The 66,936-nt window shown below is 35.4% G+C and overlaps 2 protein-coding genes, 3 long non-coding RNA genes and 1 pseudogene across 5 annotated transcripts; 2 read left to right on the top strand and 4 right to left on the bottom strand.

Moving 5' to 3' along the window:
* Nucleotides 1–24,060: 24,060 nt before the first annotated feature.
* LOC130465619 (uncharacterized) lies at nt 24,061–25,044 on the bottom strand. The gene has a single exon (XM_056834453.1). The coding sequence runs from the start codon at nt 25,042–25,044 to the stop codon at nt 24,061–24,063; it is 984 nt and encodes a 327-aa protein (XP_056690431.1).
* A 1,267-nt stretch (nt 25,045–26,311) lies between these two features.
* LOC110794854 (xyloglucan endotransglucosylase protein 1-like) lies at nt 26,312–29,347 on the top strand (annotated as a pseudogene).
* A 10,546-nt stretch (nt 29,348–39,893) lies between these two features.
* On the top strand, nt 39,894–42,515 carry LOC110794831 (uncharacterized). The gene is made up of 2 exons (XR_002535138.2): nt 39,894–40,395; nt 40,755–42,515. It is a non-coding gene; the product is annotated as an uncharacterized lncRNA (long non-coding RNA).
* A 3,656-nt stretch (nt 42,516–46,171) lies between these two features.
* Nucleotides 46,172–49,771, bottom strand: LOC110794830 (uncharacterized). Its single transcript, XM_021999798.2, has 3 exons — nt 49,087–49,771; nt 47,771–47,987; nt 46,172–47,177 (listed from the first exon to the last, which is right to left on the bottom strand). Exons 1-3 carry the CDS (start codon nt 49,420–49,422, stop codon nt 46,678–46,680), a joined length of 1,053 nt encoding a protein of 350 aa, XP_021855490.1. The 5' UTR covers nt 49,423–49,771; the 3' UTR covers nt 46,172–46,677.
* Nucleotides 49,772–54,089: 4,318 nt separating this feature from the next.
* On the bottom strand, nt 54,090–54,679 carry LOC110791956 (uncharacterized). The gene is made up of 3 exons (XR_002534246.2): nt 54,439–54,679; nt 54,284–54,355; nt 54,090–54,188 (listed from the first exon to the last, which is right to left on the bottom strand). It is a non-coding gene; the product is annotated as an uncharacterized lncRNA (long non-coding RNA).
* A 6,519-nt stretch (nt 54,680–61,198) lies between these two features.
* Nucleotides 61,199–61,788, bottom strand: LOC130466136 (uncharacterized). The gene is made up of 3 exons (XR_008926157.1): nt 61,548–61,788; nt 61,393–61,464; nt 61,199–61,297 (listed from the first exon to the last, which is right to left on the bottom strand). It is a non-coding gene; the product is annotated as an uncharacterized lncRNA (long non-coding RNA).
* Nucleotides 61,789–66,936: the final 5,148 nt, after the last annotated feature.

Below are 66,936 nucleotides of genomic sequence, written 5' to 3'. Positions count from 1 at the left end.
AAAGAAGAAAAAAAAGAATTGGAACACGTGGCACGATGCCAACAAATGCCCAAATTGATGTTTTGATAATGAGCATGACCAATATATTGCTTTATTCTTGACATTTTCTTCTATGTCCATATTTTTTAAAATTAAATGTATATGTAAATATAATGATACGGTTTATCCCAATACGGGTCTGAAACTCATATATATAACTAGGTTAAGTCCCGTGCAAACGCACGGATTTTAATAAATATTTTGTTTATTTTTCCTTCCTACTAATATATTAAAAAGTATTTTTTTTCATTAAGTGAAATAAAAATAGATTTTGTCAATTGTTAATTGCATAATAAGAGAAAATTACCAGTTATTAATTAGAATTACAAAGTGACGAGTAAGGAGTACTATTTTATAAGTATAAGTTCGATTTCGATAAAAATATTTAAGATGGAAATAAAGAAGAAAAAAGATTATCAAGATCAACATCAACGTCAAATCTAATCCGATACATGATATTAGACCGCATATATGATTATGTTTCGGATTTTTAGATAATTTGTTGAACCCACTTTTTATCCTTTGTTTAAATGCATATAATGTAATAAAACACAATACAAAGTCTCTCAAAATTTCCAATACTATAAAAACAACTTTAGAAAGACAAAAAAAACTCTTGTTTGGGTATGGACATATAGTAACACATAACTTTTTTTATACTATTATAGCGATTTTTTAAAATTCAATAAGTAGGCTAAGTGTATTAAAAAAAATTGAAAATAAATTGTACATAGACATAATTCTAATTAATTGATTATTTTTTCCTATTGTAAAAGGAGTAAGTTAGTCAAATTATTAGTTTTCTAAGACGCAATATTTAGGGTCTGAAACTCATATATAATAATATCATACAGTGGTACAATTACGAGTATACCCTTAGTATCCTTTATTACACCCCCTCAGTCTGTGTAGGGCGAACCATAGATTGAACCTTCAAAACTCAAAACAATGAGCTGGCAAACCTTTCGTAAAAATATCAAACGATTTGTAACGTAGTAGGGACATAACGCACACGAAAGAAATGATAATTTATTTTGATATGTTTTTGACGATCATATTGCACCGGATTGACCGCTAGATGGATGCAGAAACATTATCACAAAAGAGCTTCACGGGTGTATGAGACTCATACACGAATTATGTAATAATATCATACAGTAGTACAATTACCAGTATATTATCAGTATCCTCTATTAGTAATTTAGTATTCAATCTCTCTCTTATTGCTTTAACCAATTGCCCACCATTAGGCGTACTCTTAGCCTTTGTTCTATTCGACTTATTTTGTCTGAACTCGGCTCTGTTCTGTTCGACTTATTTTGACTTATTTCAGATAAAATAAGTTCAGATAACAATTCATATAATATAAGTTCAGCAAAAATAAGTTTTTTCCAGACATTTTAACACACAAATAAGTTTATTTCAGACAAAACAAGTTTTTTCATATAAAATAAGTTAAGATAAGTTTAGTTAAGTTCAGATAAGTTCAGATAATATAAGTTCAGTCAAAATAAGTCATATAGAACGGAACCTTATATTATCTGAACTTATATTAACTTATTTTAGCTGGAAAAAAACTTATTTTGAATGAAATAAACTTAATCATTTGAGAAAAAGTTTGATTTTTTTTTTTTTAACTTAAATTATATGAAATTATCTGAACCCATATTTTATGAAATAAATTAAAATAAGTCAAACAAAACCTATCGTTAGAGAGGAAGGAAACGCCATTTAGTACGTCTCGTTACTAATGCAACAATCTCCCTTTTTTTCTGCTAACCTTTTTCTTTTTTTTTTCTTTTTTTTTTTAAATAGTACTATTATGATCCTGATGGTTGCCAGTACAAAGCCAAGTATGAACTATTGGATCGATGGGAGAAGATCGGAGTTGTTATTGTAGATCTCTAAAGGTTTAAGGTAACGTTTCGTATACATATGACTTTTTGTCAATAAATTAATTTTATAATTAAAATAAGTAATATTCGATCTGTATATAATATTTTTTTCCCAGGTGTTTTGGTATATCAGGACCCGAGCCAGGCAACTATATTTGTCGAAGTCAATCCCGACAAATATATTATCAGTTTACTATAAAAAAAATCCCGAAAAATCTTTCTTTAGTTAATGTTCTTCAACATTTTTAAGTTCTCAGAATGTTGTTTTCTTTAGGCAATGGATTCCTTAGACTATTATGAATTTATGTTACCATAGTTTGATGCTACTATATGGTATTGAAAATTTAAGGTCTTACATAGTATTACCTCCGTTTTATAAAAAAAATTACCTTTATTATTTGCACAAATATTAAAATATAATTAGAAATAATAAATTATGGATTAAGTAAATATCATTTTGAAACGGATGTGGTGTATATTTGATAAATTGAAAAATTAATTTAACTAGTACTTCGTCGCAAATATGATGGTGCAGGGGTGTGCACAGTGCTCTTGGTGCACTGGTGCCCAAACGACATGCAATAAATATAAAACGCGGATATCTTGTTGAATCCGGAGAAGAAAAGAACAAACGTTGTTTTTTTGATAAAAAAAGAACAAACGTTGTTCTTTTGTTAAAAAAAAAAACAAACGTTGTTCTTTTGTTAAAAAAAAGAACAATGACTGCTCTGTCCCTTTTTTTTTCGTTCTTTTGTTTTTCACTCTATTTTTCTGGTATATATACCTTCTTTTTTATAATTTTCAAATCAGAATTTGTGAAGAGGGGAGAGAAAAACTATGGAAATGAGAGAGAAACTGTGAAGAGGAGAGAGAAAGTAATGGAAAATTCTCAGATATTGGTTGATTTTTCTACTTCAATATCAAATTCTATTGATTCTTCTTCTTCAAATTTGAATTCCTCTGCTGATAATCCGATTTGTGAAGGTAATTTTTCAATTTTTTAAAACGAATTACTTATTTATGATGATTTTGATTTCCATGTTCATTATTTTCATCATTTCAATTTATTTTGATTTTTTTGATCATTTCGATTTCTGCATTTCTCAATAAACTTGATTAATGTATTTTGATTCTATATTTTGATAATTTTGATGATTAATGTATCTTGATTATATATTTCTGATGATTTTGATTTCTGTTCTTTTTTCGATTTTATATGTTCTTTTAGTCTTATCTTTTGTTCTTTTATATATTGGTTCTCATATATGTATTAAGAGATTGTAATAATACAGAAAGTAATTATTGAACATGTTGTTCTTTTTTGCTTTAGGTTGTTGTTCTTTGTTCTTTTTTGCTTTAACTTGTTGTTCTTTTGATATTACACACTTCAGATCAAATTGTTCTTTTACCATTTTTGTTGTTTTTTTTTTTTTTTTTGTTCTTTTTTCACATGGTTAAAATAAGTGTTCTACATGATATGTTCTTTTCTGCTATTTTTAATGTTCTTTTTCTTTACTTTATTATGTTCTTTTATGCTATGTTGTTGTTCGTTTTTTTATTGGTAATGTTGTTTTACATGGTTAAACTAAGTGTTCTACATGATATGTTCTTTTCTGTATTTATAATGTTCTTTTTCTTTATTTATAATGTTCTTTTAGGTTCATCCTCCTTTTGTTCTTTTGAGGAATTGCTCTGTTTATTCAGCCTTTCTTCTTGTTCTTTCAGCTGTTTTTGAAGATTTAACATCATTTGTTGCGGGTCAAGTAAAAGCTTCCTTTGCTCTTCAATATTGTACTTTTGAAAAAAGAACAAACATAAAAGAACATTAAGATTTATATCTAATAAACATAAAAGAACAGAACAACAAAACCCAAAAAAAAAAAAAAACAAGTGCACCGTTCTTATCATGAACATGGCTTGTATTTCTTCTCCTTCCCCCTCTTTTTTTTTATTTTTTTTTATATTTCATTTTCTATATATATAATATTTCTCCTATTGGATTCATAACTTCTCATTTTAGAAATACATTCTTGAGAGAGAAAGAGGAGTGCTTTTAGTTTCTCCCAACAAAAGAGAGATTTTATGAGAGAGAAAGTTCAAAACAAATTTTCTCCTCCTTCTTTCTCTGAAATGTGATTTTAATTGAATTACGTGTACAAAAACTAGTTTATTAAGCGAAATACTATTTCAATTTCGCTATTTTTTGAATTTTTTTATTCATTCAAAGAGGTTTATGCTGTTGATGAAGGTGCATCGGGTGATTAAGGTAAATTTTCTCGTTCTTAATTCTATGTTCTTTTTAAATTTTAATGTTCTTTTCTTATAACTTTCTATTTCTGTGGCATCAAAATAGTGTGTTCTTTTTTAGAATCAGCAATTGTTCTTTTTACATATTTATAGTGTTGTTTTCAGATATCTTTTGATAAATAAAATAACGGAATTAGAACATAAATTGGTTGAAAAAGAACATTTCCAGAACTTAAAAGAACAAGAAAAAATATAGATCTGGTTTTAAAGTTCATCAAAGGTTTGTCGTTTTATTTTTTAATTAGAACATAAATTGGTTGGAAAAGAACATTTCCAGAACTTAAAAGAACAAGAAAAATTATAAATCTGGTTTTAAAGTTCAGCAAAGGTTCGTCGTTTTATTTTTTAATTAGAACATACTGTAAATTGGTTGGAAAAGAACATTTCCAGAACTTAAAAGAACAAGAAAAAATATAACTGCTTTTTATATTTGTACCTTTTGTCTGATTTGTCAATATTAGTGTTCTTTTTGTTAGTGTTCTTTTTGTTAATGTTCTTTTTGTTAATGTTCTTTTGTTAATGTTCTTTTTTTTTTGCGGTTTTTATTTTTGTTGCGTTTTATTGTTATTTATGTGCGTTTTGGGACAGGTGCACCAAGAGCACCATGCACACCCCTGCACAATCTGAGCGTTGGTACTTCGTACGTACTCCAATATTTAGGCGTCTGAAGGTTTACAGAAGTACAAGCTCGCATGAAATTCAATTTTACGGATATAGTAAACCATAATCAAATTAATGGATTTTTAGTTTTCTACTGTACTTACATAGAGGGCTAAGTAAGCATATTCTTACATTTTATGGAAAATGAGCGTTCTTAGTAAGTTTTACCGAAAATTTGTTAAAAACAAGGACAAATTATTTTTTTACCACCTATAAAAATCGAAAATTTATTTTTTACCATCTAAAAAATTAAAACTTGTATTTTACCACCTAAAAAATAATTAAAACTTGTTTTTTACCACCTAAAAAACGAAAAAATAGATGAAACTTTATGTATGGCTACCTAATTCATTTTTCCTCAAATTTTATACATTCCTTGTGTGATTTTTCTTTAACTCTTTCACCCTTTGCTCTTTACGTCCATTAAATTTTGTCAATTTTGTAAATTAATGGTGGTGAAAAATTATGTAAATTAATGGAAAATAAGGAAGCGGGGGAAGAAAATAGAGTTAAATACATGAAATCGTGGAAGAATAGAACATATTAGAAGTATTACTTTAATTGTGACCCCCTACATAACATTTTCATCTATTTTTTCATTTTTCAGGTGGTAAAAAACAAATTTTAAACTTTTTTTAGGTGGTAAAATACAAGTTTTAGTTTTTTAGGTGGTAAAAAACAATTTTTCGATTTTTTTAGGTGGTAAAAAACAATTTATCCTAAAAACAACTCACCTCACCTCAGGTTTTCTTAGGTCAATATGTCATCCAAACAACATTTTATAATATTACGCTAACTAAGATTGTGTTCTATTCGACTTATTTTGACTTATTTCAGATAAAATAAGTTCAGATAAAATAAAGTTCAGATAATATAACTTCAGAAAAAATAAGTTTTTTCAGACGATTTCACACACAAATGATTTTTTTTCAGATAAAATAAGTTAAGATAAGTTCAATAAGTTCATATAATGGCCCTTAGCAAATAGCACGCAGTTTGACTAGCTGATTGTATTAACAGTTTCGACTAGCTGTTGGTATTAACAGCTTGACTAGTTGTTGGTATTAGCTGGTTATGTAAAAGTGTTTGGTAAATAGTTGTTTGATTGTGTAAAATTACCAATAAGGACATTAACTTATTTAATTATAGAGAATTAGTAATTGCTAAATATATGGGTATATATTGTTAGATTTTTATCGGAATAAAATGTACTAACATAAAAATAATTAAACAACATTTATATAAAATTGAAAATTTTTTAATCTCACTAACAACTTTTACGAAAATAAATTATTAAATATCTAATTAGCAAAATAGGAATAATTAAGAGAAAAAAAAAAGAGTTACATTACATTCTTATAAGAAACTCATTTTTTTCATTATTATATTATACATCATCTATTTAAGAAATAAATGTCTTAAATAATATAAAAATAAAGGGTATGCAAAGTAGTAAAGTTAAGTATTAAAGTGAATAAGGAAAAGGTAAGCACCGTGTTATAATTTTTTGCATAATTTTCTTTTCTTTCTAAAATCACTTATTTAATTTCTCTAAAGGCACTATAAAAGCATTATGTCTAATATATATAAACTTAATTATTTGAATTTATCTTAACATTAATTATATGGTTGTAATAAGTCATAATAACTTGAGTATTACAATCATTCATAATTCATCTAACAAGGTTGTTAAACTCAGATAAGATAAGTTTAAAAAAATATAAGGACTTATTAAGTGATAATAGAAGGTTTATTGGATGATCGAGATATTTAAAAGTTTAAGCCAGTCTCAAATATTTTTGACATTTTCTATTATTCTATCATTGTTTAGTTTCAACTTTAACTACTTCATCTTTTTAACAAAAGGCATGCCATGAGAAGGTGACGTAGGATTTCCTTTTTCAAAGTACGAAGAACTCTCTAATGACTACAGTACATCTTTATATAGGGTCAAGTAAAACCCCGGCCGAAAAAAGTCTAACTACATACAAGCCTCGTATAGTTTTCGGTCATGAAACCAATTAGTAATAAGTGGTTCACTAGATTCATAAGTTCGTAATCCTCCCAACTACTCGATCATATTATTCAATACTCCCGTGTATAACAATAGTTTTCAACTCACATGTATATATACTACGTAAGTTATCTATACTACTATATTAAAGGTACTTTTAAGCTTTTTGAATTCACTTTTATTTCGACGTACAGATATTTATTATACAAATAAGAATTTGTAAAATCAATACTCCAAAGTCGTGTCTGTAAGAATTGAGAAAATATATGGTTGTTAAATTAAATTCTGAATATAAAAAGTACGTGCAAGTTTGGATGACGCGTGCACTCGTTGATTTGCTTTCCATATGGGTTGAATCTGACCAAAACAATACACTAATTCTCCGTGCGTAACTACATACGAATCTAAAAGCAACATATGTACAGAAAACGGATTTCTTTGTTTTAAAGGTAACAGAGTCCGTTCAAAGAACGGACGATTGTGTAGTGGCTTTTATGCATTTAATTTATCTTTTTAAGTTTAAATTTTATTGAGCTTGTGATTTTAGAGAGAATATATAATTTAAATAGAGGTAAATTTTAAAAGTTGAAAGAATACATAAATTAAATAGTGTATTAATATTGAGTGTTACTCGGGAAGATGGAGTGAAAAATGTTGAATGAATAGATTGGTGAATTGATGTTGTATGAGGAATATGGAGTGAAATAGGCGATTGGAGTTGTATAATATATCAAACAAAAAAAAGAAGTAAAATAAGAGCCAAATTGATGGAGGAAAGTATGGATGACACATGTCATCTAATAAAATGTGGTTTTCCTTTTTATAGACTAGGTATAGATAGGAAAAGCCCAACTGAATCGAACCCCTCTCAGATTAAATAACCGGGATGAATTTAGTGGAATGGACACTTTTCAAACAGGGGGAAGGATAAGGAAAAATCCTCTAAAGTGCATCTTATGTGGATTAAAATACCAATATTTAAGTTGAAAAGTAAAATCATTTTCACTACACCAAATTTATTTGTATATTACAAATGAATTAATCCGTTTGTTTCAACGAAAAACATTTTCAAAATGGAAATAATTTTCCTTTGTTTCTTTCCTAACAAGAAAAATTATAAAGAAAAAAAGACATAGAAGTGAGAATGAGAGGAGAGAAAGAGAAATGTAAATGATTATAGTGGAAAATGTGACATTCATTCTTTTCGAGTAGAAAATTGGTTTTCTCCTGCAAAAAGTTATTTTTCACATTTGGAAATTTTGTTTTCCACCCTTAATAAAAACAAATAAAGGAAAATGCAAAAAAAATTCACGAAAGTGTTTTTCCGTCAAAATAAATGGAGCCTACAAGTATACATATTTTCTCTGTTTTAAAAAAATTGCATCACTTTTAGTTTTTGTCACTATTCTTACACCAACTTTGGCTATATATTTTTACTTATTTATTAAAAAAAAAATTATCAAGTAAAATGTCAATGAATTGATTTCATTATAAACTTTCATAATATTAAATTTTGAGATTATTTAAAAAGATAGTTAAAATTGCATCTTAACAAACGGAGATTGATATATCAACCCACTGGGTTGTCTACCCATTTGAGGTGGACAATCCATGTGGACATAAGAAGAAGAGGTGGACATGACCCACACGGATAGATGGTCAATCTGGGATGGGAATGCATTTATGGATTAGTCAACTTCATTAATAAGGGATAAATTTTCAATAAACACTAAAAATGGAGATAATTAATTATGTTCATTTTTCTTTTTTGTTCTTCTATAAAATAAAATGACTATTTACATTCCATAGTTCGCATGTTCGGGACAAAACCGTTTGTACTGAAGGGAAAAAAACGCATGTTATGACTTGTAAGTAGTCTTCTTCGATGGCGATTTTTTCTGATAAAAATTTACTCCGTAGTAGTTAAGCTATTTTTGGAGGTAATTAAAAACTTCCCAAACAAAATTTATTTTCTGTTTCTTTTTTTGTAAAATAAAACATATCTCATTTGAGCCATTATTTTAGGAAAAATTATAAACACATAGTACTATTTTGTTACTTTTGTGAATGACTACCTTTTAAGTTTTATTAAAAAACACCTATCTTTATTTAAAAAATATTCGAGTACCACTACCTATTAACCGTGTACTAAAAGGATTAAGGCTTTGTTCTTACGCACTTTTTCTCATAATTTCAGTTCAGTTCAGGTCTGATCCGGTCCGATCCAACAAGTTTAGTTTGGTTCAGTTCAGTTTATGTCCAATAATCCAGTTCAGTTCAGGTCCAATAATTCCAGTTCAGTTTAATTCACCTCCAAAAAATCCAGTCCGGTTCAAAAGAACAAGTTATAGTTTAACTATTTTTATGTTATTAATATTTTCATATTAATGTAATTTATTATTTTCTTTGTTATTATAATTTTTTCAATTAATATAAATATAGTTACTTTTATTCTTGATATTGTCGTTGTTGTTGTTGTTATTATTATTATTATTATTATTATTATTATTATTATTAGGAAAAATTGATATTGACAGTTCCAACTATGGCCGTTTAACTTTTAAAGGTCCCAACTTTTGATTATTCTAGAGTGGTCCCAACTTTAAGGTGTGTTTTCCAAGAATGGTCCTTTGGTTTATTAAACTATTAATTAAGTTGATTTAAGCATATCATACTGTTCCATTTACTTCATTTAATTAAAAAATATGATTATTGCACGAGAGATATGAGTGTTAATTAAGTTATTTAGCACTTAATTTTAACTAAGGGACCATTTTTAGAAAACACTCTCTATAGTTGGGACCACCCTGACATAATCAAAAGTTGGGACCTTTTAAAGTAAATCGGCCATAGTTGGGACCGATAATATCAATTTTTCCTTATTATTATTATTATTATTATTATCACGTTACAAGTTTAACAAGCTATAAAGATCAAGTGAACTGCAAGAAGTTGGAGGGGAGCCGAGATACAATCTGGGCCCCCACCCCTCTAGCTATGGCGAACCCGATCCTGCTGAAAATGTGGGCAGCTGCCCGCGCCCCAATGTCCTGAGCCCTGGAGTACGTCTGAACCCGCTTCAGCAAAGAAACAGCCCCTTTCTCTAATTCCCCAAAAGAAGAGAAGGAAAAAGGAAAGAAACTGTAACCCAAAGCCCTACAACGTGCCGCATACTTATCCTGCTTCCGCTGTGCTGCAACCGCCACAACCCGACCCGGAATGAAGCCTGACAACCCAGATTGCGTCATAGAGGAAGACCCAGTCAAGTCAACACACACATCTAGACCGCCATCCCATGAGTAAAGCAATATATCTGCAGGACGAAGAGCTCCATCGCTCTCACTAGTCAGCCCAACATCAACCTCCTTGCGAGCATAAATCCCCGGCCGATAGCAAATATCCAAAAGGGTATCACGAACAACATTATGTCGATGTTTGATACCCACAATCCCAGCACAAGACACGGCATGATCCCCATAAATGTCCCCGTCGAAAACCCGAGAGCAAGCAGAACACGGCGTCGAATCAGAGAACAACGGAATACCCAACCGATAGCAAAGAACCGAACGATAAGTCTTACCGTTCATAGTCTGGCCTAACCCCGAGATTGGGACTGCCCGCAACCAAGCTGAGGAGTGATCCCCCTGCTGAGATTTCCATAGGGCAACAAGACGTGAAGATAAGGAGTAGGCGGATTCCGCATCAGCAATAACCTTCGTGAAATATATGTCTGCCAATTTCTTCATGAGTCTGGGGGCAGCGATCTCACTAGGGCTACGCATAAGGTCGGTCTCCACGGTCCTGTTGAAAAGACCAAGAGCATCATCAAAGGCCGGTCCCGGACCTTCAACACCTGAAAGCCGAAGAAGCGAATCCTGCAAACCAGAAGACTGCAAACGGGATGCAAGAAAAGCATAATGCCGAACATCACCAGCTGAATAAACACCCAATCCTCCGTAAGAATAAGGCAAGGTGGCAAGGCGCCATTGCCAGTCACCGAACCCAGGTCCCGAAGCAACCACGATGCGCTCTAAAGAAGCCCGCAGAGCCACATCAAAAGATAATTGGGCCGCTTCGAAAAGATGAGGCGGACAAGTGCGCATAGCAAAGTAGAGTTTAGAAACTCCAGTACACGCACGAAGAAGCAACAACTCACACTGGGGATCATTAAGCTTGGCTACAGCATCCATCAACACAACAGTCTTCGACACACGCTGCGAAACAACCTCCTTACAAAAAGATTATTATTATTTTTATTTTTATTTTTATTTTTATTGTTATTATTATTATTATTATTATTATTATTATTATTATTATTATTATTATTATTAGTGTAACAATATTTGTATTATTATTTAATATTGTTATCATTATTTAATATTATTACTAGTTTTTGGGCTCTGGCGATGCCCCGGGTCACTACATTAAAAACATTTACATTTACTTATATATGCAATGAAAACATGAAACATGTAATACCTTAGTGGTAAAACCTCTATTGTTTAAACTCAAGGTCAAGGGTTGTTCAAACCTTAAGCAAACCGTGTTTAACATTTTCTTTATGTATATGAAGATTACATTGAGCAAACGACCCATAAGCAGAGCGCCATGTGGCCCATGTGTCACGTATACTTTCTTTTAGACGTTTTTAATATATAGTATAGATATTATTTTTTTACCACCTGAAAATGGAAAAATAGATGAAACAGTTATATAGGGGCCACTATAACGGGGTAATATCTCTGATATTTTCTATTCTTCCACGATTTCATTTATTTAACTCCCTTCACTTTCCCTGCTTCATTCTCTTCCATAAATTTACATTATTTTTTTCCTTTTATTTAACTCTCTTCACTTCTCCTGCTTCATTCTCTTCCATAAATTCACATGATTTTTTCTCCCATTAATTCACAAAATTGAAAAAATTCAATGTTAGTAAAAAGAGGAGGGTGAAAGAGTTAAAGAAAACCGCATAGGAGGTTTAAAAAATTGGAGAAAAACTGAATTAGTGCGCCCCACATACTATTTCATCTATTTTTTTCCCCTTTTTAGGTCAGCGGTAAAAAACAAGTTTTTTTTTTTAAGGTGGTAAAATACATGTTTTAGTTTGTAAAAGCAATTTTCTATTTTCTTTTCTTTAACTCAAACATCATTTCAACGTTAATTCTCAATGATGAATGTCGTTAATTAAAGTGGTCTGAAATTCCTTTATTGTGTATCCATATATCACGGTAAATAATATTTCGTATCTAACTCATTAATTACTATTCGATGACAAATATCCGATCATATCCAGTTATCCGAATCTTCCACTTAGTATTTTTAATACTTGTTTTAAGCCACTTTAATTAGTTTTCACTTTAATTAGTCTTCAGCCGCTCTATTGGCTTCTCTGTAACAATCTCTGGTAGTAATTTCTCACTCACGCTTAGTGATAAAGGACTTACACTTTCGGATGATATGAATATACCGGGAGTAGTAGGTGTAGGATCTACTAACATACGAACCACGGTCGGCCTACGAGTCCACCTACACTTAAACCGGCCTATGACCCACGTTCTAGCAATTGTATGATCTTCCTTTAATATTGAAACTAGCTTAGTTACCGAGCAACGTATGATCTTTAATAAATTTTACCCCTAAGGGCATACTTGGATTGAGGGTAATGTATTAAAGGGGTAATAAAAGTCAAAGTAAGGTAATTGAAGGTGATGATGAGGGGATGAAGTGGTGGCAAAGGGAACAAGCTAGTGTTGGCAAAAAGAAAATAAAAGGGAAGGTGGAACAAATACCCTCATCATGGGGGGAATAGTTACCCACCATCCCACTAGGGTGATTATTACCCTCATTTGGGGGTAATTACTTCCCCCCTTCCTCCCTTCTCCTCACAACACCACCACACCACCCTCCATGCAACCACCACAATTCTCCTTCATTGTCCTTTTATTATGGTGGTTTGACTTTTATTACCCCCATAATCCATTACACCCAATCCAAGCGTGCCCTAAAAAGAATTCGTACAACGGTGTATTAGTAAAACCAATATTTATTAACATTGATCAAGACATTGGAGAAAAGTTGTCCCACATTGATTCACAATGATGGGAACAAGTATAATGGAAGTTATAAAACTCTGAACATAAAAGTTGTTTCTTTTGTAGTTATCCCACTTATCCACAATGAGAAAAAACTACGGATTAAATGGAAATATTTAAGCAAACAATGACAATTGACAAATATAGGAGTAATTAGGTATAGTATGTTTGTCAAGCTCCATCAGCTGTAAAAACGTTCGAGAGTGGCTCAAGTGAAGACCTGCGTAGCTAAACTGGTTAACCTGTGCTAGGTGTTGGTTCAGTAGGGTCCCTTTTCTTACCTTTAATAAAAAAAAAAATTGTTCACCTTATTTACTTCTTTTTTTAATAACCAATATTCAGTTTAAATAATTTTACATAAAAGAAATTCTTAGAAAATAAGTACATATAACTTATAAAAAAATACTTATAAAAAAATTGGTTCAGGTAAGTAAAAATCAAATGAATCAAGCGCACCCTTAAACCTCAAATACTTATAAAAAAATGAACCCAATTAAAATTGTGTACACCATATTTAATTTAAAGACTAATATTATAGCAAATAGTGTACACCATATTTAATTTAAAGACTAATATTGTAGCAAATAATAACGAGTGCGAGGTATATCATAAGATAATACTGAAAATTAGAGAGTTCTATTTTTAGGCCATATGTGGGAGTGGGGCAACATTAAGCTTGGTTTTACTTTTACCCTTTTGGTCATTATTTATAGCTCTTAATATAGAGAAAATAAATATTTATTTTTGGTTTCTTATCAATGTGGGACATTTTACAACTTGTTTTGTTTCTCTCATATTTCGAACACTAACAAAATCTTAAGGTGCATAGGTTCTTGCCATGGAGTTAACTAATGGAGATAGGATTGAGAGTGTAAAATTCCAGTTTATCACCTTGCATCGAGATCGAGATCCTTTCACCTTAGTTCTTTTATTCATTAGAGTTTCTTGATACTAAATCAAACCCCTCTTTGTTATCAATTGCAGTCCTCTCTCAGAACGCTTTGGACGAACCTATTTCTAAAAGTTACTCCTTATGGCTCGACCTTTCCCTGGATTACGTTAGTGTATGTCATATGTTTGAGCCAGGGGAAAAATAAATTATCAGTTGCGCGTCCTTTGTTTAGCGATAGTTTTTGGTGTGTCAACTGCATGTTTACGATTAATCTGAAACCAAACCGTTGGAGACTTAGAGTGTTTCTCTTGATTAACAAGTTGTCATGAAGATTATTACTATCATGATGATGGCGTGCCCATGGCTTGTAGAGTTGTAGCTATCACTACCTATGTAAAAAGAACTGGCTTGATCCATCCAAAAAAAAAACACAGAAGATAGATATAACACATTTAGCTATATCATATAGGATTATCCTATGATATTACACAGGAGATATGATTCTCCTAAAAAAAACAAAGGAGATAGAATATTACGCATTTAGCTACATACGGAGTAGAATTGTTTAAAAGGACCAGCCTCGCCGTATTATTGACCATGTAACTTGATCTAATAGACCAAACATTTTGATATTAGTATACGTACCTAAATTATATGGAGTTTTTCTTAAATATATTTAATATTGTATGTCGAAAGATAACCTCTACAAAAAAATAAAATAAAAAAATCATTAAAAAATTCAAAACATATTCATTACTGTATTTCCATCGGAGAAATCTGATATACTTCGTACTCCGTATGTCAAATGTATTCACGGCTTTCACCAGGAAATAAAAAATGTATTCGATTTAAAAGTTACATATCGTATAGCTTCCTCTCTTTAGCAAGGACTGATAGGCCTGCAATAATATATCACTTCATTCAAATATCCGTTGGAGATTACTTTGCAAAAAATATTAAATACTAGAGTAGATCATTGGTTCTTTAATTTTAATAATTAAGAACACTCCGTAGTAAATATTTCTTTGTTTCATATACGTATTACTCCCTCCGTCCCTTAATACTCGCACCGGTCAAATCGGTGCGGAGTTTAATACATTTGAATTGACTTATTAATTTAATGGGTGTTTGTTGATAGTGTGGTATTTTTTTAATATAGTTAGTGGGAAATGTGTAAGGGGTGGGGAGTGGTGATTGAGGGGTGTTGATTTTTAAATGATTTTTTGTAGGGAATAGGGGTGTAGGTGGGGTAGTAGGTAAGTGTGAGAAATAATATAATATTGGTAAAGATTTCCATTTATAGAAGCGGTGCAAGTATTAAGGGACGGCCCGAAAAGGAAAGCGGTGCAAGTATTAAGGGACGGAGGGAGTATGCTAATTTGTTGAAGTTGATTTTACAAGGTTTAATTTGATTAGGACTTACAAGGTCAAAAAATATATGTATACACCATTGTTGAGGACTAGAAGTTTCAGAAAAGCAAGAGACCATGATTCATGACATAAAAAGATGAGAAGGGGGTTTATTATTTCTAAAGTTTGACCGTAGATAGAGTAGTAATACCAATAAAGGTTCCCAACAAACTATTTAATAGCTCTCTTTCCTAGGCTAACCTTAAATGCATAAAAAATCAGTTATTTACAACAAGATATGCCACATAAGCGGCCACCTAAGGTGGGTAACTAACCCAGTGGGTCAACAAAGTTTTCTCCTTAACAAACATATGGAGATTCAATTTTATGTATAAAAGCTACAAAACGTACATATATCATTATACTCTGTGTATTCAACGTTGTTTTAAAAGTTTGAAACACTCATCTCTTTCTCATAAAGTCATGATGGCAAAGAAGAGGACACAAATGCAAACTAGGACATCTAATACGGAATAGCACACTAGCACATAGCTAAAGACCAAGAAGCCCACGGTTATAGCAGCGTTTGGTCTAGATACGTCTACACCTATCTCTTTCCTTTTTAACTTTATTGTACTACGGAATACGGAGTATTAACTTTATTCTTTGCATTATTCACATAATTCACTTTGATCCTATTTTATTTATAATATATGAAAATAAGTGTTAACATATAATATATTGTTGGCTTCATCTTAATATATATTTTCAAAATATTAATATTTTTTAAGTTTTTATAATATATAATTAAAGATATTTGTTTCTGCCTGAGAAACTGTGAATATAATAACTTGGGAATTAACTTAACCGATGACGTATTTGACCGTGATTTCCTTATATCCAACCACCTGTGTTACCGTTTTTAGATAGTCCCTGAATGTATCCGAGGAACCTTCGTATTAAAATGAGATAAGTTGTTGTTAAGTGAGAAGAGCTAGAGAGAGAGTGACTGATTTGCTTTTTTAGGTAATGATTAGATAGCCTTTTTCAATGATTACAACAGAGTATTTATATGATTACACGGGGGTAATAACGTAATTACGTCTACTTCTAATGGATAGCTGTCCTTCTTGGTCCATAAGTAAGAAGGGCATTTTTGTCTTTTTACACCGAGTTGGGCTGACCATGTATATGGGCCCAAACAATTAGCCCCACGCTTAACGTAGGAGATGGTATCCTCGGTATGTCGTATGTTGAGCGGAGTTTGGTACCAGACTTTATTTATTATCCTATGGTGTCGAGGAACCTCTTCCTTTTTGGGCTCCTGAATCCTATAGTGTCGAGGAACATCCCCCATGTTGCTCGGTTGGGATCTTTTTGGGTGTAGTTCACCTTGTGCCGTCGAGGAGCGTCATGGGGTCCCTACCATGACATTTGGTCGAGGACCTCGTGTTGTCAGCGAGCATGCTGTAGCCCAAAATATGGCGGAACTCTATGGCCTCGACCAAGAAGCGTTGATGATGCCGCTCTATATGGCGATGGAAGGGATTCCTAGGTTAGGAGTTTCGGATCTTCGGTCGAGGAGCAGCCCCATGTGATAAACTGGGCTCCGTCGAGGACCGCTTCTTCCAAAGGCTTGCTCTTGGTCCTTGTTTTTGTCGAGGAACTCATCTTATGCACGCGTGAAACAATTGGCCGAGGAACTATCCTCCATGCTCTTGGGTCGCGCTTTGTAGATGGACGGATTGGTCGAGGAGCGTGCCTTCTAGGCTTGTGGGGTGTCGTTCGGCCGAGGGACCCTCCGTTGCTAAAGATCTGGTCGAGGGACTTAATGGTGTTGCCAGAGTATTTATATGATTACATGGGGGTACACGGTCAAGCGTCCCTCGGCTTGCACGTAGATAAATTAAGAGTGACAACATACAACGACCGATACTGGTAGTCTTTGTTGATGCATTGTCGAAGAAGGCCTCAGCTCTACGCGGCAGCCCCCGGTCGAGGACCCTCTCTCCTCGTGTGTTGCTTGGTTTAGGGAATCAAATGGGCCCTGGTCGGGGAACCTCTCTTCTGAGATGGGCCTCACGCGTCGTCGAGGACCCTCCTTCCCCCCTCATGTATTTGCTTCTGTCGAGGAACCTTAGCGTCGTCGAGGAAGGCTTTCGGTCCACGCGCTATTTTTCGGTCGAGGGCCTTCTCCTTGTGAGTGTCTGCTTGGTCGAGGAAGGGAGGTCGGTTGGTTAGATAAGCCAGGGGTCGAGGAGCTTTCCCTTGTTAGAGAGGGTTCCTCGGTTGATAAGCCTCTTCTTGCTTTCGAGTGTTAAGTTTCTTGGTGTTACAATAGGGGCCCAACGCGACACAAGGTCGAGGAACAACCCTATGTTTTTAATTGAGCTTGGTCGAGGAGCATGCCGAGGAAGGGCATGATGTTGGGCTGCACTTTGTCGAGGAACGCACCCTTTGACATGATCATTGCCTTGCGTCGAGGAGCGTCACCTTTTTGTTTCTCATTTAGCTCGGCTGGGGACTTTTCCTCGAGCGGACCTCGTGTTGCGTTGTCCAGGAGCATCCTGGGTTTGGGCAATGATGCTCGGTTGAAGATCTCACGTTGCGAGCGTTTTACTTGGCCGAGGAACCTCCTGGACCCGGTCGAGGAACTTACTTACTTCCGAGCCTCCGCTGGACTTAAGCCCCAAAGATCTTGGCGCCGAAGATGCGATGCTATTATGTCACTTGTTTTGCGATGGATTTATAATTGATGGTCGATCCATGAGTATTATTTCATACGATCGGGCATCATCATCTGGTCAAGGAGGTAATTATTTCAGTGGATGTAACTACCCACCCCGAGCAACGTTTCTCTTTGTGATCTAGGTAAGGCATCTTGAATTAGTCGAGGGAGTAATAAGCCCCAAGAGTTACATCCGACGCGTGTAGTGTAGTCCGACCTCGATAGGAGGAGGGTGCCTTTGGATGAAGGTCTTTTAAATACTGTGAGCGATATGCTCAAGTACGCCTTGATAGAAGGTCTTTAAGCACTTAATTTAGCTTTTAAGTGTTCTCTTTGAGCTTAGGGCTCCGAAGAGGGCTAATGAGCCCTGCGTATCTCGAAAGATAGGCCCAAAGGCAAGAGATAGCTGCCGATGGATTAGCAGAGTTGACATGTGTGGCACATGGTCAGACATTGATGTACGACATGCGAGTTTCGAGTGGGGAGAGTATTGGGCTTCATATTGGGCCGTTAGGGTTTCTTCGCTTTTCCCTTCAAGCCAACTGCCGCTTCCCCCTTTCTTCTTTTACCTAGCCGTCGGTTCCTTATAAAAAGGGGGGATGATGTTCCATCTTTTTTCTAACTCTTCAGCACTTTACAAGAAATTATCCTTCTCTCTCTTCATTTTTTTTTTTAAAGTTTTTGATAACGTCGAAGCAGTCGGAGTAGAGTATCGTCGACGGCTCGACCTTTTTGGTAGGTGGTGATTGTCGGTCCGCCGCTAGTTTTCCTTCGGCCGTAATCGACCACAATCGGCGCACCACTCAACCACAGCTATTCAATTTTGTTGACTCAAGTTTGACGTCTCGCTCAACGTGCGTTCGATTCCGTTGATCCACCCGTATTATTGTCGGCCAACTGCTCGTGTATGACCATTGTTACTCTGCCTTGGTCGACATAGTGCGGAGATAATTGAGTGTTCGTTGTTGGTCACTTGGTCGAGGGAGGTCCTTTCGGCTCATGGGGGTCCTTGGCCGAGGAAGCGTGTGTTTGCGGGTTTGATTGGCCGCCGACATTCTCATCCTCATTTTCCAATTCTTGGCGAGGAAAGGGGTTAGTCTTGAGGTCTTGGTTTTCCTTCCTTTTTACGATCCGAGGCACGCTTCAAGAGGTATGCCGTTGTATTTCTATATTCCCATAGTTTTAGCTTCTTGTAAATAAGGGTTCTTCCTCGGGCCGAGTACCATTGTAACATGAATAAGCGGGGTATTCGGTCCGAGTCGATCACCCCACCTACCTCCCCCGAGAAATTTGACTTGTCTCGGGAAATAAAAGTGGAGGGGGTCGTAGTAGTCAATGTTGTATCATCGTGTTTAGATCCCTCGGCGATACCCGATGCCATACCCCTTCCCACTTCATCAGATGAGTCGATTTCAGCGGGGGAGGAGGAACATTGTCCTTATCCGTGGGAGGTTTCAATTGCCTTTCCACCTGTACATAATAGTTACTTAGATATTTATTTGAACAGTGGTTCCGTCCGAATAATGTCCGAGGGAGAGGACCAGACATCTTCTAGCTTTGATGATTATCCTGCGCCTGATCCCGCCGGGGGTCCAACTAATTTTTATCTCAAGCCTTCGTGGAGGAAAACCTTGAAAGGACATGTCGATCACCTGAATAAGAAATATTCGCTCAAGGGTGAGTATATTTTGTATAGGCCGGGGGTGTTACACACTATCTTGACTCCGTCTCCGGGTTGTACGGCCGTATACAAGTCGGGTCTTCAGCTGGGTCTTCGATTCCCCTTACATCCCTTTATTGTTGAATTGCTTAGTGCCTATAACTTGTCTATCTGCCAGTTGATGCCCAACTCATGGGCTTCTATAAATTCGGTGTTGGCCATTTGTGATCTTTTGAGGGTTCGATGTACTTTGACGTTGTGGCGGTCGGTGATGAAGTTGGTGGAAGTATCGGCTTATGAGCATGGTCCCGGTTGGTGGTCATTCCAATGCCGAGGTGGTTTTAAGTTCGTTGACACCGTTCCTTCAAATCATAGGGGTTTCCGCCACGAGTTTGTTTTTGTGTATTATGGTGGAGAGTGGGGCATCCCGTTGGTTCCGGGGTCCGAGGGTCCGAACTTTTCCCTCAATAGGAAAGTGCCGATGATGTCGATAGATGAGGCAATAGTTGCTATATATCTCCAGAAAGTGGAGAAGTGGGTAAAGGGTCAGCGGTTCCTGGTTGCCCCATTCTGGTTGCCGAGTTCACGGGAGTTGAGTGACGAGCACTTCTTGTCATCATTTGGTTTGAGTCCGGCTTATCCTAAGGGTAGGCGCCGAGGGATCTTTACTTCGCTTTCCTAACTTTTCCTTCTCCCTTGTGAATTTTGTTGATTGCTTGTTGGTTTGCAGATATTGCCCGGTTGAAGTTGGACGAGGAAATGGCGGGGAGGATTAGTGCTAGTGCTCTTCTTGCCGCACAGATAAGGAAGGACCTGGCTGCTGGATCGATGAAGGTTCCTGAACCTCCGAAGGTATGTTGGGTTTTATTTTCCGATGAATAAGCATCATTCTTCGCTTTCATGCTAATTTTTCCCTGGACAGGATCCCAAAAAGCTGAAGAGGAAAAGGGCGCCTACTGATCTGGTTCCGACGGTCGCTCTGACCGAACATGCGCCGAAGAAGGTTTCTCGCGCTGTGTCGACGACTGCTGCTTCGGGGTCCAAAGGAACAAAAGCTGCCAAGAGAGTGGTTCCTACCCCTCTTAGGGTTTGTTCTGACGAGGAGGAGGGACATCATGCCCCCGTATCCGAGGATGGTCGTGAACAGTCTACTGAGTATCTCGCCGAGGAGGCTCCTCTGGCTCGGGGGTCATTGATGTGTCTTTCGACCGATGATGGGAGTTCGAAGCCTTTTGCAGAGCTTCCAGCCAATCTGAAGAATCGGCGTATGAGCAAGGCGATGGGTGAGTTGTTTACTCCTGCCGACGATGCTCACTTGTCCTCCCTTGGGAAGTTTGAGATCGATGCCCTCCATGAGAGTTGGGCCGAGGTGAGTCCTTCGATATAGTTCCTTCTTTCTCTTGCTTGAATTTTATGATTTTCTTCCCTTCTAACTAGACTTTGTTTTTCAGTTTTCCATCAGGATGACGGCTTACACCCGCCGATGCTACAGTGGGGATTCAGATGAGGTAGAGAGGTTGAGGGATGAGATCGGGAAACTTCAGGAGAAAGAGAAGATGCATCTCTCGGAGGTGAGTGAGCTGAAGAAGAAGCTTCATTGGACTGAGTCTGAGTTGGATCGTGCTAAGAGATGCATTAAGAATGACGAGGGGGAGCTCCAACAGGCCAAGGTTGATCTTGCCAAAGCCAAGGAAGATTCGACGATTCTCACGAGCCAGCGTGATTCCGTTAACCGGGCGCTGAAGGATGTGAAAGCTGAGTTAGAGGCCGTCAAGGGTCGGCTTAAGACTTCCGATGCTAGGATTGGTGAGCTTTTGAGTTCGCAGAACCGTCTGAAGGAGAAGATCATCGAAGAGTGGAAGAATTCTGAGGAGGGTGAGGCTCATAATGTTGAGATAGGCCTTGAGGCGACTTCTGTTGTTACTTCCGACACATTGCGTCGAGTTCAGCTTGCTTTGGCTGAGTTTGCACCCAATGTGGGTTGGGATGAGATACAAGGAAAGTATGATTCTATCTTGGCCAAGGAGCGAGAGGATCTCAGAGCTCAGCTGGTTGCTCAGGACAAGGTCGATGGAGGCGAGGGCGATTCGTCTGATTCTGATTCTGCTAGTACTTCGGGTTCTGATTCGAGCAGCAGTTGTGATGATGACGCTGGTAGCCATGTTGATGTCGTCGACCCTTAGGCGGATGGTTGTTATTTTCTTGTGTTGCTTTTGTTGCTTTCTTTTCGCGCCTAGTATGATGTAATCTTTGAAGTAGAGGAACATTGATATTGAACTGTATTTGATCCTTCGTAGAGGAACTTTGTTAAGAAACTAAATCTAAGTACTTTTCGAGATTTTGGCTCAAAATTTTCTTTCGTTTCATTCAACATAGCCTTACACTTTATTTATTACAATGATGAAATTACTTATCATTTGGCGTCAATTCCCCTACCATGCCCCTATTACATCATTGAAACTTAAATACATACCAGACACTTTAGATGTAGAATTTCTTAAGGTTGTCGGCATTCCATGGTCGAGGAAGTTGCTTGCCTTTGGTGTCGACGAGGTTGTAGGTGCCAGGTTCCGTTCGGCTTCTTTACCAAGACCACATTAGAGAACCACTCTGAGTATTGACACTCCCGGATGAACCCTGCCTCCAACAACTTGTGGATTTCCTCAGCAGCAGCTTGGTTGCGTTCTTGGCCTTGATGCCGCAACTTTTGTTTGATTGGTCGATGACCTTCTTTGATGTTCAGTTCGTGCACCATAATCCGTCGGTCGATGCCCGGCATTTCCTTGACCGAGAAAGCAAACACATCCCTGTATTCTCGCAAGATATCAATGATTTTGCCTCGCAATTCTTTGCCTAGGTTCTTTCCAACCCGGACGGTATGGAGTGGATCTTTGTCAAGGACTATCTCCTCATCTTCCTCGGCTGGTCTAGGCCGGGCATAAAATTTTGGATCTTCGCCAAGGAATACACCTAGATCGTCAGCCGGAGACTCTTTTTCCTCCACACATCTCTTCTTCCGAGGGGGTTCTGTGTTCGGGATTGAATTTTTCTCATTCCTGAAGCTGTTGTTATAACATTGCCGAGCAGACCGCTGATCTCCATAGAGTTTTCCGACTACCCCGCTGTCCGTTTCATATTGGAGGAGAAGTTGGTAGGTTGAGATTGCAGCCTTGATTTTGTTTAGCAGAGGCCTCCCCATTATTATGTTGTAAGGCAAGGGTGTGTCAACGACCATGAAGTCTATGGGAAGGTTTCTTCCTTTTCCTTTTTCTCCGATACGGACGGGGAGCTTGATCATGCCGACGGGGTATACAGATTGACCTCCGAATCCTACGAGAGGTTGGCTGATGTCGACGAGGTCACTTTTCTTGTAACGTAGCCTCTCGAGGCATTCAAGAGTTAGGATGTCAGCCGAGCTTCCACTATCAATCAATACTCTTTTAACTGTTCGGTTGGCTACCTTAATTTCGACAACCAGGGGATCATCATGGGGACCATGAATAACTCGGGAGGAGTCCTCTTGGAATGTTATTGTGGGACATTTGAGATTTGATGGAGGTGCTTCGACATCGAGGATCTGATGGGTTAGTGCGTGTAAGTGCCTTTTTCTGGCGTTGCCGGTTAGGCCACCAGATGCGAGACCCCCTGCTATCACCCCAACATATCCCTCGGTGTGATCACTATGGACATCTGATCCCTTGTTATCTTCCTTCTTGTCAGAGGAGGAGCCCTTCAAAAATTTGTTCAACTTTCCCTCGTCGGCCAGTCTGTCCAAGGCCCTTTTCAATTCTCGACAGTCCTTGGTAGTGTGTCCGCACTCTTTGTGGAACTCACACCAGAGGCTCTTATCTCTTTTGGACGCGGGGGTCCTGATCGGGGTCGGACTTGGCAACAATGACTTTTCCTTGATGTCAAGGTATATCTCCCTCCTGTTACTGTTGTACCGAGGGTCTTTTCCGTTATCAGTCTCTTTGGGTCTCTTTTCTTTTTCTCGTCCAACAACCTCTTTTTTCCTCTTAAGGTCAGTTTCGACCGACGGATTGCAGATTTCCGCGGACTGAATGTACCTTTGTGCCCGGACCATTGCTTGGGGCAGGGTTGATATTTGCTCGTCGGCCAAGACCCAACGAAATCGGCTTCCTGTCTTTAGCCCGGTCATGAGTGCGGTGAAGGCAACGGAATCTTGCAAGTTCGGTATGTTCAGGGACTCGTCATTGAATCTCTTAATGTATTCCTTGAGACTTTCGTTGGGTTGTTGTCGGACGGACATGAGATGCATACTGGTCTTCTTGTATACTTGTCCGGCAATGAACTGTGACTTAAATAGAGCTTCGAGCACTGAGAATCTTGTGATGACACCAGCCGATAGCCCAGAGAACCATGAGAGGGCCATCCCTTTGAAAGTGGCCGGGAAAAACCTTCACCATGCCGCTTCATCTCCTGTTTGGACAGTCATTCGGGCCTTGTAGGCATCCATATGGTCGTTCGGGTCAGAGGTGCCATCATATGGGTCGATGGAAGGCACCTTGACTTTGTTCGGGGTCGGTGCTTCAATGATCTGTCTGCTAAAAGGACTTAGGAAGCTGAGGTTGCCGAGCTGCACCTCGTCTCGAGGGGGAGTTGGCTCTCGTCTCCCAGTCCGAGGAGGTTCTCTCTCTGTTCGGGTGTGTCTATCAGCCCCTCTTCCAGATGTGATTGAGTTTTCTTCTTGATCTCGTTCTCGAGAGGACCCGTGCCGAGATCTTGGAGTTTCCACTAGGGTGAGGGAATGTCGAGGGTGATCAAGGGATCTTCTCGAACTCTCATGTTGAGAGCGAGCAGAAATCCCCTCGGCATCTCCCTGTCTCCCCTCGGTTCTTCGAGAGTTGATGATTTCGCGGGCGTCGAGCTCACCTCTCCTGAGTCTTCGTCGGACAATCACATTTCGAGCATCGCTTCGTCCATGCCTCTGGGGTGGCGGGGGGAGGCTTCTCGAAGCCCGATGTTCCCCTGGGTGTCGAGGAAGGTTCAGTAGTGGTTCATGGTCTCTTTCGGACCGAGGAGGGCCTCTCGTAGAGAGTGTGCTTCTTGGTTGCCCCCTAGGTCGAGATGGGCCTTCATTGCCATCCCGGAGGTTCAACACGGCGGCCCTGAGGCTACGCTCTAAAGTGTCGTTGAACTGTTCAGCCAGTCTCCTTAAGTCTTCCTGTGTGACGGGCAAAGGTCCCTCGACTTCTCCGTGAGGTTGCGGGTCACTGGCATGGATCGACTCGAGCACGTGATCGTGTCGAGAAGACAGCACTGGACCATGACGCGACCGATCGTCCACATGTCTGGAGGCTGAGGACCTTCCTTGAGAGGGTGACTGGGTAGGCGAGGGATGTCGAATGGGTGACGGTCGTCGAGCACGTCTGGTGTTCACCATGGCTTTTTGTTAAGCGTTCCCCACAAACGACGCCAAACTGTTTCTGCCTGAGAAACTGTGAATATAATAACTTGGGAATTAACTTAACCGATGACGTATTTGACCGTGATTTCCTTATATCCAACCACCTGTGTTACCGTTTTTAGATAGTCCCTGAATGTATCCGAGGAACCTTCGTATTAAAATGAGATAAGTTGTTGTTAAGTGAGAAGAGCTAGAGAGAGAGTGACTGATTTGCTTTTTTAGGTAATGATTAGATAGCCTTTTTCAATGATTACAACAGAGTATTTATATGATTACACGGGGGTAATAACGTAATTACGTCTACTTCTAATGGATAGTTGTCCTTCTTGGTCCCTAAGTAAGAAGGGCATTTTTGTCTTTTTACACCGAGTTGGGCTGACCATGTATATGGGCCCAAACAATATTAATAGTCAAAGTTGTGCATTGGCAAGCGTGTCAGTCAAAACATTACGAGTATTCCGGGACATAGGGAGTATTTTTTTTCCTTTTTTTTTACATGACACAATTGAGTTTAAGATTCTATTTACACAAACTCCTTGAACTTCATTTTATAGTTTATACTTAAGAAAAAACATAGTCGTGTGAATTCTTTTTGGATTTATCTCAATAAATATGTTTTGTATATCAAATTTTTATAATTTTTTCTTATCCATAATTGAAGATATTAATGTTTGAAATCGTGTATTGATAAATGCCTAAATAATTGTGTCATTTTTTTTTTGAAGATAAATAATTGTGTCATTTAAAAAAAATAACAGAGAAATATTACCCACTTTTCCCTCTTTAATTGCCGATAAATAATAATATAATAATGTGACTAGGATGGGGAGATTACTATTAAAAAAATATCGGACGGCATTATAAATGCATTACAATTGCATGCACGTAGTTCTAGTTTAATTGTGGATTAGTGGGTGATTAAGCTACAAACAAAGGCACAATTACTTGCGTGCACCTTCAACACAACTTTTTTTTTATATATAGAAGGCTAAAATTAATTAAGTAACAAACATAGACAATAATAAGTTTAATTTTGCACTACATCATAAGAAATACTCCGTATTAGGTTGGAAAAGGAGAAAAGTTAGTGTGTAATTGATTCATTTATTGTTGTTTAATTTCTTTTACCAAATCTTGTTCTCCTATATATAAACACTTAAATTCTCCCATAAAATCATGCACTTATTGTACTTAAGCTATTTCTCCCTCTTACTACAAAACACAAATGTTTGAGGTTTCTTTGATGGCATCAATTGGAAGTCTATTAGTTTGTGTCTTAGTGATTTCATTGATAAGGAATGTGTGTGGTGGGAACTTTTCTAGAGATGTTGATATCACTTGGGGTGATGGTCGAGCGAAAATTCTTGACGATGGAAATCTACTCACCCTTTCTCTAGACAAGATTTCGGGCTCTGGATTTAGGTCCAAAAAATGAGTACTTATTTGGAAAATTTGATATGCAAATTAAGCTCGTAAAGGATAATTCAGCAGGAACTGTCACGGCATATTACGTAAGATATTTCTCTAAATTCAATTTTATGTTTACTTTTAAATATGATATGATTACGAAATCCAACATCATTAATTGTTGCAGATAACATCTCCAGAAGAAACTCTTCATGATGAAATAGATTTTGAGTTTTTGGGCAACTTGTCCGGTCAACCCTACATAGTACACACGAACATTTACACCCGGGGACAAGGTGGCAAAGAACAACAATTTTACTTATGGTTTGATCCAACAATGGCTTTTCACACATACTCCATCCTATGGAATCCTAGGAACATCATGTAAGTATTGCAGAACTATTCTAATATTTATTCTCTTATCAAGTAAGTTTACCAAAGTGTCCATCATTTCAAACTCAGAGTAATAATGTACTCAAAATTTAAACACTATATATACTTAACTTCGATGATAATATGACATTGATAATTATATCATTTTCAATGGGGGCTCCATTCTCCAATAGGGCTTAAAAGGAGAAACATCTATACCTAGTATTTAAAAACTCAAACCACTCATCTCATATCTCTCTCCTTATTAATCCACGTGTCTCACTTTCCTCTTTTCTCTACTTCACTTCTCTTCAACGCTTCATCTTCCTCCTCAGTTTTCCTACACTAATTGAGTTATCATCAGCCTCCCCTCTTCCTCTTCCTCTTCCTCTTCCTCTTCTCTTCCAACACATTTAAAATTTATTTACCAACCAATAAATTAATTGGTTCATATTCAATTTCACATTCAATTGACCAAATTAATCAATTAAATTTCCATCTTCCTATTTCCAATTTTAATTTGACAGTTTCAATCAATATAATGGGAAACATTAATTCCATTATTGGGAAAAAGATCGATTGTCTGAGTTGTATGAAACCGTTCAAGTTCAATAATAGGATGAAGATGAAACAACATGAGTTTGTGGGGGTTATGAACTCGATTACTTATCATATAAATAACCACACCAAATTTATGCGAGGATATATTTTCTTTGCTTTAATTTCCTCCATCACAACAATTCTTATTCTTGTCCTTATTTGATTTTATACCCAGGCAATTGATCGAAGAGGGATGGGTCTGCAAATTTGCATTATGGGTAAGCATATTTTTTTTATTTTTTTTAAGGAATGGGTAAGCATAATTTTGATTTTTTTGGTTGTCGATATAAATGAGAATATGAGATTGCCTTAATTTTTCCATTTTCTATGAAAAAATACATTCAACAAATACTGTGAAAAAATACATTCATCAACAATAAAGATGGGTTCTATTCAATTGCATTCAATCTATAATAGATGAAAAGCCCATGAAGTACACTACTACTCACCTGCAACTAAACAATGGAGAAACAGTTGTGAAGGAGGATGTATTCAAGTTCTTACTCAGCTTAAGCAGGAGAATGGTTATCATCTTACGGTTATCGTACAATATTGTGGCATATCTCAGACCATAATTGGTAATTTAGTCTACGATATTAAGGTGATTAAGTTTTATTTATTTATTTTTGTTAATAAAATAAATACTCCTAATACGGAGTATAAGTTACGTATGATTACAAGGTCCACAATCCTCTTATGTACATTATCACAACCTTAAATTCAATTCAAAGATGATTGTGCGGTAAGCACTAAGCAGTCATCAATACTGAGAGTGTGAATGACTACCAATAATACTCTTGAATATACTCATGATACTTTTTTTTTTTATTAATTATCTTACCTCTTGCTTTCTTATTTTGGTATAAGAATTATGACCATTATTCAAAATTATAAACATAATTTTCCTTAAAAAACATTATAAATATAATCTTATAATTAAAATTTGACTTATAATCACCCCGTTCGTAGAACGGGTCAAAAAACTAGTTGTTGTTAAAGAAGATCCCCATTGGACGAGTTATAAATAAAAAGATAACAATTCTCATTTTTTTATAACTCTTCTTAAAGAAGTCTTTTTTCCTCTACAAAGAAAAGCTTTTGGAAGAAAAAAAATTGAAACAAAAAATCCTTCGTTAGTAAATGAAAAAATATACACTTTAAGAGTTTCACCCTTGGATGTTTGAGTCTCAAAAGAGGTTTCAAAAATAAAGGCTTGCGATTGTAGGGGAAAAAAACAAGTCTGAAAAGTTTTTGAGGCCCAAGTGACACTGGTCAATGGTGATATTCTTAGAGTTTGTCATTTACCGTAAAAGGAGTATTACATACTCCGCATATCATATTTTCTTATATATAAAAAATTTCGTTACAGATTCTGTGTAGATGACATCCCAATAAGAGTTTTTCGAAATAGGGTATAACCTTTCCAGAAAATCAACCAATGAGACTATACGCAAGTCTTTGGAATGCTGATGATTGGGCTACACAAGGCGGGCGAGTCAAAACTGACTGGAAGTTTGCTCCTTTCACAACTTATTTCAAAAACTTCAAAGCCAATGCTTGCATTTGGTATAATGTAATTTCATTATGCAAAAATCAATCATCCATGCCATGGTTCTCCAAGGAATTAGATTCGTCAAGTCAAGCAAGGCTTAAATGGGTTCAAAAAAATTACATGGTGTACAATTATTGTTCGGATACCAAACGCTTCCGTCAAGGCTTACCTCCTGAATGCACCATACCATAAAAGTAATCAATATCCTTCATCTAGACTCAACTCATCTTATATATAAATTGCACATGTTGATTCATTATTCGTTGTTAGAATGGACGTGATGTTATTGTGTATGGAGCTTCATTCATAACTAAACTATTTTCTTTTAATAAAATTTGTTGTTTAAATCCCGCAAAAAAATAATATGATATTATACGTAAATCTCCATGTATGTCAAAGTTAAATACTTCCAGTTTGTTTGGTTTAAGTTTTTTTTTTTGATGCAAAGCAAATGATTAAAAACAGAGTTTAAAAGTGTCAACAATCTAGCTATGGAGGTCTTTCCTCCACAATTACATCCAACACTAATCCTGGGGGATTAGGTAAAATATTAAAGTAAAAATCGCTAAGTTATTACAATCAGAAGTTCTACAAAGTTTCGCCAACATATCCGTTGCCCGGTTAGTGCTCCTACTTGCATGTTCCAACTTGAGGTTTTCAATCCCACATATAAGTGCCCTGCATTGCATAATCAGATTATAGTTAACATCACAAATATTTTCCTGATTTTGGATTATGTCAATTGCTTCCTGTGAATCTGAGTTGATAATCACTTTAGACCTCCTTGGTGAGTTATGAACGTGAGTCCATCCAATATGGCAACAATTTCCCCCATGAGGACTGATTTCACATGACACTTCCTATGGTAGCCTGCTAACCAATGTCCCATGTTGTTTCTAATGACACCTGCATACTCTAACTCTTTTATAAATGAGATGTCACAATTAATCTTAACCTAATGCACTGGTGGGGGCATCCACTTCTGACCAGGGGTAAGAGAAGTAGAGGTTTGTAGTTGTGGTTTGGAAGAATAGAACTCCCAGGCTAGATAGATTATAAGCTTCTTTTAAAATTAGGTCAGGGGGTTTGGTTTAAGTTTGACTGCCCCATTCCTTCAAAGTCCAAACATCGACTTTATTACTCTTAGCTTACAATTATGCAACTAACTAAGCAAAATCTGAAAACGAAAACAAGAGCCGATTTCTGTTCTTTGGTCTCTGCAGAAGGTGCGTCGTCTGTTGTGTTCCTTGGTTTGCTTCTCGGTTCAGAAGGTCTCGCGCCAGTTTGTCCAGCCGATTCATATGATGGTTTCTTCGACTCGGCGTAGGCATCTTATTCGTTATAGGTTTTAGTTAGTTTTTTTTTTGTTGCCTCGTTTCTAGTCCTCCGGTAAAATAAAAAAATAAAAAAAAGAAGAAAAAAGAAGAAAAAAACTAACTAAGAAAAATTGTGTACGAAACAATCCCACGATAATCTTATTGGAGTAGGCAAAATATATGTACTTCGCGCGTATATTTTTTTTTTGGAGGGAAATAGAGAAAAATATATGTGGCATTTCTAAAAATCTTTTAAATATAAGGAAGGGCTTAGGTGTTGGGTTAAATTAACCTTATTCTAATGTGGAGATCAGAAAGTCTAATTTTGATTCAAGGTTAATTTTTCTTTTTTCAAAGGCAAAATATTTTTCTTGGCATAAATTACAAATAGACAAAGAACGAAGAAAAAGCACACACAACATATCAGGGTAGCGTAAGACACAATATTATTAGGACTAGAACTACAACTACTCTCAACATATATGAAACAATACATGACTCCGTATTGTTACAAGACATTAACTTCTTCCTTGGCCGACTTGAAACCTCCAACGTAAGGGTAAATCACTCTTCTCTATTCCCGCTCGGTACCTGCAACAACAACAAGGTGAGAACGATCTCTTAAGACATGTTTCCTTGCAGTCATTCACCTCCTCAAGGTAGAGATAATCTTCTTTTTAAGCTCGAATATCTCCACTTTCACTTGTCGCTAGATCGGATCTTTCCAAATTAGAGATCATACATCTGTAATAGCAACTACCCTTTCAACATATTACTCAAAATACTAACATCCCCTATACAAAAATGGCCCTCTAAACCCATTCCAATTCTTGTAATAGCAAACTCTGATTAGTGGAACACTTACTATCCTCCATATCGTCGTCTCTAGCAACATTTTCCAACTTGTTTAAAGAAACTTATCACCAGAGCAACCATTCGACAGCTTATCCCCCACACTTGGCATGTCTTGCTCACTACCCTTCGCATCCATACTTAAAAATGTACTCCCTGCGTTTCTTTTTGTTCTTTATGTTTGGCTTTTTACACGTTTATTAACGACTAATTAATGTACATTGAGATACCTCTATTTTTTTATTTAAACAATGAAAATTACGTTTATTTTTAATGTTTTACTTTTATCAAAATTCTGATATTGGGAAAATGAGAAAAATTTAATGTCCCAATGGAAAAGTTTGAAAGATTAAATGACCATTTGAATTTAATTGGTTAAAATAATTATTGGACACAAATTTTGATAGAAAATAAAAGCATTTATATGATAATATAAAAGAAAATGTAAAGAACATTTTGAAACACCCAAAAAGAAAAACGTAAAATACAAAAAGAAACAGAGGGAGTATTATTTTTCATCATTGTGCTTCTGATTACTACAAACACTTAGTCCATTCATCCTCTTCTTTTTCTTTAGGGGGACACACCAATTCTTAGCCAAGCTAGAATAACACCTTAAGCGTGAGATTTTTGCAACCTTTTACTGACGAATAATTGACCTTGCTCAAGTTTTTTTTCTACCTCACATTTCGTAGGATCAAATTCATGGGTTGTTAACAAGTTCCATAATGCAAAATCACGTATAACCAATTCAACTGCAGATTTGTGGCCGAAGCCGGTTTAAACAGTCTTGACACTGCTTGGATTGAACTCCAAATTCATGGTGTTGTTGGAACATTTATGGAGTAAATAGGGTTATGAGTTAAATGTGAAGTGTGTATTATACTAGGAGTTGAGGAGGTAGTATAATGTTTAGATTTTATTCCAAGAGGATGCAACAGTTATTTGGGCTATTGCAAAGGTTTTGGCGTTGTATTAGCTCGCCCGTCGGGCAAATTTCTTGAGAAATTAAGTGTTGTACGTGCGCCCGATCGGGTGAAGCCCGCCCGTCGGGCGAATTTCTACGCTCGCCCGTGGCACTTATGCTCTGGTGGCAAGAATTGCCACTATAAGGTTATTTAATTGCATTAGTTGCGATTCATAACTTGGTAATTCACCAAATGGATGTTAAAATGACATTCCTTAATGGTGAATTGGAGGAGGAGGTGTATATGAATCAACCAGGAGGCTTTGTTGTTGAAGGACAAGAGACCAAGGTTTGCAAGTTAATTAGATCTTCGTATGGGCTAAAACAAGCACCTAAGCAATGACATCAAATATTTGATGAAGTTGTCTTGTCTAATTGTTTCAAAATAAATCAAGCCGATAAGTGTGTATATAGCAAATTTGATGACAACGGTAAAGGAGTTGTAATTTGCTTATATGTGGATGACATGCTTATCTTTGGGACTGATTGGAACAAGTTGAAAAGACCAAAGTTTTTATCTCTACATGTTTCTCTATGAAGGATTTGGGAGAAGCAATGTTATTCTTGGAATTAGAATAATAAGAGAAAATAGAGCAATACCTTTATCACAATCTCATTATATTGAGAATGTGATTGAGAGGTTTGGTGAATCAAATTGTTCACCGGTTTCTACTCCTATGGATCCAAGCATTAAGTTGGTCCCGATTAGTTGTACTCCAATTTCACAATTTAAGTATGCAAGCTTGATTGGAAGCTTGATGTATGATATGACTTGTACTAGACCGGGTATAGCTTTTGTTGTTGGAAAGTTAAGTCGATTTACTAGTAACCCTAGTATGTTTCATTGACAAGCTTTGAGGCGAGTACTAAAGTATTTGAGAAAACTGTATATTATAGGTTGACTTATACGGGATAACCTTCGGTATTATAAGGTTACTCGGATGTTAGTTGGATCACAAACCAAGAGGATTATTCATCTACAAGTGGTTGGGTGTTTCTTCTTGGAGGAGGTGTCATTTCATGGGCTTCTAAGAAACAAACATGTATAATTGATTCAACTATGGCATCGGAGTTCATAGCATTAGCTTCATGTCGCAAGGAAGCGAAATGACTAAGAGATTTGTTGAGAGAGGTAGACTTATGGGTAAAACCAATGTCTCATAATGTTATACATTGTGATAGTGCTTCAACAATAGCTAAGGCATATAGCCAAGTGTATCATGGGAAATCAAGACATATTGGTGTGAGATACAATTATGTGCGTGAATTGATTAAGAATGGAGTCATTACCATCGATTATGTACGGTCTAATCTCAATTAGATGATCAGTTTACTAAACCATTGACAAAAGAGTTAGTGTACAAAATGTCTCAAGTGATGGGTTTTAAGCCTATTGGAAAATCACAAGTGAAGGAAAACTCAATTTAATGTCTGATAAAAGATTAGATCTTAAATTCAATGAGGATCCTACTTTATTTGATGATTTGAAGCACTCAAATAATATACATACCAAAGGTGAGTGTCTTGTGACTGCAATGTTAAGAGGTTGAATTAATTTTCTTAATAAATCTTTGACATGGGTGCTCAAATTGCAGGAGCATACTTCATGAATGATTTACCTATATGAGTAAGAATTTTTGCCGCTTCACCAAGTTTAATGCTTAACTTGGAAGACTCACGAATGGATATGGACACCATGACATCAAAGGTGTCGAGGAAACAAACTTGTTTGTGTTATGCTTGTGTATATGATATCTTCAATAGTTCAAAGTGATTGTATAATTCAAATCTTAGTCTATCATTACAATCGGAATTGTTGTAAAGAATATTTATACTAAATGGAAATTCAATCGTTAGATATTTTCATTATGCATAAGTATGATCTTTTATGTCTAAGGCAAGTGATAAACCATTCAACATCTATACTAATATATTAAAAGGCGTTGTGGAAAATGTATATGTGTCACGTAGTACTCTCCTCACGCCACATCATCCACTCACCATGTAGTATGTAATGACAACCAAAAATCAATACAATGAGGTTCGAACACCAGACCTCCTATTTGGATGATAATTCTCATTACCATCTTAACCAACCACCAATTGTGTTTTATCTCTTCACATTAATTTATAAATAAATGATCACATGAAATCTAAAACAAATAAATTTTTATGTGACTTTTTAATTTCTATTTATGGACTATTTTGAAAAGGAAAAAAAAATTAAACATTATGACAACCATGAAGAAACCTGATGTCATAAGTCTCATAAGAATCAACTATAGGATTGTCTTACATAGCTGCATATATATCTAATTTAGTGTTTATTAATTTGACGTACTTAGTTCCACGAGAAAATAAATTATACAAATTGTAAGATGATATGATTGAAAACTTACTTGCCATGATAAATGACTTAGCGTGCCTGTGTAGTTGACAAAGTTAACGGATATTTTCCATTCTATAGAATACAAGTATTTTGGTCAAATATTGAGCGCAAGAAAAATCTAAAACATTAGTTATTCAATGTAGCAACCGGGGCATCGCCCGGGTCACACAATAGTTTATTATATAAATGGAGGAGGATTGTTGGAACATTTATAGAGTAAATGGGTTTATGAGTTAAATGTGAAGTGTGTATTATACTAGGAGTTGAGGAGGTAGTATAATGTTTAGAGTTTATTCCAAACGGATGCAACGATTATTTGGGCTATTGCAACGGTTTTGGCGTTGCATTAACTCGCCCGTCGGGAGAATTTCTTGAGAAATTAAATGTTGTACGCGCCCCCGATCGGGCGAAGCCTGTCCGTCGGGAGAATTTCTACACTCGCCCGTCGGACGAATTTCAACGCTCGCCCGTCGGGCGAATGTCTAAATGTCCCTTTTTGAGCGGTTTTGTGACGGTTGCTTTGGATGTAATCTTTGGATATTATTTCCAACGGTGACTTTGCATTAAGAACTCTATATATAGAGTACTTATGACACATTTAAGATATGTTGAATATATTAATTATACTTGCATACTTTTGAGAAATATTCTTGTAAATTATTTCTTCAAAGTGAGACATTTGAGTGATAAACACAAATTCTTGTTAGATTGATTTTGTGGGAACACACAAGATCAATTGATTCTTCATTGTATCTCAATAGTGTTACCGTGAACCCAATTTTTCCTTTGTGGGTCGATAAAATATACAATTAGGAAAGCGTGTTATCTCGTGCCTTGAAGATTTTATCCGGTCTCCCCACAGTGATATTTCTAACAGGTGCAAATATAACCAACCTTATTTCTTGTTGAAGCAGACAACCAAATTTAACAACATACAATTAGCCAACTCAAATAATTTGACCCTATCATCCTCCAATTCAAACACAAACCGAACAAGGATCAATCCAGCATAGCCATATTTCTCGAAAGCATCCTCTATACTCCCACTTTTAAACAATGAATTTCCTTTCTCCTTCGATTCCTTGGCAAGGTCCAACGCTCATCTCGGGTATTTTGATTAGGAAATTAAAAATCCATCCTCTAATTCCTTTATACTATCTCCTTAAGAAGGGGGTTGGCTCACCTCACCCCTAAATTTTTCATTGTAATTTTCCAAATAGCTCATCTTAGTAAACACAAGAGAAAAGGAATTTGCAAAGAAATACCAAATTAAGCAAGCCAAAAATCTCAATCAACAAGAGATCAGAGACCACATGAGATTAAACTAGACAAGCAAACCCCTAAAAAACACAACTCTTCACCTTTACTATAAGTGAAAAAGCTCGGTAACGGGTTGCAATCGATAAGAAAGAAAAGAAACTACTCCCTCCGTATATTATTAAAGGATAGATTAAACGATCGTATTTTATTAAAGGATGTACTTTTTTTTTTGGCATGTCATACTCACTTCCAATATGTTAATATTTCTCTCATTGTCATGGTCCCACACTTATTCACATCATCTGTTTACTACAATAAATAATTCACCCACTACCCCACATTTTCATCTTATTTTAATAAATTCAACATACTCTCATAAAATTACGTGCCGGTCAAAGTGTGTCATTTAATAAAATACGAAGAGAGTACTACTTAAGGGATTAATAAAGCCACAAAATAGAGAAGGAACAAAAGCTAATACTACTATATGCTTTAAACTCACTGGAGATTCGAAAGGGAAGATTCTTTGCCCTTCCTCCTCTCCGGCGAGCTCAAACAGGGGAAATTGCAATTACTAAGAGAATTTTGAGGAGAGGTATTTTTGTAGAGAGAAGCGAGATAAAGATATTCCAAGTTTTTTTCCTACTAGTAAATGGTTCTAAAGGCAAAAGTTATCATATCTTAGATCTAGTCCAACACTTGTACGGGGTAATAATTTAAGGATCATTTGGTTCGTTCAAAAAATGAAAAGGTATGACTTTTCATATCATATAGGCACAGATTCAAAATTCAATCGTACTATGTACATGTTTGGTTTAATTACATAATGGAATATATGACACATATTCCGTAATTGAATGTAAAACAAACCGAGTTATAATCTAATTAAGCTGTAGATGTCAACTAGCTTAGTTAGTAAGTTTCGAGGGGTGATGAACTAATTATAATCAAGTTTCGAAATCAAATATTGTCTACTCATGTCGTCTAACCTTTTGTGGCCTCTCCCTACGCGAGGTTGTCGAGGCGACAATCGTATATGTATGGAAAATATATAATATCCCACAAAACGACAAAATATGAAACAGAGCAGAGTACCATACCTGTAAAAAAAAGTATCAGTTCTGTAAAAATATATATATAAAAAAAGAAGTATCAGTTCTGTTTAAAAAAGTACCATTTCTTTTTAAAAAATTTCTTTTTATTTTTTTCTTGTTTTATCTTTTACTGTGATATGCATGAAAAAACACATATCAGATATGTATTTGGACCGCTTCCTCCCTACGCACACAAAAAAATCTAATCAAGGAGAAAGGTGATGTGTAAGATATACGAGGGGGAGCAAATTGAAAAAGCTCAATAAATTTTTTTAATTAATTAATTTTTCCAACATGACCAACCGGACAATCCTTTAAAATTATAAAATCGCATAACATACCTAACCATAGCAAATCAAATCAAATCAAATTCAAATTCAAATTCAGCTTTTTCGAGAAACTTTATTTACTTTACTTGTAAATTTTGATTTCATTTATTTCAGTTGTCTAAGTTGAAATCAACAATAACACCGAATACAAACAATAATTTACTCCTTCCATCCCTAAAATGTTATCCCATTACAATTAGGTTAACTTTAAAACTTTTGCCATGAATTCTTAGTACTTCTTCCGTTTTTTTAAAAAAATGCAACACTTTGAGTTTTGCCACTATTCATACACCAACTTTGACCATGTATTTTTACTAATCTAAACCCAGTATTTAAAAAGCGAAGCCACAGTTGATTAGATGACACGTGTCATGTATTCTTTCCTCTATCAATTTGGTTTTTTATTTTATTTTTTCTTCGTTGTTTGATATATTATACAATTCTAATCGCCTCTTTCACTCCATCTTCCTCATACAAAATCAATTCACCAATCTATTCATTCAACATCTTCCCCCCCTTCTTCCCGATTAACACTCAATATTAATTCATTATTTAATTTATACTCCCTCCGTCCCGGAATACACGCACCGGTTCGAGTCGACACGCTTGCCAATGCACAACTTTGACTACCAATATATTTAACTACATATAATAAAAACTTACGAAATATTAATATTTTGAAAATATATGTTAAGATGAAGCCAACAATATATTATATGCTAACTTTAGTTTTCATATACTAGAAATAAAATAGGGTCAAAGTGAATTATGTAAATAGTGCAAAAAGTCAAACCGGTGCGTGTATTCCGGGACGGAGGGAGTATATTATTTCATCTTTCAAATTTACCTCTATTTAAATCATATACTCTCTCTAAAATCACAAGCTCAATAAAATTAGAATTTAAAAAGATAGACTAAATAACCATTATACAACTGCCCGTTATTTGAACGGGCACAAAAGCTAGTTTATTAATTAAAAGCAAATGTTATCAAGAAAATTGTCATTGACTTGATTTTACTATATACTACGTACTTTCATAATATTAAATTTTAAGATTTTTTTAGAAAAAAGTTAATTAGAGATAACTATGGTCAAAGTTGTGTCTTGGCAAACAGAGAAAATATAATTTTACACGCTTAGAATTAGAGACATTTACATTTTAAATTGTATCTTGTAATCGTGATAGTCAAATGAGACATTCCTTTAGGGATGGTGGGAATATTTTTTAGGAAAAGTACAAGCAATAAGTTTTTAATCAATTGGAGTATGGTTGTTGTGATTGTAACAATTATGTACTGTATTTTTTTTTCTTCTTCTGAATATGTGATATGCAAATTTATGTTGCTGTACTAGATACTATATGACTAACTATTAACAATACTTTCTCTGTCTCTTAATATTCATCCCACTTTCCTTATAACATTGTAATGTTAGACCTGTTTATATAAGCGACATACTTTACTAATATTACTCTATATATTATTTCCCTCACTTAAATATGAACCAACCTCTATTACCATTTCCTCGACCAAAAAATTTAAAAAGTTCAACCCCCACCCCCGCCTAGGGATGGAAATATCAAGTGGATGATCCATTAACTCGGTCACATGTTATAATTAAACGGGTGAAAATCCGAATTAAATGGATGAAAAGCGGGTTATGGGTGAAGCGTGTGAAGCGGGTGATGTTTTTTTATCCATCATCCGTTTATCACCCGCACCGTCACCCATTTATTTTAAATATATTATTTATACTTATATTTATACTGAAACATAAATGTGTTGATAAATCCATTATTTATTAAAGTTAGTGTTTGTTTAACATTTTATGGAATAAGTTATGCGTGATAAAAAGTAATTAAATGTTTGGAAAATAAATGTAGACAAATAACTTTTTTCTTTTGGTTAATTATTATGCATATTATTAGGTGGTGAATTTTGAATGGTTAATAATATTCACCCTAATATCTCCCGCGCGATCCACCTGGTTCACCAGCCGGTGATGGATGGACGGAATGTGGGTGATGAGTAAAACGGGTGACAGATGGACCGGGAGGAGTGAATAGATGCAGGTGATGCTCTACCCGATCCAAATCCTATCCATTTCCATCCCTACCCCCACCTCACAATTTGTGGTCCCATACACTGGTACACCCCAACTCCCCTTAAAAAGTCGACACATTTCTCATTAACTATGTTAAAAATACTCTACTACACTCTCCGTCTTTTTTGTTCTTTACGTTTGACATTTTACATGTTTATTAACGATTATTTAATGTGCATTAAGATTCCTCTATGTTTTTTATTTAAACAAGGAAAATTAAGTCTATTTTTAATATTTTCACTCTTATCAAAACGGAGGGAATATCAGATTTTTAATAAAAGTGAAAACATTATAAATAAACGTAATTTTCCTTATTTAAATAAATAAAATAGATAAATCTCAATGCACATTAATTAGTCATTAATAAACGTGCAAAAGTACAAACATAAATAACAAAAACAAACGGATAGGATAATTAAATATTAAATCAATTAAATTGCTTTAAACTTTATGCCGATCAAATTAGGGGAAGAACTTGTGACGGAGGGTGTATTGTTATTATCGTACGTATTTTTTTTAATATAAAAAAAGGGAATCTAGGGTTAGAGATTGCTTAACGAGGGGTTGAAATTTGAAACATGTGTTCCCATAAAGGACGGTACACCAATTCTTATCTGTCACCTCCCTTGGAATTTTCTCGTCCATTAAAAAACCCAACTAAAATATCAACAACCGACTTAAATACGTTGGCAACCATCTCACCGTCCAATCGGCATCTATAATTCTAATCTCAGCCGTTGATTCTATCCTCGACTTTCAATAAAGTCTCTCCCCTCTGCCGTTCATATCCCTCATTCATTCATCCTCTATCTCTTCAATATTCCCTCTTCTCTGTAAAACTCTGAATTTCTCAGATCTACGTTTCCGAGCTCGGAATTATGGATTTCTTTCATTCGATTCGAACAAATCGTTCGACGATCTATCATTCGACGTCGATTTCTTCGTTGTTCATCGGTGGATGATGTCTCAAATTTGATCAATCTGCTAATTTCAAGCGGAGATGCTGTTTGATCTGTGTTCTTCCGTCAACGGAGGGGAACCGTGGAGATCTTATGGATACGAGAACGGATTAATGATTTTATTTGGTGAGTATTCAGATCTGAGTAATTTTATTCATAGATCTATGTCCACGTACTTATAATTCATAGATCTTTGTGTTGTCTATTTTTGCGTTATCGTGGTATTGAAATCAATCAATTTGTGTAAGAGTCTTATATGTCTTGCTTCGATTATTTGTTGATCTGATCTGATAGCGTGAATTCATTACGTTCTGCGGTCTCTTTTCATTAGATTGTTAGATTGAAGGACATTTTTACGTTATTTTAGATTTTTAAATCGGACTTTCTTGGTAACAATTTAGCTAGTCAGATGCGAATTTATTTTGTCTGATCAGTTAATTGATCCTGATTCATGTCATCTAATTATATCTCAATTCATTTATCAGAATTGATGGTTCCCGGTTGAAGGTTTCGCATTATGTAGCCATCTGTTAACTGGAGATTTCGTCGAATTGTTACCTTTCATTTGACCGAGGTTCTATGAAGCAAAAGTGGGATATGCAAGTGGATGTGGATCTACACTTGTTGAAGCGACACAAACATGGTGCTTGTATAAAATTTGGAAAGTGATGTTAATTAGATTTGAATCTGGTAGGATTCATTTCTGTGTGCGAGGTGAGCGGAAAAAAATGTGAGTGAAAGTATCGGACCTTTGCCATGTCGGGTGCGCTTGCTTGGCAGGTCAACCTACTTAATAAAAAAGAAACGTTTTTGTGTTTGTAGGGGAAGTAGGCACGGGGTTTTTGCCCAGCTCTTCCCCTCTGTGTGTGCTTGCGTCTCTTTTCCCTCCTCACCCTCTCTCCCCCTCTTTCTACGCCCGTTTCGATTATTAGACATTCGCTCATTCACAGCTCTGGCTTATCATCATACGCTTCAATCGACTTCCTCCAGCATTCGGAACAACGTTTTGCAAGGTATATTCTTATCGCTAATACTCCGTTTCAATTTCAATTTGCAGTTGATTCATCATATTAACATGTTGTCCTTTAATTTACACTAATAAGTCCCATCTGTTCAGTTCACATCAGAATAATATCAATTCATATACGCAGTAACAAATCGAAGACTGTAGTAGAGTATAAAATATGAGCAACTATTACATGGTAAACTAATATGATACAAGCGGATCCCAATGGGTAGTTTATAATGTATAACAACTAGATTACATGGTAACGTACCCATCTATTTACGGCTAGGTTTCGAATAATATCCATCTGCTAACGATAGGGTATAATGTAAATTTAGCCTCTATACAACCATCCGCTTCATTGTTATAACATGGTAACCTTATATTAACAATTATTTTAACATTTTAAATCACTTTCTAAACCTCATTACATAGTACAACTAGCTTTCTCGTTGGTGCAATTCCAATATCAATGCGTCCATCAGTACCGTTAGTGTTCTCTTTCAGTTTGTGTTTCTAACATCATTTAACCATCATTTGTCGTCTCTTGCTGCATTCAAATCTGTTGGAACCTTTATGTTCTAATGGAGTTTTATCAATTATGGATTACAATTTTTTTATATAACCAATCTTTCGACAATATCTCAGGAGTGCTATATTGACAATGTTGTCGATGATATGCCTTTGAGAATATCTGTTGTAAGTAGTTGTATTATGTATACAATGTTAGTTTAGTAGTCTATGTAGTATGATAATGTATGTAGATTAGCAGTCAGCGGCTTCAATTGAGTAGTACCTTTGATCGTGGGATGCTTTTTGTAATGTTCCTCAATTGTGCGAGTTATACACTGGTTCGTGGAAGATGGTGCAGCAGGTGAGGCAGCGGAAGATAGCCATGGTGAAGGCCGTGGTGGTGAGTTGAACATGGTTGTGATACATGGGTTTCATTTATCAAACTATGATCATTGAGAATTTCTTCCCCTTTTGTTGTGGTATTTCTTCTGATTGTAGTTTACAATTCTCAAGCGTGTGTGATCTGGAAATACATTTCCTGTAAATGTCTATTTGATTCGTTGAGGTGGTGCTCCATCTGTTGAAGCGCGGAGCGGAAGACAGAGTATAATATGTTCTTTTCAGATAAATTATACACAGCATATTTTTTGAGTTGACAATTCACTGGATAAGTTTCTCTTTCTCCTTTTCCTCTTGAACTAACTTCAATATGGTAGTGTTTTTAGTACGGTATTGTCCATTGTTTTGTCTTGTAATTTCTTGGGCACTCCTTTCTTAACGATTAATTTGTTTCGTTGCTTTTGAAAGTTCTGTAGTAGTATTGGATTGATCTGCATAGTGCATATAAGTAATGTAGGGTAGCACTGGTTATACTCAAAATTTTGTTATTTTACTTTCTATTTAAATATTTGTTTATATGAAGTTGCTCTTTCTTTTAGTTTATTGTGGGCCGTGTGGTAGTGGTTATATTTTATGTTCTCTTCTTTTAAATTTAAAAATATTTTTGGTCAAAAATGTTAATGGTGATATAGTTTATTTCTCTGTTATTTCAAAGAGGAGATGGTTATATTCATAGTTTTTCCTTTTTGTTTTAAATATACATTCAAATTTTACTCCTATAATTAAATCTATATTCAAATCTATATTCAAATTTCTTACAGTGATCTCTTTATTTTAAATAATACAGTTATGTTAAAATATTTTCCCCAATTCGCAACCAGTTATTTCATTTTCAAATATTTTTTTTGATTCTCTTACAGAATTTCTAACCAAGTTGAAGATAAATGAGTTTCAGATTTTTTTTGCATTTCAATATTGATTTTCCTGTAATATTTGTTTTAGATGTTAAAATTTTGTCCCACATGAATTATTCTAGTCTTTGAATAACCGGTAGCTATGCTTGCTTCGATTTGTTTTCAAAAGATGTATACACTCGAAAGATTAGGTGACTTGAAAACCAGCGATGATATGTAGGAGATAATTCTAAAACAATTGGTACTATTTAGCAGTGGGGTTTTGTTAGGTGCAGAACAAAAGAACGTTACTATTTCTGCGGTTTGTGTAAAAGATCTGAAAGCTGAAACTGGTAGCGTGAAACTGGTATAAGGTGTCTGTATTCTCAAATAGCAGCAGATAGTGTAGCAAGTATAAATTAGTTTTAGCAGCAAGTGAAATCTGCAAGGGTCTAATAACGTCTGGAACTGTAAGCTCAAAATGGCAGAGCGACCAGGTAATCCACCTGGGAGGTTGGTGGTTCGAATCCACCCAGCTCCAAATGAGTGTCAATTACTAATAATCAACTTCATAACCGTACCTAACTTAGGAATTGTCTTTTTGTTAACACAAAGGAGAATTATGTAAAACCAAATAACTTTGCTAATAGGCCTTTAGTGAAAGCTCTTGATTTTTTTTGATTTTTACACTTTAATGATGCTCTAAGCCTTTAATATTTTCCTTTTGGGTTTACAATTTGTACTAATGATGCTATATGACTTTTGTACTTTTCTCTTGGGGTTTACAATTGGCAGGGATGATTAAACTGGCACAAGAGGTAGGGAAACTCGAAACTCGAATTTGCAAATGGGATGGAAAATGTTCCTGTTGAATTATATCCTGTAATGTGTTTTTATAGGGTTAAGTAAGCGGAGGCCGGGTTAATTGTACTATAATTTTATTTTTTCAAAAAACTTGGTTTATGTCTAATTCATGCACTACTAGTACTTTATATTATGCTTAACTTAAATTTATTTTGGTTGTACACTTATGGAGTACGGAGTATTTTTATTGATAAAAGAGAACAAAAGCCTAACCTTAGGCTTTGTAGCTATTGTTGATCAAAAATGTTTTTTTTCTTTTATAAAAAAAAAACAATAAAAATCAGTCAAAGGGCGAATTCCGGCGAGTTGTATTACCAAAAAACTGAAACTGGTAATGCCCGACTAAAATTTCATGATGTTGATACTTTCTTCAGTTCATGGAAGTATTTTGTGACATAGTTAGTTGGAGAGTTAATTAACGGTCATAGATGTATTTGACAGATTTGAACTTTAAAGTATGTCATATGAAGAGTATGCCTAATTAGATGGTGGAGGCCTCAAGGTGCCTATCTCATGTGAATATGTGATAAATGTGATTTTTCCTTGAGTCAGAGTTCTTCCATCCGAAGAATATCCAAATTTTTTTTGCCATAGATACTTTTGCTTAAAAGAAATTTACACAAAAGTAAACACCAAGGTCTTTATGGACAATTACAGAGACAAAACACAAGAAAAATACGTAGGTTATTATGTTGTCGGTCCTTTGAGTGTTGAAATGCTTGGTTACACCACCAATGAGGCGTTATCATGTTAAGGCCACATGTGGCTGTGATTTCCTTATAAGACAAAGAAAGAAGCGAAAGAGTTAAAATGTCTCGGGGGTCTTGAAATGACCTTGTGAATTTCACACAAGCGTCTCGAGTCAATAACATAACTCGATTAGCATACTATGAACCCCCAAACAATGGAGATCAACACTCACATAACAGATTTTAAAAGCGTCAAGAACAAATCTCAACACTAATTTAAAATAGGGATAAACAGAAATTAATCACCACGACAACCTAACAACTAAACCCCAACCTTCCTATTACAAACAACTCCTTCCCTCATCGAATACCTTGACAAACCTCCAAGATCTCACCCATCGAATAACTAGAATACTAGAATAAAAGGATAATACTAGAACTACAAATAATTAGGCTCTGTTCTATTAGATTTATTTTGACTGAACTTATATTATCTGAAGTTTCTGAATTTAACTAAACTTATATGAACTTATCTGAACTTATCTGAACTTTTCTTAACTTATCTGAACTTATTTTATCTGAAATAAAATTATTTATGTATGAAAATATCTGAAAAAACTTATTTTTGCTGATCTGAACTTACTTTTTTTGAAATAAGTCAAAATAAGTTGAACAAAACAGAGTCTTACTGAAACTCAAGAATAAGAAGATAGGAGTAGAAAGATAAAACTTCGTACTTCAATTTTGTACCATGTATCACTTTATAATGAAATAGAATGAACATAAAACGGAGTTTAATGCTTGGTTTCTTTGTCTTCATTAGATATATTATTAAACCGGAGAGTGAGGCTCAGAGGCTGTGTTCTTTTACCTTATTTTAGGTCTAATAACATACGAAAATTCATATAAGTGTTTTTTTAGGGAAAGATAATTTATACCGTATAAAATAATATAAAGGGCATTAATATTTATAAATATAGAAAAGACAATGTAACATAAAATAAGAGTTAATTAATTCAAATGTTATATATATATATATAAGATAAAGACATCATAAGATTTTTTTTATTCATGGTCAACAAGATAAAATGAAAAGCGAAATTCAGATGAAAAGTGTACTATACGAATTTATTATCGCGGGTGCAAATGCTATGTAGCAACTAGCAAGTTGCACGATCTCTCTCTCCATCTGATTACGATAAGCTTAAAAATTCTCAGTTGTTCAATTTAATTGTTTGAGGTAACATGAAGTCTCCTCCAAAATCAAGACATCTCTCAAATTAACCCCAAGTTAGCGAGCTAGACTTTTCTAAACGAAAGTATAACAAAGGAACGTTCCAAATACTCCCAACGACAAAGAAACAAAAGCAGGTTGTAATAAAGAGAGGTTGTTGAACGCAACACAAGCAGACAATTTTGAAAGGTTGAAACTTTTACTGGTAAAGCAAACCGTATACGCTAACCAAATCCATGGAAATATACGAGTATGATTGATATACACTTCCGTAAACGCGTACGCCGACCATATTCAATAAAGAAAAATTTGTTAAACTCTGAATATTATCATTGAAATTTTTGAATATTACTAGCAAACAATGAATATTAATTTACTGCATAAGTTATTTAACAATAATATTATTGGAGATTACATCAACGAGTATAGAATACAAAATGGAAGAAAACGAATATGACAAAATCTCCTGGGAACCTAAAAATGACGGTCCAGGAATACATTTTTATAGGCTATGCCGAAAACATGGTAAAAGCTACTCCGTATTACAAGATCCAGAAAAAAAAAAAAAAAAAGGAAAAAGGAAAAAGAAAGAATCAAGAATGCTTTAGAATCAAGGGATTCCCGGCAATGAGATTTAAGAACGCAAAATGAAGCAAGATTTCTTGAACGTGGAATGAAGCCGACATGTCGTTGCTTGTGTTGTAAATTTCTTGAACTATGAGATGATCTCATTGTCGATTGTATTCCCCTATTCTTGAAGTGAAAGAATTTTTGGGTTTTGTAAGTTTTAGAAAAAAGAACAAAAAAAAAAAAAGTATCTCTCAATGTAAGTCACAATTCCCGCAGCAAAAACTTCTTCTGTACATGAGCTCAAGGTGTCCTGAATGAAGAGATTTTCCTCCTTTCAAGTTTCAGTCTTCTGCTTGTATCACTCTTTATAGGCTTCAGCAATCGCTCGGTTCCAATTTCCGACTGAAGGGAGGACTGCAACTGCCTTAGATGACCATTGCACTGTTTATGGGTCGTGATTGTAGTAGAGCTATTATTAGTATTCTGTTCTTCTAAAGTTACCACCATTCTCTGATGAGGTGAATGCCACTTAGCTAGTAAATAAGCAAGGGATCTCCATGGAGGAAGAGGCATAGAGTTCTGCTTCAGAGATACCCTTGCAGCTTCAGCCATAACTTGAAGGAACTGTTTCAGCTTTATCAAGGATCCCACAAAAACAACTGGAAGAGATTTCAAAATCTTGTCATATGATTCAACAGCTCTTGCTATCTCAAAATGGCTTCGGAAATCAATATCAATTATCAAACGTTCTGTGCTTCCGTCATTTAAGTAATTCACCACGTCAATGTATTCATGGTCGCCTTCATTGGGGCAAGGAATGAAGAGGAAACACAATTAGTTTACGTCTACTATAAGATAAAAACTGATCGATAAAAACAGAAGAAACAACAAGATAGTTCTGCACTGAAACTTGAAAGGAGACAACGACAACCATTACAGCGATCTTAACTCACACCTCATTAAGTAAAATTGCATACATACTTCCAAGTTCAAGCCAGAACATTCTATTTCTGATTTCCCAACATTCGGCATGAATCAAACGAATTTCAGCAAACATTAACCACGAATTACAACAGCTAACATCAGCAAACATTCAACATATATGACACACGTGTACTTTCTCTCAACATCCCACATGCTTATCAGTTATCACCAACGAAGTTGGACAATCAATAACTTCATAATAGGGATAAACCCAAAAAAGTACTACAGTTAGATGCTCTATAAAATCCTTAAACTCATGAACCAGCAAAAGCTACTAGCTTCGAGGAATTTTATTCAGTCAGAATTGATTGTTAATGCGACTTGAAACTGCCGTAAATGTCAATTTAACCGGGAATATAGAGTATGCTAAAAAATGTTATTGAATGAGATATAGAGGATGTGATTATACCTCCAGGCACCTTGTTACAACCTTGCCATTTTGAAGCACATACTGCAGCATCGTAGCCTGACGATCTGAGAAGCTTCACCAAAGCATAACGAATACAGCTTCCATAGCATAGACCAGATTTAACAAGCTGAAGCTCCTTTACATCCATAGAAAGTAAGAGAGATTGGACCACAGACTGCAAGTCACTCTCATACTGATCCACCGAGCGCTTAAAGAACTGCACAATGACAACAAGCAAATATAAATCTCTCCTTTACAGATATACAGATTACAGAAGAACTCACAGTAGGTACAAGGAAAGGCAGGGCAATATCTTATGTGATAGGCATCATATCACAAAAGCTATATCAATGGAGTAAAACATGAATCAAATTGAATACTAATAGTATAATACTATCAAATCAGACTGTCTCCCGAACAAAAGTAATTTTTGAACAAGCTACACACATTAACAATTTGAGACACCCGAACTCATATATTTTCTGCAGTATTTACCCTCCAGATATTGAAGGTAAACACAAATACACAAATTTAAGCTTGAAATCGAATTAGGTACCCAGAACGAAGACAGAGAAGCTGCTTCTAACAGAAGGATCAAAACTCAAACTAAAAGTATTTGTTTTTCCTCAAAAAGTAAAGTTTCAATAATTTTAGAACAGAATTACATTCCCTCATTTCCAAGCAAGTATCAATCACATCTACACATTTCTTTGGAAGTGGCTTCCGCAAATTCATAACCGTAACTGTAAGATATCCCAAATTATCATTTGTTCAAACACAATTAAACCAAATTCATTGTAAAGTAATCCAATTTTCCAAGAACTATCAACCATTTCCATCAAAATCAGCCGAAAATAAATTTCTCGTCAGCTAATTGAATTCAGTAACTCACTGCCCCACACCTATGAGCATTACACAAACAAACAGGCAGGTTTCAACAAATTCAAATTGAAATTTCATTCCCTCATTTGCAAGCAAGTGCAATTCAAACATAAAACGTCTTATTTAAGTAACTTCCTGAAACTTCTTAAAGTAAACGTAACGAATTTCAGCTCAACTAATCAAATTTCATATAGAAAATCAAATTCTAAACCAAATTTGAACCATTTACAGCAAAATTTAGCTAGTTTAAAAATTATAAATGTCCTTAACCGATCGAAATAAAAAAATCAGCTCAGACAATTATTTCAAAGTAATTTCCCGCAAATTCACTGTAGCAGCTAAAAAACATCTAAATTCCACAACAAATCAACCATTTCCATTATAATTCAGCCAAAAGAACAATAAATTCAGCTAATTAAGAAGTAGAAAAGTACCGAAATCTTGTCGGCGAGGTGGTGAAGATCGGAGAAGCCAGACTCGTTGTCACTGCTACACAATGAATCAGCACCGCAGCTTCCATTGTTCTCAAGAAAATCGCTCACCATTAACGCCAAGTCATGCTCACTTTCATGGCTAAACTTTCTCTCTCCTCCTCCACCAACAGCACCACCTCCGGCCACCGTCCTCCTCAATATATCTCCAGCAGGACTACAAACCTTAACCTCCATATTATCAATCTCCTCCGTCGATGCCGGAAAAACCTTGGCTCTTCGATCGAACCTCAAATTTCCGAACCCTAACTTTTTACCTCCTGTTCTCCTAATTATCATTCAATTAGAATTTGCAGAACTCTGAATTTCTAAATTCAAACAAAATTTCCGCCGAATTTGACCGAAGAAAAATCAAAATTTGTGCAATTAATATAAAACAAAACAAGACAAAAAATCAATGAAGAACTGAAATTGTTAAAGGTATATATGAATATATGAATGAATTCAAAGGTTTTTCGTCAAATGAATTAATTTTTCAAAAAACTTTTGTGTATTCGTATTTGTTTGAGTATGTATTTATCTAATATTTTCAAATATTTTGGTGTGTTTTATGATCCAAAGGGTGTGTTTGTGAGAAAATGATTTTTGAAGATAGAGGAAAAAGTGGTACATACCCAAAGGATGATGAAGAGAACGAAAGGAATGCGAAAGTGTTCATATAAAGAGGGTGGGACTTAAGATGGAGATGGAGAGAGAAATATTTTTGGTTGACCAAAATACCCTTGTCAATTTGTACAGAATCATGGATATGTTATTTATTTGTAACTTTAATAATTTGTTTAATTTAGTCATTTTTGTTTTACAGTTAAGTTTTTTGGATTAGATATTGAATTTAGACGGTAAATCGAACAAGATTCTTTGTCGTTTTTTATTTTTTTATTTTACCATTTTACGTTAGTTACACCATTTTGCTCTAACTAATTATTCAGTTTTTTTTTCTTTTTTTTTATACTAACAAACGTATTACAGAGTACGTTTTTGTTTTAGCAATTAATAAATTATGGCCAATTCGTTTAATAGACCAATAATGAATTTAGATATTTTTTTAAAAATAATTTCATTTGAATATTCGTGGTATAATATATTTAATACCACATAAAAAGTTACCGAATATACTCCTATCATTTTTCGGACTAAAAATTGTTAACTCTTTGAAAGAAGTATGAGTAAATGTCTTTCCTATAGCTACTGTCTTCGTTCGGAAAATCGAGGTTAATACAACAAGGTCAATTTTGAACTTTGGTTAATAACGAATAAATTGAGATAAGTAAAATTTAGGAGAAGAAAACTTGTTTTTGATAAATTGTATTTTCACTAATCACTATTATATTAAAGATGTACTGAATACTCCGTCGCTAACAAAAAAAAACATATACGTTGAATACAAATCGATTCAAATAATGGCGTCCTACAAGTACGAATCATGAAAATTTCAACTGCATGTTTAGTGTGTATTTGAAATGTAAGTTATAACGAAAATAAAACATTTTAAGAAAAGAAATAGGAAAAGGGCAATGCAGTAAAGTAGGATAAGAGAAGAAGTAATGGACAAAAATAGTAAGATGAGTTATTATAAAAAAAGAAAGAAAAAGGAAATGGCTTGGGGAGCAAGGTAAAGTAAATGAGATGAGATTAAGGAGAGAGAAAGCAGGAATCTTAAATCGGAAAACACTCTGGCTCTGAGTCTGGATATCATATAATCAATCTTCTCTTTAAATCATTAAACGCTGATTGGCTCAATTCATACCCATCCAAACGCGCCTCCCACGGCTCCTCCCTAGGATATTTACAACTTTACAAGTTTTAAATAGTTGGACCTTTCATTTTCTCTTTTTAACACAACAATCAACAATGACGACATTTTACCCTCATCCTTTTACTTTCTTCAAGTGGGACCATCATTAAGCTCCTCTTTCCCATGAATAATTGGTGACTTTGCCCAAAAAGGCTTTTAGTATCACCGTATAAAGTCTTGGACAATATTGGTTTGCGTTTAAATTGCATCTAAATACACAATAAATATACAGTATTTTGTACAATATTTGATACTCTCTCCGTCACTTAATACACGTCTCGGTTTGATCGGTATAGAGTTTAAGTAATTTAATTGACGTATTAATTTAGTGTATCGCTATTTGACGTCCTCATTCGCTAAAAACGTCCGCGTATTTTACATGAAAAGACATTTGTACCCTTATATAATCTACCATACTCCCTCCGTCCCGGAATACTTGACCTGTTTTCCTTATCGGGTCGTCCCTTAATACTTGACCTGTTTCTAAAAATTGAAATATTCTAACAATATTATATTATTTCTCACTCCACCCCTATTAACCCACCTACCCCCTACTCCATACAAAAAGTAATTAAAAATTCAACCCCTACTCTTCCCCAACCCCACCTCTTAACCCACCTCCCACTAACTACATTAAAATAATACCCCACTATCAACTACTACCTATTAAATTAAATAAGTCAATTCAAGTTAAACTCTGTGCCGGTCAAACCGGGTCGAGTATTCCGGGACAGAGGGAGTACCTCTTAACTTTTTACCACAACCTTTCAACCTCCCTCTTACTCCATCATCTGAAAACATTTTCCGACGGCATAATTCGGCAACCCCGTAACCATCCCCATCACCGCCACCTTTCATCACCGTGCAGTGCGTGCACCACCATCCTTTCACTGCCACCTTGCCATCATCTTCACGCACCACCAGCGTCTTCACGCCACCTGCTAATCACTGTGCACCACCATCGTCTTCACGTACCATCGTGTTGGAGGTGTGATTTTTTTTTTATTAAACTATAACTTCATTGCCGCCCAGAATTGACGGCAGTTGTAACACCCCGACAATTCTCTCTTTTCTAAAATAATCTTTTAATATAAAACGTAGAGAATTATCAAAGCATTATCGCCCGTGTGAAAACGTAACGGCTTATTCAGAATTTTGCAGCGGAAAACAGAAAACTAACTTTAGGTTTATAAATAATCGATTACAGGTTTAGTCCCAAAAATCAACCAACGAAAATAAGGAAATGTAAATAGTACGACAAGTTTAAAGTCCAATTAAACAAACCCAAGTCAACTTAGCAAATCAAAACTAAATACAAGCTCTCTATTCCCGATCCCAATGATGCAACATCTTCAAACCTGCAGATGGACAATGCTTATTGATCCTTAGAGACTGCTCACCAAAGATTGGGTCATCACAGGATCAATAAGGCATAGCCATGATCAACATGCACAAGCAAAAGCACGTAATCAGCAAAGCTGAGTACTACATACTAAATCAATAATAATCCTAACATGATTCTATTACACGAACAACCCTAACATGATACTAATGAACACAAACAAGGGCAGACAAAACATGATAGTTTGACGACCATACTTGACCAGACTAGACTAGGCTAGACTTTTAGCAATAATATTATTTTAGTTGAAATAGACAATGGACCGAGTTGACCATCCAGAAGTCTTCACTAAGGAAGACGAGGTACGGGCGCGACTCCGTAACCTCAGTGACCTGCGATATCGAGGAACGTTTAAATAAAAATAGGACACGGTGATCAATCCGGTCCCAGAAAAGGCCATGGGCTACCACCATGAACCCCAACTCCTGTTTGTCCGTCACTTCAGACGTGCACAGTCTAAAGCTATTGCTATTCAGTTTCACTTTACATGATTTACAAATTGAGATTCCGTTATGACTCAACCATTACATAAGACAGACAATTCACATTTGTTCACAACTGTTTTTATCTTGGAATTAAGTAAGTGATCATAAAAGCATCAATCAAGACTCATTCCAACTTAACCAACCTTTCCTTTAACCATGAGCAACCCTGAATATGGGCATAAAGTTTCAACTTACTAAACAAGGTCCTCCGCCCTTATAAAGTAGTGAAAAGATAGAAAGGGAACAACAACCAATTGATCCAACCCAATCATATAGAATAATCTAGTGTTCCCAACCAACATGTTTGTATCAAACATCCATACTAACATGTTACAGTTCTTATAGTGCAAAATAAGTTCAATAAGTTTGTCCAACAGTATTAAACATGCACATTCAATATAACCCAGTTCGTCCATAATATCAACATCACCAAGTTCAACAATAATATCAACATAACCAAGTTCAACAACAAGATTCAACATGGTTTCAACAATTAGCACACGTTCCAAGCACACAGGTATGTACGTACCTTGTGTAAACAAACTGATAGGCCACTTTAACGAATTCAAAAGTCGCCCACAAAGAATTCTCCGCCTAAAATAATCAAGAAACGTACCCAAATCAATTCCTAATAATTTACAGCAACACTAACGTACTCTAAACACATCCTAAACATATTTAGAACATTCCCCAATATCGAAACTTAATTAATTAACTTCCTAGAATAGTGATTAATTCCCTAACGATCCCTAATTATCATAAACTCCAACAAACGTTCCTTTTTAAATTTCCAGCAACATTAGGGTGCTTCAAACCCTTCCTAAACATAATTAGATCCTTTCCCAATATCAAAACTTGAGTATTTGATTTCCTAGCATAATAATTATTGAATCAATGATTGAAATTCGTTGAAAACTCTTCGCAAACATCATACTTTAAATTTTCAGCAATACGAAATCGTTTAAAGCTTTCCCAAAACCAAATTATCATGCTTAGAACATAAAATAATAATTTTAATAATTCACAACCATTCTATCATGATTTTAAATCTATTAAAACCTTAAAAATTCATGTTTTAATAATTAAAATCCTTATTTTAATTCAATTATATAAATCTGAAAATTAATGATTCAATTTTGCGAAACATGAAATCTGGAATTCATAATTGGATAATAAAAACTAAACATTTAATTTAATAGAACATAAATTACATAATTAAAACATAATTTAAAACATTTAATTAACTTAGGGTTTAAGAAATTAACCAAATAAAGGTTTAAGGAGATGCTGGCCGGCGGCATGGGAGGCGCGGCAGCGAGCGGTGGTTCTGGTGGTTGATGCGACGTGGCTGGGCGTGCGGTTGCTGTGCGACAGCATGAAAGCAAATGAGGAGAAGAGCGCAAGAAATAACAACCAAGAAAGGAGACCGAAAAATAAAAAGGAGGGAGGAGAAGTTACCGAGCAGACCGCCGGTCAGGCGATGGAGAAGAACTCGCGGCGGCTGTGCTGGTGGCGAGCATGGTGGTCTCGCTGCGCGAAAGCAGAACAACCAAGAGGAGAAGGGTAAGAAACTGAAAGAAGAAGAAAGAGATACGAGGGGAGAGAGAGAGTACCGGACGGAGAAGAGAAGGAAGGTGAGGCTCGCGGTGGTAGGGCGGCGCGACTGAGGATGGCGGCGCTGCGGTGGTGCGGCGGTTGCTTGAGGAGCAGCAGTTCCACGTGAAATTGAAGAGAAGGGTTTGGAATGGTTCACGTGAAGGAATAAGAGGGAAGGGAGTTTTGTTGTTTTTGTTTTGCTTTTTACGTGAGATTGAAAGAGAAGGGAGTAAAGAGTTTTGGATTTAATTATTTGGGCTTCATCCAATTGGGCTAGAATTATGATTTAGTTTTAGAACTTGAATCCAAAACCGTTTAGGATTGTTTTCCAATTTCGAACGTGTTTTCGTAATTCAAATTCTTTTCAACATAAAGTCTAAAATTATTTTAATTTCATACGTCGTTGAAATATTTAAAACGTATAAAAATAAATATTCGTTAATTACATATTTATTTCTAAAATTCGTAAATTCTATATAAATATAAATAACTATACGTTAAAATATATTAATAAAATTTATAAAATTACGGGGGATTACAATCTACCCCTCTTAAAAGAAGTTTCGTCCCGAAACTTTACACGAAAATTCACATATTTTCCAAAAGTTATCAACTTATTCTTACTGGAGAAGTACTTGTGCCGCTCATGTGCACTCTTTTGCCAACTTAAAGTTGCTTGTGTTACTCATGAACACCTTTTTCTTATGCGGAGAATCTATTTATTTTGCACCAACATGTATAAGTTGCTAAAAATGAGCGTAAAATGCATAAAATTGCTATAAAAATAGGTAAAAGCGCGAATTTTTATCACATTCTACCCCTCTTAAAGAAAACGAGTTACGCCCTCGTAACTCATCTCAGGGAATACTTTGGATATTTCACCTTCAACGAACTCTGTCCCCAATACAATGTTTTCGCGAAAATCATTCCAGCAAGTGGGGCTTTTGCACTTCTTTCCATGGGATGCCTCAAAATGTGACATCTTAATGCTCGCATGATAACTATTGTTGCAAGAAATTCAATCGACTCTAGGTGGTTTTCCCGGTTACCCTTAAAGTAAATAACACAAGTTTTCAACATATGTTCCGTTAGTAATTTCAATCTGTCTATCGGTTGCAGGGTGGAAAACAATACTCATTTTCAATGTCGTCCCCAAGATTCATCGTACCTTTTTGCCAAAATTTCAGAATTTTATGGTCGGTAAATATCTTAGTTTCATAAGCTTCATAAGGATCTTAGTTCCAAATCTTCAAAGCGGACACAATAAAGTTAGCTCTAGATCATGGGTAGGGTGACTAGCCTCATAAGGTTTCAATTGACACGACAACAGGTGCGGAGGTCAAACGCTCTTTTAAAATCTGGAAAGCTTCCTCACATTTCTTACTCCACTCGAATTTCGATTCCTTTTTCATCAAGTTGGTCACTGGTTTTGCTTTCTTCGAAAAGTCTTTCACAACCTCCTATAATAGTCATCTAGGCTTAGAAAACTTCAAATACCGGACACGTTCTTTGGAGTAGGTCACTCACTCACAGCTTGAATCTTAGCAGGATCTACGGAACTCCTTCTGTTCAACTTTTCCTTGTTACCGAACCTCATTACGCTTTTCATTGCTGTATAACTTTTGGGCTTAACTCTTAGCTCTTGCACCAATTCATGTATTTCTTTTCATCTTTTCCAGACAACAAATGATTTCTAACGATCCTGGACCACTCAAATCTTCTCTTAAATTTATTCCCTTACGTAACATAGTTCTCAATCAATTTAGTCCTTGACTTTTCCGTCGGTGTCACTGATACACATATGACTTCAAGATTTGTATACTTCATTTAATAAAACTAGATTCTTTCTAAGCGTCTCCAAGTATTCCTCAAGTGTTTGTCATGCTCTTTCTCATTCCTTGAATAAATCGGGATATCATCAATAACATAATAACGAACTTAATTCGGAATTCGTAGAAAATCTCATTCATCAAATCCATAATTAATGCAGGTGCATTGGTTAACCCAAAAGACGTTACTCTAAATCCATAATTAATGCAGGTGCATTGGTTCATATTCTCTTGAAATTCCCTTGGTTTTCCCCAGCATTAAACTCTTTTCTTTTCTCCCCAACAACATTTTTCTTGTCTCTTTTTGGACTACAAGCCATAAATATGAGCAGCTCTCCCATACACAATATCTAAAGACATAAAAGTTTCCCCACCTAATCCTAAGGTGGTCATGCTATAAGTCTACAGAGTATTCAGCGATGGTCATGCTCCCCATACTAAGGTTTAAGAATTCCTAAGATTTTTGCTTTCTCATAAAAAAAGGGTTTCCTTAAGGCAGTAAAAAAAACGAATCCCAATTGAATCTCTCAACAGCGCTAAGTTTAACCCCATTTTCTCTCCACCATAAATCAGCTTCATCTTCCAAGTACAGTACAACTTGACCCACTCTCATGTTCTCAAGACAGTTCAAATCCCCAAACAGTTTCTCGAACTCTCTAACCTAGTTCTCTAAAAAGTAAGATCAGTTTCCCCCTTAAAGTATGGTGACTTAACTTTGGCTAGTCTTTTTAAACATGTCCCCAGCAGAATCGGGACGCTCAATTCTCTCTTGGATCACCTTTTCCGTCAAGAGGCGAATAGCGACAACTAAGTTATTATTGCTTGACATTCTAGTGTGCGACCTAAAATTAATTACTCTACGATCCATAACTCATATTTCCCCTCTACGAAAGAAATTTAGATTTGATCATAGAGATCGCATCAACAAACACTTATTCAAGAATGTACACCAATAATAGAGCAATCATCGTCACTCATTCAAGAAAATATCCTCATCAAGGACATACAATTTGAAAACCAATGAATGGAAGTTCAATCACAACAAATAAGTAATAATATTCCCATTCGCGTGCCCAAAATAAACTTTTGATCATTTGGATTATCAATAATTTAACTCTATTCCTCAAAAGAATGTTAATAACAATTTCTAAACCATAATAACGCACTTGTCCTCAAATTAACATAAAGGTTCTACGACACAAACATAAACTATTGTTGTTGAATAACGAAACTCTCAAACTGGAAATGAATACTTTAACTTCTATTGCTAACTCTATAAAGGCTTATTATATCCTTGAAGAGAATAAAGAATAACTCAAACTCTTATTGCTTTAACTTTAAACCGTTGCTGATATGTCACTTATTCTTTAAAACATAAAAGAACTAACTAACTATTACAACTTCAAATGTTTAAGGCATCTTGCCTACCTATTCTTTCCTTGGAAACTTGTGGAGTAAGATCTAGATCTTCAATATTCGTCGAATTCTTCTTCCGAGTATGAGTCTTCTTTCATGTCTTTATCTTGATGAGACTCACTTGCCACCTCACCGTCACCTTTAGGTTCCACATCCGACTCACTAGGAATCTCAATGGTAGGCTCATGGGCCACTGGGTTAGGGTTATTTTCCTCAACCACTACATTCTCATTCTCCACGGTTACATCATTTCCCTCTAGATATTTACAACTCTAATAGGTTCATCTATAACTGCATCCCAAGCATGACTCCATGAGTTTCTACCCTCCTTGAACCCATTTTCTACGACCTCAATAATGGTGGTCAGGATCTCTACGTCATATCTCTACCTACCATCCCTAGTCCCATACTTAATCAACTTTGGTGTTCCATCATCAGAATGCATGTCTTTAAACCTATATTTGAGTTCTAGGTATGGCATTTTGGTTAGGTAAACAATTAATGATAGTGGCTGCTATGATATCCTTTCTCATTAAGATAGGTTGCCCTTGAACTTTAGCATAATATTCACATCCAAACACAATTTTCTTCACGTAAATATCAGGGGTTTCTATATCAAGTTTCTCGAAGGATCCTATGTTGGTATACTTGGAAAGAAACATTTTATTCCTGAAATAAACAATTCAAGGTCTCACTAACGATTTTCCAGCCAAATCATAAACAAAGTTCAATAATGCAATAAGTTTGGTGGAAGCAAACAATTCTTTATGCACATTTAAATGTAACATTAAACAATTAGCATACGCACGTACATAACAATCAATTTCTTATGCTAGCATTGACTAGCTACTAATGCACATATAATTCTATCTTATATGCCCTTCTTATACTACCCATCTCTCATAAACTAAAGCATTGAAATAGTTTAAATAACAAATTAAAAGGACGATAATATAATAAAATTATAACATAGAATAAAAATATAAAATAAATAAAGTAAAATAAATTAAGGAAATGCGTAGCGAATAAATTCGAAAATAAAGTTATTAATTCGAAGAAGATTTATATATATATATATTTTTTTTTTTTAAATAACGAATTCTAACTCTTGAAACAATTTAAAAAAAAAATTGAACTTCTAAAAAAAAATTGTACTCCTTTTTTTGAATAATAATTAATAAGAAAAAGAATAAAAATTTCGAAAGTCAACTTAATTCGAATAAATAATTTGATTTCGAACTTAAATAAGAAATATTATATACTTTCAAACAAGATAAAAGGAGATCTGCCCCCCCAAAAAAAAGTACCAATTTTTGAACACTATAATACGTAGAATCTCGATTTTTAAGAAATTTATTTTAAATAACTAGATAGTTAGGCGCCTAAAAATTTATTAAAGTAAAACCTTGGCTTCTAGATACCACTTTGTAACACCCCGACAATTCTCTCTTTTCTAAAATAATCTTTTAATATAAAACGTAGAGAATTATCAAAGCATTATCGCCCGTGTGAAAACGTAACGGCTTATTCAGAATTTTGCAGCGGAAAACAGAAAACTAACTTTAGGTTTATAAATAATCGATTACAGGTTTAGTCCCAAAAATCAACCAACGAAAATAAGGAAATGTAAATAGTACGACAAGTTTAAAGTCCAATTAAACAAACCCAAGTCAACTTAGCAAATCAAAACTAAATACAAGCTCTCTATTCCCGATCCCAATGATGCAACATCTTCAAACCTGCAGATGGACAATGCTTATTGATCCTTAGAGACTGCTCACCAAAGATTGGGTCATCACAGGATCAATAAGGCATAGCCATGATCAACATGCACAAGCAAAAGCACGTAATCAGCAAAGCTGAGTACTACATACTAAATCAATAATAATCCTAACATGATTCTATTACACGAACAACCCTAACATGATACTAATGAACACAAACAAGGGCAGACAAAACATGATAGTTTGACGACCATACTTGACCAGACTAGACTAGGCTAGACTTTTAGCAATAATATTATTTTAGTTGAAATAGACAATGGACCGAGTTGACCATCCAGAAGTCTTCACTAAGGAAGACGAGGTACGGGCGCGACTCCGTAACCTCAGTGACCTGCGATATCGAGGAACGTTTAAATAAAAATAGGACACGGTGATCAATCCGGTCCCAGAAAAGGCCATGGGCTACCACCATGAACCCCAACTCCTGTTTGTCCGTCACTTCAGACGTGCACAGTCTAAAGCTATTGCTATTCAGTTTCACTTTACATGATTTACAAATTGAGATTCCGTTATGACTCAACCATTACATAAGACAGACAATTCACATTTGTTCACAACTGTTTTTATCTTGGAATTAAGTAAGTGATCATAAAAGCATCAATCAAGACTCATTCCAACTTAACCAACCTTTCCTTTAACCATGAGCAACCCTGAATATGGGCATAAAGTTTCAACTTACTAAACAAGGTCCTCCGCCCTTATAAAGTAGTGAAAAGATAGAAAGGGAACAACAACCAATTGATCCAACCCAATCATATAGAATAATCTAGTGTTCCCAACCAACATGTTTGTATCAAACATCCATACTAACATGTTACAGTTCTTATAGTGCAAAATAAGTTCAATAAGTTTGTCCAACAGTATTAAACATGCACATTCAATATAACCCAGTTCGTCCATAATATCAACATCACCAAGTTCAACAATAATATCAACATAACCAAGTTCAACAACAAGATTCAACATGGTTTCAACAATTAGCACACGTTCCAAGCACACAGGTATGTACGTACCTTGTGTAAACAAACTGATAGGCCACTTTAACGAATTCAAAAGTCGCCCACAAAGAATTCTCCGCCTAAAATAATCAAGAAACGTACCCAAATCAATTCCTAATAATTTACAGCAACACTAACGTACTCTAAACACATCCTAAACATATTTAGAACATTCCCCAATATCGAAACTTAATTAATTAACTTCCTAGAATAGTGATTAATTCCCTAACGATCCCTAATTATCATAAACTCCAACAAACGTTCCTTTTTAAATTTCCAGCAACATTAGGGTGCTTCAAACCCTTCCTAAACATAATTAGATCCTTTCCCAATATCAAAACTTGAGTATTTGATTTCCTAGCATAATAATTATTGAATCAATGATTGAAATTCGTTGAAAACTCTTCGCAAACATCATACTTTAAATTTTCAGCAATACGAAATCGTTTAAAGCTTTCCCAAAACCAAATTATCATGCTTAGAACATAAAATAATAATTTTAATAATTCACAACCATTCTATCATGATTTTAAATCTATTAAAACCTTAAAAATTCATGTTTTAATAATTAAAATCCTTATTTTAATTCAATTATATAAATCTGAAAATTAATGATTCAATTTTGCGAAACATGAAATCTGGAATTCATAATTGGATAATAAAAACTAAACATTTAATTTAATAGAACATAAATTACATAATTAAAACATAATTTAAAACATTTAATTAACTTAGGGTTTAAGAAATTAACCAAATAAAGGTTTAAGGAGATGCTGGCCGGCGGCATGGGAGGCGCGGCAGCGAGCGGTGGTTCTGGTGGTTGATGCGACGTGGCTGGGCGTGCGGTTGCTGTGCGACAGCATGAAAGCAAATGAGGAGAAGAGCGCAAGAAATAACAACCAAGAAAGGAGACCGAAAAATAAAAAGGAGGGAGGAGAAGTTACCGAGCAGACCGCCGGTCAGGCGATGGAGAAGAACTCGCGGCGGCTGTGCTGGTGGCGAGCATGGTGGTCTCGCTGCGCGAAAGCAGAACAACCAAGAGGAGAAGGGTAAGAAACTGAAAGAAGAAGAAAGAGATACGAGGGGAGAGAGAGAGTACCGGACGGAGAAGAGAAGGAAGGTGAGGCTCGCGGTGGTAGGGCGGCGCGACTGAGGATGGCGGCGCTGCGGTGGTGCGGCGGTTGCTTGAGGAGCAGCAGTTCCACGTGAAATTGAAGAGAAGGGTTTGGAATGGTTCACGTGAAGGAATAAGAGGGAAGGGAGTTTTGTTGTTTTTGTTTTGCTTTTTACGTGAGATTGAAAGAGAAGGGAGTAAAGAGTTTTGGATTTAATTATTTGGGCTTCATCCAATTGGGCTAGAATTATGATTTAGTTTTAGAACTTGAATCCAAAACCGTTTAGGATTGTTTTCCAATTTCGAACGTGTTTTCGTAATTCAAATTCTTTTCAACATAAAGTCTAAAATTATTTTAATTTCATACGTCGTTGAAATATTTAAAACGTATAAAAATAAATATTCGTTAATTACATATTTATTTCTAAAATTCGTAAATTCTATATAAATATAAATAACTATACGTTAAAATATATTAATAAAATTTATAAAATTACGGGGGATTACAGCAGTGTACCATGGTGCCCCCCCCCCCCAGAAATGGCGGAACCCACCATGGCTCAGCCGCAGATCTGGGGTGGTTAGGCCATGGTGGGAGCCGCTTTTTCTGTGCGTGCCACCATGGTTAGCTTCCGCCATTTCTGGGCGGCATGGAATTTTTTTTTAAAAAAAGAATCGTTTATTTCGCGCTATGGTTGTGTTTAAATAGAATAAAAATAATTATTTATGTAAAATTATTTTTTTATTTTCTAATAATTTTGTAATTCTTAAAACTTTTGAACATTTTAAAATTATTTAAAAAATCTGTTAAAACTTGTTTATTTATTTATTGACATATTTTTTTGATATGTATTAAAAAATCTGATAAATAATAAGAACAAAAATGTATGAAATGCATTTTTTTTTTAATTAACCGGTGCCGCCCAGCACTGGCGGCAGTGACCATGGTCCTTTCTCCCTTGAATAGCGACGTCGGCCATGGTTCAGCCACTCAAGATCTGCGGCTGAACCATGGTCACCACCGCTATTCCAAGGCGGCACAACCATGGCTTCCGTCGCAATTTCTGGGCGGCACATGGTAGCTACGTTTTAAAAAAATCAGAATCTTACCAATCGCTTCTCTGCTTCTCTCTGCTACTTCTTCTCCTCTTCGGCGTAGGAGCAGCGACGGGAAATGGATTTGACGACGTCAAAACCATCGGGGAAGCAGCGATGGGGGCGCAAGAAGGTTTGTGGTGAGAGGGAATTGGCGGGGACGCAGCGACGGGGGGCACAGGAAGGGTCGCAAGTTGCGGTGAGGTCTGTGCAGTGGTGGTGGTTGAGGTGTGGTGCGGTGGTGATTGACGGCAGGGAGCAAGTATAGTGGTGGTGGAGATTGACTACACGAAGGACGGAAGGGTTGAGGTGAGAACTGAAAGGGAGGGAGGGGGTAATTTCTATAAGGGTAGTCATGTATTTTCACAATTAAAATGAGGGTGTGTTTAGCGGAATAGGACGTCGATTAAAAAACCCCTTAATTTATTACAGAGTACGACGTATGTGGTAGTTGATAGTGAAGTATTTATTTTAATATAGTTAGCGGGAAGTGTCAAATAAAGGGGTGCTGGTGGGGATGAGTTGAATTTTTTAATGTTTTTTTAAGGAAGTTGGAATATATTGTATCTATGGTAAGTGAAAGAAATGGTATGCTATTAGTAAAAGTATGTCATATATAGAAACGAAGCAAATATTAAAGGACGACTTTATAATTAAGGAAAGCGGTAAGGGACGGAGAGAGTAATATAAAACCGTTTAAATGATAGGAAAAAGGACTAAAATTTGAAAACGGAAGAAGTAGTAGAGATGAGAAGTGAAGATGTGACTCTGCTCAGAAGTTAAGAGAATAGTAGAGAGAAAAATGCATGGGGAAAATGGGTTAAGTAAATTAAATTGGAAAAACACACTCCCTCTGTTCCTTTAAGTTATTCCTATTTGAAATTTGAGGTGAAAAATAAGAAAATAAAATCTTGTAATGACTGGGTGTAAAAAAAGCAATAAAAAAATGAAGGAAAATAACAAAAAAATGAAGGAGAGAGAAGATATTTTTAATAAAGTACTCCCTCCGCCACGGAACACTCGCAACGGTTTGACTGAACACGCTTTATCAATGCATAACTTTGATCATCAATATCTTCAATTATATATTATAAAAACTTATAAAATATATTAAGATGAAGCCAACAATATATTATATGATAACACTTGTTTTCATATGCTATAAACAAAATAGGGTCAAAGTGAATTATGTAAATAGTGCAAAAAGTCAAACCGTTGCGAGTATTCCGGGACGGAGGGAGTAATAAAAAATCATAAAATTAAAGTGGAGTTGGTTGGATGGATGGAGAAATGTGAATGAATTAAATAAGGAATGGTGGGGAAATTGATGGTAGAATATGAAAAGATTTTTAGGTATTGTGCGGAAAGAAACAAGAATAACTTTTAAGAACAACAAAAAAAGGAAAAACTTTTAGGAATGGAGAGTAAAAATACTTCCTCTGTTCATAAATACTCGCAACTTTGGTATTTTTACACTATTCACATATTCTACTTTGACTGTTGTTGGTGATTTATATGTCAAATAAAACATAGTTATGTGAGATCTTGTTAGATTCGTCTTAATACGTATTTTCAAAATATCAACTTTTTATAATTTTTGTTTGAAAAGAATTTAAGATATTCACGATCTAAATTGTGTATTGACAATTTGACATGTGTGAAATTGACAAACATTGCGAGTATTTATGAATGGAGAAAGTAAGAAATAGGACAAACAAAAACAAACGAAATAGAACTTTGCATGCTCCATGAAAAATGGAGCATATGTTTTCAAAGTTTGGATAAAGCATAACACGTGGAAGAAAGAAATTTCCAAACCTTGATACTTCGTACTCCGTATAATCTTATTACTTACTCTGTGTCTCCGTATATACTCCGTGTCTCCGAAGAAAGAAAAAACGAAGTAGTTATTCAAGTTTCGGAAATGATAAAGGTCGCAACATGCGACCTTTAAGCCGTGTCACAATGGTGATATGGCACACCTATGTGTCATAAATGTATTTGGAAACTAAAATATTTAGATTTTATAACCTATTATACTTGTTACAAATAAGGTAGGAAAATCTTAATTATATACTTCCTCCGTTTCAAAAAGATCTTTACACTTACTATTTGCACGGACTCCGGTGCAATGTTTGACCGTTAATATATCCAATTTTGTATGGAAAAAAATTATAAAAAGTTAATATTCTCAAAATGAATAACGAGACCAATCTAACATGATCTTACATGTAACATTTTGATGTATATAATAGTGGGAATTTACGGTCAAATTTTTCATACTTTGGACACATTTTCCAAAGCGTAAAGAACTTTCTGAAATGGAGGTAGTATAATTTACCAATTGAGGAATATAATTGTAATCCCCCGTAATTTTATTATGTTTTATTTATATATTTTAACGTATATTTAATATATTTAAATAAGAATTTATGAATTTTGAAAATAAATATATAATTAACGTATATTTATTTATTACATTTTAATATTTTCAACGATTTACGAAATCGAAAATAATTTTAGAATTTTAAGTTGAAAAGAATTTGAATTACGAAAATTGATTGAATTTAGAAAACGATCCTATTCAGTTTTGGATTCGAATCAGAAAAGCTAAATCCTAATTCTAGCCCACTTGGGAAAGCCCAACATGAAAACCCAAACCTCATAACCTCACCCAAACTGTTTCACGTAAAACAACTCAAGCCCTCCTCTCCCTTTTCTGTTTCACGTAACTCAAACCCTCATCCATCACACTGCAGTTTTCTCTCCTCCCTTCACGTCCGCCGCTTCTGCCAGCCGCCACAGCCACCGGCGACCCTAACGCCGGTAACCCCTTTCTTCTTCTTCGATCTCCTACTTCTCCGTTCTTCGTCCTTCTAATTTGCTTGCGTTCCCTTTTCCTTTCGTTTGTTCTCACCATTAACCCCCTCCTTGTGTTCGACTTTGCACAGCAGCACCACGAGCTTCGTGCCGCCGTCCACCACCTAGCGCAGTCACCCACGAACCTCGACCACCGCCGCACGGTAGTCCTCTTTATTTCCTTCTTTTTCGTTTTTAATTTTCTTGCTCTTCGTTCTTGATTCTTCGACCCTTATTAAACATGTCGTTCTCCACAGCCGTCGAGCCGCGCAACCAACCTCCGCAAGCTGCCGCCTTGCCGCCGCCGTGATCTGTCCGCCGGCCAACCCTTTTCTCTCCCTCTTTCTTGGTTATTTCTTGAACTCTAAGCAATTGAATTAAGTATTTTAATTTAAATGTTATTAATATAAGTTATAATTTAATTAAATTGAATTTATGAATTTATGATTTAATTAGAATTTTTCAGAATTTTATATTATGTTTAAATAATATATTTAATTTTCAGATTATATAAATGCATTGAAATAATGATTTTTAATTATTTAAAGCATGAATTTTAAGTTTTAAATCATGGTAGGATGATTGTGGATTATTAAATTTATTGTTTCGATGTTCTAAGAACGTAGATTGGCCTTGGTGAAGTTTTTAAATAAGTTTACATTGCTGAAATTGAAAGTACGATGTTTGCAAAGAGTTTTCAACAAATTTCAATCTCTAATTCAATAATTGTTATGCTAGGAAAGCAAATATTCAAGTTTTGTTATTGGAGAAAAGTTCTAAATATGTTTAGGATGTAGTTAGAATGTGTTATTATAGCTGTGAACGATTAGAAGTTGATTTGGAATCCTTGTTGGTTGTTTTTAGGCGGAGAATTCTCTGTAGGCGACTTTTGAATTATTAAAGTGGTCTTGAAGTTTGTTTACACAAGGTACGTACATACCTGTGTGCTTGGAATGTGTGCTAATTGTTGAAACCATGTTGAATTTGTTGTTGAACTTGGCTATGTTGATATTATTGTTGAACTTGGTGATGTTGATATTATCGACGAACCTAGTCAGGTTGAAATTGCATGTTTAATAATGTTGGATGGACGTATTGAACCTATATTGCATTAAGAGAATTATAACATGTTAGTATGGATGATTGATGCAAACATGTTTGATTGGGAACACTAGATTACTTTGTATATGTTGATTCAGATCAGTTGATTGTTGTTCCCTTTTTAGCTTTTCACTACTTTATGAGGGCCGAGGACCTTGTTTAGTAAGTTGAAACTTTATACCCATATACAGGGTTGATCATGGTTAAAGGAAATGTTGGGTAAATTGGAATGAGTCTTGATTGATGCCTTTATGATCACGTACTTAATTCTAAGATAAAAACAGTTGTGAACGAATGTGGATTATATGCCTTATGTGAT

The sequence above is a fragment of the Spinacia oleracea genome, chromosome 1 (assembly GCF_020520425.1).
Source record: "Spinacia oleracea cultivar Varoflay chromosome 1, BTI_SOV_V1, whole genome shotgun sequence".
NCBI lineage: Eukaryota > Viridiplantae > Streptophyta > Magnoliopsida > Caryophyllales > Amaranthaceae > Spinacia > Spinacia oleracea.
The sequence above is the reverse complement of the archived record's forward strand: the minus strand, read 5'-3'. Positions and strand labels throughout refer to the sequence as shown.

Coding starts and splice junctions, on each gene's coding strand:
- LOC130465619 (XM_056834453.1), bottom strand. CDS start 25,044: ATGGTGAACACCAGACGTGCTCGACGACCGTCACCCATTCGACATCCC.
- LOC110794830 (XM_021999798.2), bottom strand. CDS start 49,422: ATGATAATTAGGAGAACAGGAGGTAAAAAGTTAGGGTTCGGAAATTTG. Junction 47,988..49,086: donor ACCTCGCCGACAAGATTTCG/GTACTTTTCTAC, acceptor GTCATTGTGCAG/TTCTTTAAGCGCTCGGTGGA. Junction 47,178..47,770: donor TTGTAACAAGGTGCCTGGAG/GTATAATCACAT, acceptor GCCCCAATGAAG/GCGACCATGAATACATTGAC.